Genomic DNA, 71,112 nt, shown 5'->3' with positions numbered 1-71,112 from the left:
TTTGATCTTAAGTAGGCCAGACCAGTAAAAATCCCCTTTTTGTCAGTGGAAATAAGTTTAGCTACACAGTCGATCCCTGTGATATATGAATATAAGAAAAGAAGTGCAATTTCAACAGCATGTCTCAGTTTTACTGCATAAATTATGAAACATTATGAAAGAAATCTGTTTGGGCTTCATTTGTAAACAATACATCTGTGAAATTACAGAAAAAGTTCTGATAGCTCATTGCCCAGACTGCCTTGTAATCATGAAGGAGTAATAGCCTATCTACCTTCCTATAGCGATGTTGATTTACTAACAAATCTTTTTACTAATCATTGTCTTTATATTTTAGACAATATTTGTCCTGTCAAAACCAGACTAGCTCCTGTTTTAAAGTCATCCACCTGGATAATTGACAGCATTCTGTGTTTAAAGCGTTAAAGTTGAGTAATTATGGAGGAAAACTCATTTACATCTTCATCTCCTTCATTTAAAGGACCTTTTCATTTTATTTAACACTTCAATTCGAGATGCGAGGGCTGCCTATTTCTCAGACTTGGTTTCAAAGAGCAGAGGTAACCCCAAGGTACTATTTGACACTGTTAGTGATATTGTTGCTCCTGCTCCACCTGTTGTCCCAATTTCATCGAATGAAGATTGTAAAACTTTTTCCTTCTTTCTTTGTTGAAAAAGTTAGTAATGTGAGGAACAGTATCTCTACTTCTGTGTCTCTGCTGTCAGCTCCAACTCAAGCTAGGCCTGTTATTTTAGAAAGATTTTTACCTGTGTCCTCACCTGAGCTTGTTAATTCTTAGTTAATTCGATGAAAGCATCCTTTTGTTCTCCTTATATTTTAGTTGGATCTTTGTTTAAAAATGTCTTTCGGTCTATCGGCCCCTGTGTGCTTACAATTATCAATACTTCTTTGGTTTCTGGTCAGGTCCCTGTTTACTGTAAGCATGCTGTCATTCACCCACAGTTTAAAAAAACAAGCTTGACACTTCTCTTCTTAGCAGTTATAGACCAATTTCAAAACTACCATTCATCACTAAGACTTTAGAAACGGTTGTGGCTAACCAGCTCATAGCTGTTCTGGATGACTACAGCATTCTGGATAAATTCCAATCTGGCTTTCGTACAGCTCACTTTACTGAAACTGTACTTCTTTGAGTCTCCAGTGACACCTTGATGAGATGTGATGCAGGGGAATGCTCTGTTCTGCTGATGTTGGACCTGACCTATGCCTTTGATACTGTCAGCCATCACATTTTGCTAGATAGGCTGAGACACTGGGTGGGTATATCTGGGTCTGCTTTGATTGGTTCGCATCTTATTTGTGTGAACGATCCTTTTCTTTGGCTATCTCTAATGTCTTCTTCTACTTCTTTTGCATATTCTGTGCCACAAGGTACTGTATTGGGGCCTTTACTGTTTTTGTTGTATTTACTCCCTCTTCAGCACCTTCTGAGCACTTTTAAGGACATTTCTTATCACTGCTATGCAGATGAAATTCAGTTGTATATCTCCTTTAAGCCCCAAGATGTTTCCAAGTTACAGATGTTGCATAGGTGCATAGACTCTATCAGAGGTTGGATGGCTGACAACTTTCTTTAACTTAATGAGGAGAAAACCAAAGTCCTTGTATGTGCTCCTCATAAACGTTTGCCCAAGGTTATGGAAAATTTAGGTCCTCTTGCTACATTTGGCAAATCTTCTATCAGGAATCTTGGTGTAACTTTTGACTCAACTCTGACTTTGGATGTGCATGTTAAATCTCTGGTTTGCTCCTGTTTTTATCACTTCCCCAGCAGGTCCCTGAGATCATGTGATCAGGGAATGTTGGTTGTCCAGCACACAAGGCTGAAATCGAAAGGTGACAGAGGAACTGTGGCCCCCAGACTCTGGAACTCTTTTCCTTTGAGCTTGAGATCTGTAGACTCAGTGGTCTTCTTTACAAATCAGCTAAAAACTCATCTTTTAAAACTTGCTTTTGGTTAATTTTTGTTTTTATGTTTTAGCTTCTGTGAAGGACTTTGTGATTTTTATCTTGAAATGTGCTATACAAATAAAATTTTACTTACTTTATTGTGCGTCACACTGAACCTATATAACATATACAAAGTTATAAAGTTGTCTTACTGCAGGAGTAGATTTTTTTTAATTTAAAAATGTTTTTAAGGACAAATAAACAAAAATGGAATGTAGTAATGTTGTATTACAGCAGTATTATTGCCGTATTATACAAAGTGATGCTACTGTATATTAAGACTTTTAATTTTCATATCCATCAGTATGTACTGCAATATGATTAACAGTATTTTGCAAATACAATAACATTTTCTGGATATTTTTAAAATGGTAAATCCATTTACTTTGTGTTTGAAAAAGCCATCTTACAGCTGATATAATCAAAAATAAAAAGTTAACTCATATAATTCCAAACCCATTTGCTAGTTTAGCGACAATTTTTTTTGACATTTTTTAAAATGTATATCATATTTGTCCTCGTCAGTCGACTGGCCCATGTGTTATGTTTTGGTATGTTTTTCCATGTCCCGGTGCCCTGCTTCTTCTGTGTTTATGTCTGTGTGTGTGTGTCCAGCATGCCAGTTTATGGGCAAACATCAGACCAGAAGGAATTCCCGTGCTGAAGCCAGCCACACCTGTGGTCAATCGGCTGCTGCTGATTATTTGCATGAATGGCTCACCCCTTAACAGTGTGGCTGAGCTTCATTCGACGCTGGATCGTTGAGTGACATAGTACAGCCCTGACTCTGACGTGAACCTGTCTTTTGATTGTGTCTTTGAGTACCCCAAATTGATCATCATGTTTTTTCTTCATAGGAACCTGGAAAGGAGTGTGTCACGGGAGCGGAGCTGTTTGGAATTATCAAGTGTTGGAGTTTCACCTTTCACGCCATGGACCACGAGCACTGTGCAGGAGTCAGGAGTACCACATAGGAAGCTACGCCTTTGCAAACGGTTCACTTTATTGTTCTCTATTTCACTGTAAACTCACTATTGCTAACTGGAAAGTCGTGCATTTGCATCCTGTTCTTGCACTGAACCTGACGATAATATTACAGTAAACATGGAATAAAAGTACAAGATTTCTGACATAAAATCACATAGTAAAATCCAATTAATAAAAGTACTTTCCTGAAATTTTAAGCCTCATTAATTGCATTACAACAGTATTGGACAAAATTATTAGGTAATTTCACTGATTTTACACATGCAAATAAATTTTTTAAATATAAAAATCTATTTATCCTAAAGTTATTATCCTATTAAAAGCACATGAATTTACCGTATTTTTACATGATGGCAAATTTAAAACATTTTATTGTTTTTTTTTCTTGCACCCAAGTTGCTGAAATCCTACCACTTTTTACAGTTTTTTTTTTCTTTTTTGCTGATGTACATAATGACTCTTGGATTTAAAAATTCACTCTGGTGGTATACAGATGCAAAATTATAAACAGTTTTGTTATTGAATAATTTTTTCATGGAAATAATAAACAAAGGTCTTCCAAAGTATATATTCTCAAGCTCTCTTACACTCAGGCATTTTTACACAGCAAGCCCTCCTCAGTAACTTACAGTAAGTGCAATCACAGAGCTTGGTGGTTATCCCTGAGCGTGTAGGGTCTATATATGGACATCCTCTTTCCCTCTACATCCCAGAACCAGACTTCACTTTCCTGTTTAGTGAGAAAATAAACGGTTCACTGTCAGAGCTGACCAATCAGCAGACATCTACTCAAATGTCTGACCAATAAGGCTGCAGACAGAAAGGGAAAGTCACTCATATAAGAACTGCCTTCATGGCAGTTTGGTTAGCAGACATGTGGTACAGCAGAGAGCAGCGCTTGACAGAGAAATCAGGAGCTATGAAGCGGCTGGCAGAAAATATTAAGGTGCTTTACATTGCCAGTGACTGTATGGAGCCTTATGTTGAGGTAAGATTACTCTGCTGAATGTATTCTTGTTAGGAAGTGCAGTGAGGTTACTGTGGAGGTTCAAATGTTTTCTGTCACCATGCATTGCAGTTTCTTGCCATACAGTAGGTCTGTTGTTTGTGGTTTATGTACTCAGTTTTTACATGAATTACAACCTTTGTACTTGAGGCCATTAAACTTATATATGCAATGCAGTAAAAACTTTCCAAATAACAAAAAAGGAGAGCAGTGAATAGCGGTGTAACATGATGCCACTTTTTCTGCTTGCCTCCTTCAGATCATCACAGTGAAAGAGTCCAAACGCTGCCAGAGTCTGTGCAGCTCAGACGCCTCTGAGGCAGAAGAGCCCGAGTACCAGCTGGAAGTCGATGATGATCTCCCTGTCCTCACTGACCAGAGTCATCTGCTAGATGACTATCACCTAGAAAAAGTAAGTAACACACATGTGTATATATGTGTGTGTGGATCACAACTATCAAAAGTTGAACTCCTGAAGAACTGAGAAAATTGTGATTAGGGTAATTCATCTCAAATCATCCAAGTGTTTAGAAGATTTTCTGTTTCACCATCTCCAAATTTACAGCTAAAATTTCACAATGATTTCATTTCAAAATAATTTCAATGATTATTTATGACATAAGTGGCAGCTCTGCCCGGACGTTGTGCTCACAATGTAAAATTTTATGCAAATTGTAGACAGTCAAGCAGCAGAACCGTGTTGATTTTAGATGAAATGACGCATTAGTTTTGTCAGGACATGATTTGATGAGTAACTCCTTTGTCAAACAGCTTGCTGCTCACATGCCAGCAAGGACCTATGGTTATCAATGGCAGCTGGTCTACAGCACAGCCATCCATGGGAGCAGCCTGAAGACTCTGTACAGGAACATGGCTGAGGTGGACAGCCCTGTGCTGCTGGTGGTCAAAGACATGCACAAAAAGGTTTGTATCCTGCTCCTTAGTCTCCATTTTCTGTACCAAGAAAATTAAACTGCTTCCTCCATTACCAGCATCTCCTTTAACAAACTGGTGTCTTGGTGTATTTTCAGGTGTTTGGGGCTTTTTCTTCAGATCCATTCAGAGTCAGTAAATACTGCTACGGTACCGGAGAAACCTTCTTGTTCAGCTTCAATCCCGACTTCCAGGTAAGAGTTGAACTGTTGTTAATGTTTTACCTCTAGTCTATTTACAGGATGATTTTTCATGAAATAATTTCACTTATTGTAGAAATCTGCACAGAGTTTAAGATGTTTTTATGTCTTTGTTATCTAGGTATACAAGTGGAGTGGGGTGAACTCGTACTTTGTGAGTGGAAACTGGGATTCACTGCATCTCGGTGGAGGCGGGTAAGTTATACAGTTATTTATTTATTGTTCTATCAATGAGTTTTCAAAGATCTGATATTAAAGTGCTATTGTTTTCTCTGTCTTTAGGAGTGGCTTTGCCCTGTGGCTGGATGCTGATCTGTACCGCGGTTCAAGCTTTTCCAGTCCGACTTTTCACAATGCACCTCTCTCCACAAATGAGGACTTTATTGTACAAGACCTGGAGGTCTGGACTGTGCAGAATTGACTATGAACATCTAAAAAGCCGAGCTAAAAACAAAGCAGGACCTGTTGTTCTGTGTGGATCTCTCAGACTTCAAGGCATGTGTGCCGTTTAGTCACTCAGATGTGCAGATGGAGCATTAGCGGGTTTTAAAAAAACAGCGTTGAATGAAACGTCTACAGCTACTGTAATGACATTCAGGGTTCAAGAAAACGTTTATTTTTTTATTTTTATATCAATGCATATTTATAAAAATATTTTTTTTACAGTTTGCATCTTTGTTTAAGTGAGTATGTGTTGTCAAATTATATTAACCAGTTATTGTTAAAATCACTATAACACTGTTAGGACAAACAATTTTAACTGGTTTTAATGTTTTCCATTTAAATCTGTGGCTGCGAGTAAGGACCAAACTAGTTGAAAATAATAAAAGGACCACAATGCACTACAACAGCTGCTGGATAAGCTAGATGTGCTGCTTGAGGAAGAAGGGAACTCAAGTGTAAAATGAAAAATGGCGTTTTTTGTAAATGAAGCACCAGCTTGTCTATTTGGAGAGAAAAATACTTCGACTAAAACATGAAATACACACACATGCCCAGTTGTTTATTATCTGCCTTTTAAAATACACTGTTCAGGAAATGGTGAAAGTTTTACTATGACTGCCAGGCAGTGCTGGTGCTGCCACTTTTTTCTTGTGAAATCACATTAAAGGTTTATGTTTCCTGTTGAAACTGAGTAGAGGTGTCATTTTTCACTACATGTTACATCAGCAAGGTATTTAATAAGAAGCACGCGTTACGAGAAACAAGGTGAGAATGCCACACAGTCACATCTGGGTAATTTACGTTTCAAGCAAGGTTTTCAGCCGTGTTTCTGTGTAATACTATGAAAGAATAGAGAAATATTGAGAAATACTCGCAATGTTAAAAATACATACTTCTCAAAACCCGCAGTCTCCCAGACATTAAACAGTTCACTTATTCAAGAAAAGTCATCCATCCAAAAGTTTTCGTGCATTTTGAAGCTTCACAGGTTTGAGATGATACTGCTCAATGACCTGCACTCTTCAGCAGCAATCAAAATAAAAATCCTGAGACAAGAAAAAGAAAAAACAACAACATTATTCTGTATATTTGTGGGAGATATCATCTCGTTTCCAGCAACATCAAAATAGTTTCAAGCAACCAAGGATAAAAAGAAGTTGTGGGTTGTCTGTGGAAAGGAAAAAGGTGACACAGAGTGATACAGAGGGAGGCGGCTGTTTTTCACAACTGTGGGCCAAAACCAAAGAAAGGTTACTGTTACTTTAACATAAGCTAAAAAACAAAGAAAGTCCAATTATTCCAGTCATTCAGTTCACTGTCTTGCTATCATTTGGGGTGTTGACGCAGCCTTGTAACACCAAGTGTATCATATTTGATTCATGAGTTTTTGTGAGTTTTTGAGACCTCTACATCGTGTGTCTGTCTATCCTCTCCGTGCTATCTTGCCATATTTCTCTGTTTTCCTTGTCCTTGTTCGCTACCTTGCCTCTCTACCATTGCTGTGTGTGTGTGCCGGTTTTTTGTGTCTTAGTGGGACTCATGCCAGGTTCATGCCTTCCTGATTCCTCTCAAAGCCACTACTTAAGGGATTGGCTGAGATTCAGTCTTTGCGGGAATGTTAAATGAGTAACAGTTACCAAAACCCCTGCTCTGGTGCTTATTGGGTTGCTTCATTTACTTGTGTGGAAAACTTACCTGTATTTTCTGTGTGTAGATTTCAGTGCAGAGAACCTTTCCATGACAATCGTGAGCAAACAGGGTCTGGAGAAAGGGTATGTGGGAACAAACAATCAAGGAGATTCACAAGCACTTTGAAACCGGGACTGTCACTATAAAGGGCTTTGTGTTGAACTGTTTCGCACTTTTTTCACAGATCTAATCCCAATTAGTTCCAAGAGTCTCCGTGCACTGTTTACCCCTTCTGTTCGAAAAAGCAAGGCATGAAATTCTCCAATGGCAAGTGTCTCTCCTGCTGTGTTGTCTTCAACAGTCGAAATCCATGCTGCTGTTCCAGCAGATAAAGGTAGTAATGCTCTCACCAGTCCTTCTCTATCTTTGAGATAAATTGGTTCTTCTGTTGTTGTCATATGAACTGATGTTGCTTCTTTGCCTCCAGTCTAGTCCAGTGGACACGGCTACCTCTGCTGATAGGTGCAGGTAATTCTTGATAGTCAGTTTCATCCTCCGTGTCATTTTTATCATGTGCCCTCGTTTTTTGTCCATTTCCTTCCTCTTGGAGCCTCCTAATTTCTTCCTTCCATTCTGAGCATGCTTGGTCATATTCTTCATTAGTTTATTTCTCTATTTGGAATATGGTTGCACTCCTGGGTATGGGCTCCCCAAGACAAGATGATATATAGCCTTCCTTTTTCCAGATCCCATCTCTTGTTCAATTTCTTCTTCATTGTACATCTTACTTTCTTATCTTCTATAACATCCAGCATGACATATTTTTAATTGACCCAAATTCTCCATTCCAGGTGAAATAGCAATGCCCGCCATTATGGTTTTATTTAAATTCTATTTTTATTTTTATAATTTACTTTCAAGTTTCTATCCCTTTTTCTTTTTAAGTTTTATGTTTTATCTTTTTTTTGTTTTGGGTATCTTCTAGGAATAAGGACCCCTTTACTCCCAGGTCTAATTATTATTTCTCTTCAATACGTTTTTCTTGTATTCATTGAAACCACAAACAAATTCAACTTCACTAATTACTCAGAATTAGACAATCAACCTTTTTTTGAAACAATGACAACGCAATGCTTTTTCTTTTCCCGAAACGGCAGACTTCAACTTGACCAAAAGTAACTGTGAAATAAAACTGCAAACTTAATGATTCTAAGCAAGCAAAATCATAGCTGCTCAACCAGCTGGTAAATAATTCAAAAGCAAACACATATTATATTAAACTAATAAAAGTTGGATCAAATATGTCAAGATTCAACTTTCGGAATTAACTTAAAATGAATCTCTATCAATACTTCAATTTAAGGAATTGACTCACTTAATTAACCATATATTAAACAGATAAGAGTCAATCAAAGAAAATCATATGGCATAAACAGAATAGCAGTTCATTTTAAAACTGTTAACGGTTATCAGTCTGACAAAAATCAATTATAAGATCAAGCTTAGATCAAATGTAAAAGCGAAACAACCAACCCCAAGACTATTAACTTGTCATCAGTCAATAACAAATTAATCTAAGATCAGCTGCTCAGTTACTAAGATCAACTGCAAAGATCAGAAAAAAATAGCAATTACCCTAAAAGTGTTAACTGATAGCTCGATTAAAAGATCAAGATACAAAGATCAGATGCAAGAACAAATAGCAGTTAACCCTAAGAGTGCTAACCGTCATCAACCGATAACAGAAATCAATGTCACGATCAAATGCATGGATCAGAAACAAATACAGTTAAATCTATTGCTGTCAGTTGATTACTGACTGATAAAAAAAATCAATTAAACCAAACAATATTCCAAAACAGGCACAAAAACAAAAATCAGTTAACTTTTTAGCTGTTTCCTGATATCAGAGATCAATTTAAGAGAGAATCAGAATACAAAACCAATTAGTAGTTAACTCGATAGCTGTTAACTGATCGCAACTGATAACAAAATCAATTACAATGATCAAAGTGCAGAGACAAATATAAACAAATACCAGTTAATTCTATACCTGTTTACTGATATCAGAAATCAGCTCAAAGGAAACTCAGAATACAAAAGCAATTATCAGTTAACTTCTAAAGGTATTAACTGATAACAGCTGATGGCAAATCAATAGAAGAATCAGAATGTAAAATGAACATAAAACAACATAAAACTCTCCCTTAGCAGAAAACTACACTGAGAGCTCTCTCTCTCTCTCACTCACTCACACACACACACACACACACACACACACACACACACACACACACACACACACACACACACACACACACACACACACACACACAGGACGTTTGATAACAATCGCCTTGCGATTTGCAACCGGTTTTAATCCTGTTATTCACCTTTATTTTATCTAATTTAACCCGCTAACAAAAGGTTAAAACTTAACCTTTGACCTAATTCAAACTGGTTACATTTCTCATTAATTCATACTCTTGATTAATTTCCTAGTTTAGTCTATTATTTCCTTATCCTTATTTAATCTCTGTTTAAATGTTTAACCTGTTTTAATCTGCCCTTTGACATATTAACTTTTAACTTAACCGTACCCTTGTTTTGACTTTTGACTTATTTTTTCCTTGTAACCAAAATAAACCTCTTTTCTTATATTTTCATTTCATTACATGCTTGTAATTTTCTTATTTATATTAATCCTTAATTTAACCTTTGACCTATTTCCTTAACTGTAATAAGACTTTATTTATCTTAAGCTTATTTTAACCTTTGACCTATTTCCTTAACTGTAATAAGACCTTATTTATCTATTTCCTTGTTAACCATAACCTAAACTTGTAATTCCAACTTTATGCATTAAACATGTATCATATCATATAAACACTTTATCAATTTGACTGAGACAACTTCGACAACTCACCGCTCACATTTAAATTTGGTATATATCCAATTTTGCAAATTTCGATAGAAACAGGCTCTGCTTACCTTTATTTTGAAGGGCTTCTGTGAGCGTGACCAGAATCAGTTGTCTCTTGAGTTCTACCGTCTGACAGCAACTCTGTCAGGAGCCTTCCCAATTGTCCTTTTCTCCTTTCCAACTGAAAACATCTCATCGTTGTCACCAGTTTGTTGTGTTCAATTTTTTTCATAAGGAAGTACAGGAGAAATATCTGTCGCTTAAAGGATTTAATTTCCTTTGGCAGTTGAAATTACAATTTACAGCGCTGGACGTCTGTGTGAAATCAAGCATCTGTCTTCACACAAAGGATGGCCCTCATGCAGTTTTTATACTGCGACAATAGCAAATGATTATTATACAGTCCTGCTGTCTCCTTACAAATCCTCTCCATTCACGTCTGCTACTTGTTGACCTCCTATCTGCTCCTTTTTCCTGGAATCAGAAAGACAGACACAAAAACACCCCCTGCCTAGCCTTGATTATTTAATATTACTGATTCTAATATCTAGTTCAGGACATTTGTTTGGGCTCCCTTGGCCCAGAGAATATCCTTCTAATGATTACCAAGTGTGATGTGTAAGCATGCTGCAAATCCCTTTGCGCTACTACGTCAACCCCCAATATTTCAGCCCAGTCATAGTGCTGGACGAAGCTTTTGACCCTAAATACAGGGAACGCCAACACATTTATGAAAACACACATCGTGTATACAAAAAAATAAAAAATAAAAACAGTAATTTTACCCCTTCCAAAACAAAACTTTTGAGTGTCCTTCATAGTCGAAAGCTGGACTTCGTTGTGTTTTTTTCATGACATATATACCTGTATACACTGGACATATACTCATATATATACTATATAATCATATATACTCGTATACACCTACACTGGAGTGTTTTATATAATGGAATCACTGTGATAAGCATTTAACCTACACGATCGAATCACAAGAGCCATGTATTTAGGTCAAATATTATCCACAATTATATTAATGAAGCTTGTGCCACTTGTTGTACAAGCACGTGTTGATTATTACTGTTTGAAATGTAGTGATTAGGATTAATAAGTAACCTTTGATGGTGTTATGGCCCACGGTGACAAGTCCAAACATAGATTTAAATAAACTTGGTCCTGCTAAAGATGCACCTGGGAGCCTCTCTGCCCGTCTTTGCTGCCAGAAATTTGTGAACCACACTTCTTTAAGAAATATAGCAAACAAACCTTGTTAACCCTTCCTCAACGCTTAACTTTTATACTAGCCTATCCCTGGCAGCAAACCCGACAAAGTTGGATTAATTGTTTTTGTTCTGTGGTCGGTTTGATGTTTATAGTTTTGGCCATAAAACTGTCAATTAATAACATAAAGGGTTTGAATAGTCCAATTAAAAGGAAAAAGGTACTGAACCAACTGAAAACTTTAAGTGCTCCATAGCAATGCTCCAGGAGACTCACCTCTCTGAAAAGGAACATAGGAAGTTGAGGAGAGTGGGTTGAACAACAATATAGCTCTACTTATCAGGATGGGAGAAAGAGAGGAGTTGCAATTCTTGTTAGCGGTCAACATATTTCCACCATGAAAAAAAAACGTTTGCGGATAGGGAGGGCGCTATGTAATGGTGATTGGCTCTGTAGGGGCCTAAAATTACTTTACTAAACTTATATGCACCAAACGAGGACTGTCCACAATTCTTCAAGAATATTGCATCATTAATAGCAGAAAAATCTGAAGGAATGATCTTGGTGGGAGGTGATTTCAACTGTACTTTGAAAGCAGCTGTCGATGAGACTCCCGGCACACAATGGCCCCAAATCCAAAAAATCTTGTAGTTTAAATACAATGATTAAGGAACTGGGCCTAGTGGATGTGTGGCGCCAGTTGCACCCCGAGAAAAAAGATTTTACTTTTTATTCACATGTACATCGCAGCCATTCAAGGATAGACATGTTTTTAATGCCCAGGACGGACCTTTATAGGGCTAGACAGTGTAGCATAGAAGCAATCACTATCTCTGATCACGCCCGGTTTGTCTGGAATTAAGAATGAATCAAACAATCATTTTAAATATTGGAGAGCCAATGTATCTATCTTGAATAATGAAACAACAAGACAAGATCTTCAAAAGAGTCTGTCTGAATATATTCAATTCAATGATAATAATGAGGTGTCTCCTTCAATCTTGTGGGAGAGTGCCAAAAGTTATTTGAGAGGTAATATTATAGCAGTTTCATCAAGACTGAAAAAGAGAGACTAACAGAACAAACAGAACTAGAAAACAAAATTAAGAAATTAGAAAAAGTCTATCAGGTAACTAAGGACACTGGGACTTTGAACTCATTGAAAGAGCAGAGGCAAAAGTTGGATGATTTACTAGCGATAAGGCGGAGGGACAACTACGCTTTGCTAATCAAAAGTACTACCAGTACGGCAATCGGGCAAGCCGACTGCTGGCATTTCAGCTGCGTAAAGAGCAATCCAGTAGGGTTGTTCATAAAATCAAATGTCCAAACTCCGGAAAAATTGTGTGCCAACCTAAGGAAGTTGCAAAAGCATTTTCTCTGTATTATCAGGAATTATATAAAGAAGAAAATGTCCCAAATAAAATTGAAAAGATTGAACAATTTCTTAACCCGATCAATCTTAGTAAACTGTCTCAGGAAGAAGCGGAATTAATAACAAATCCAATCACCAGTGAAGAAATAAAAAACAGTATTGGAAAACTGAAAACAACAAATCTCCGGAGTGGATGGCCTGCCAGGGGAGTATTACAAGTCTTTTGAAAAAGAGCTAACACCATTGTTATGCAAAGTTTATAATTATGCATTATTTAAAGGTGATCCCCGGTCATGGTCTGAAGCTATTATTAGTGTCATTCACAAAGAAAGCAAGGACCCGACTTTATGCATGTCTTATCGCCCTATCAGCCTGCTGCGTTGATTTAAAAATTCTTACAGCCATCATTGCAAATAGAATCCAAAACATATAAAAAACTAGTGAAACCGGACCAAACAGGTTTTATTTCCCATAGGCAAGGTTCAGATAATGTTAGAAGGGCCCTCAATCTTCAGATTATGGCACAGGAAAGGACACCTCATCAATGTTCTTGAGCTTGGATGCGGAAAAGGCCTTTGACCGGGTAGATTGGGACTTCCTGCAACAGACTCTCAGGCACATGGGCTTCAATGAGACTTTTATCTCATGCGTCCAAACACTCTATAAAAATCCCAAGTCTCGGGTAAGGGTTAATGGGCACTGCTCTGACTTTTTCTCTCTAGGCCGTGGCACTAGACAGGGTGAAGTGCTATCGCCGTCCTTATTTGCTCTTAGTATTGAACCGTTAGCTGAACTGATCAGATCTAACCCTTTTATACAAGGGATTAGAGATGAAACCAATACACAACATAAGTTGTCACTTTTCGCAGATGATATTCTGCTATTTTTAGAGAATCCGGTCACCTCTGTCCCGGCCCTTCTGAGCAACCTTGAAGATTATGGTACAGTGTCAGGTTACAAAATAAATACAAATAAATCTGAGGCGTTAATGATTGTTGGCAACTGGCCCACACAGCTGGATCATCTTGTGTCTTTTAGACACTCCAAACAGGGCTTCAGATACTTGGGGTAGTGTACTCCCAAAACCAATCAGTTACTCGCACTCAATTATGACCGGTTATTCGGGGAGATTAGGGGACTTGGACAGATGGAACCTACTCCCACTCACTTTTATGGGGAGGATTGAATGTATAAGGATGAATATTCTTCCACGCCTATTATTCCTATTTCAGAACCTACCCATTTTGATTCCACAGTCTGCATTCAAATTATTAGAAAGTATTACATCTAAATTTATCTGGCAGAATAAACGACCAAGGGTCAGACTCAAAATGTTAATGTCTGGAAAAGAAAAAGGGGCCTCAAGTTGCCTAACTTCAGAATGTACTATTGGGCAGCTCAATTAAAATCAATGGCAGCCTGGATTATTCATGATCCAGAAATGCAGTGGGTATCTATGGAAGAGTATTCATTACCAGGTATCTCTCTTCGGAGTCTCCCATTTCTCAACCCACAATCATGGAAAAAAATTAAAATAACTAACCCATGGGTCAAGCACACTGTTAGGATTTGGAACAAAGTGTTAAAAATGTTAAAAGGAATCTGACCATGTCTCGAGCGATTCCATAAATGGAAATATTGAGTTCCTTCCATCATTGTCAGATCGGAGTTTTGAGAGGTGGGCGGAGAAAGGTTTGATTACAGTCAATCAGCTGTTTGAAAAGACTACTCTTAAAAGTTTTGCCCAGTTAAGGGCTAAATATGCTTTATCCCCAGGGGACCATTATAGATACTTACAGTTAAGGGACTACATTACAAAGCACAAAGATTGGGACAATATTAGAAGAGAACCAACTGGGTTGGAAAACCATTTTATAAAACTGCTTGAAAAGTCGGGTACATTGAAAAACCAAGTGTCTTTAATTTACCAGACACTGCTGGTTGATATGTCTGATAATACCTATCATATAAAACAACAATGGGAAATGGAACTCAATATAATTTTGGATGATGTCACATGGGAGAGTGTCTGCTGTAGCTGCCACAGAGGGTGGGTAGTCAAATGTGGAAGGAATTCGACTGGAAGGTTAAATTAAGATTTTTTAGGACTCCACTGAAAACCTTTCTATCCAAAAGTAGTGTCTGTGATAAATGTTGGAGAGGGTGTGGGTTTGTGGGGGACCAGACGCATATCTTTTGGGACTGTGTTTACATACAACAGTACTGGATGGATGTTAAGAACATTATACAAAACATATTGTCAGTCAACCTCCCAATGGATCCTCTGATCTTTTGTTGGATATCTTTCCTGATGGTTTTCCTATGAGCAGCACTTTCTCCTGCATCTCCTCCTCATGACTGCAAGAAAAATGATAACAATTCACTGGCTCAAACCAGAAACGCCCACAGCTGCCCAGTGGCTTCTGAAAACTAGACATGTCTATACGATGGAACGGATAACAGCTCAACTACAATTAAAAGTGCCAACCTTTGAGAAAAAATGGAGGCTAATTATAAATTATCTTGAAAGGACACTCAAGCCTTAACCCTGTTACATCTGTGCTTAGGTATGTAGGTATTGATATGTATGTATGTATGTATGTACATGTGTATATATGTTTTTCCTTTTAAAGTTTTTGAATTACCCTCACCATTATATACTGCAGATTTGGTCTCAGGTCATGTTGTCGATGTGAATTGCCTTGTTATTTTTGGCAATAAAAGTTCAAAAAAAAAAAAAACTGTCAATTAAAAATGATGGCTGCTGGGAATAGTGCTTGGAAAGTTGTGTAACACAAGTGTCGGAAATTAAAAACGAAACAAAGTGCAAACTGACAACTGATTGGGAGAAATTATTGAGAAACATATTCCATCGATAATTGGGGCAATATTGACATTTGTAGAGTTGATAAAATACTAGATTATACTGGAATTTGGACGCGGAAATCAACTTTCTTCTAACCTGGGCGGTGCTTGGAGAATCTTTCAAAATTTGCGACTCGACAACTTACTACCTCACATTTTCAACATATTCTCCTGTGTGAGAACTCTTAAACAGAATGCATGTTGCAGGCTGCCATGGATAGGAAATCCCCTTTTCCCCTCACAGGCAGGCGTCCAGTATGGCAGCTGAAAAAAAAATCCCACAACTTCACAGCCCTAGTGTATACAATATTTCTTGTCCATAATGGACTTCCGGTGTTATCATTTTGCCTCTGATCAGGCTGCTCAAAACCTGGTATCAAGGGCGTCGATTTGGCATGGACGGAGGGGACACGTCCCCACCAATATCCAGCGATTATTGAATTGTCCCCACCAATAATTTGATCGCTTCTTGTAAAAAAAAAAAATAGAAAGAAAAAAATCGATCTGTCAGCGTCTCAGTCACCCAGCGGTGCAGAAAGAGTTAAATTACGTTCTCTACTGGGTCCGACCTCATGTGACAAATATGGCCAATGTGATTGGCTGAGCTTTTCAGGGAGCTCTGTTTAGTTTCAGCAGCGGCAAACCTGCGCTGCGAGGAGGAGAGGAGGATGGCAGCAACGAGGAAGAACGTGCATATAAGAAAGTATTTTCAAAGAAACCTGTAAGTCACTTAAAGCCAAGTTCACTCATGAAATGTGTCCGTCATAATAACGTTACAGGCTATGCTAGGCTTTGGCCCACATCAGTCTAAAATTGTATGCAACCATGAATTACGTGTTTTGGACACTAACTGCACAACAAGCAGCTCTATTAGTTCTCCCAGTCTCAGAGCAACATGTCTAATTTTGATTGAAACTGTAAGAAAAACGGCAGCCTCGAGCAAGCCAGGATATTAGTTTAAAGAGGCTGTTAGAATTATATGTCTCTACGTTAAAATGTTGGTGACACAATAATTTCATCCTAGTGGCACTGACATATTCATAGGGTTAATTTTTGAGACAAAATATCATGAGGTAGTCATGATTTTGCAAATATTCCATACCACTTATTGTAGTGCAGTTTGCACTACAATTGTTTAACTGCTGATGTAAATTGATTGATTAGTGTAGATTTGACAAAGAATCTGAATTGTCTCACTTTTTATATGGCACGAATCAATGTGTTATTTTATCAATATGTCCTAGTGCAGTCAGAGGGGAAAAGCCAGGGCCAAAGGTGAGGCACATCAAGCACAGAATAATAATTTTGTGGTCATCTTAGATGAGTTTTATGGACAAAACCACCAGTTCATTTAGTGTTCTCTTAGTGCTAATGTATAAGAGAAGTTGGTGTACTATAACTGAAGTAATCGTGTTAAGATAAGATTACCTTTCATTTTGTCACAGCAGAAAGTGGACAGTGCAAAGTTATATAGCAAAAATTAGAATACAATAAGAATAATATACTGTACACAACTGTAAAGAATAGAATAAAATAGAATAAAATATACATTAGGATAAAAATAGAATACAAATGTTATATACACCTGAGTAAAAATACAACTTACAACGTCTTATGTGTGTTTGATCAGCTGCAAAAGTCTTTGTTGTGGAGTCTGACAGCAGTGGGAGGAAAGACCTGCGAAATCGCTCCATCCCACATTTAAGTCCTTAAAGTCATATTCTTTTATTGTCTTGACTGTATTTGAAGCTATTTTTATTTTTGTATGATACCTGATTTATGTGGAATATGGCTGAAGTAAACTAAAGTCTGAAATACTTAGTCAGTCATTTGTTTAATAGTAATTTAACATTATATAATTCACATATAAAACTATGAATTGTAATTTTACATGTTTTAATAGCATGTAGAATAGCATATGTAGGCAAGTATATTTGTCCTTTTTATCAAGAAGCAAAAGACGAAAAGGAGAAAAAAAAAAAAAAAGAAAAGAGGCGGGGTTCGGTGGTTGAAACACCCGTCCCCACCAATGCCAAAACCAAATCTACGCCCTTGCCTGGTATGTCCTTCATCTGAACTCTCACCTTCTTGCTTTGATATCTGGCCCTCTTCCACCTCATCTCCTGCCAGCTCTAAGTGTGAGTCCACTTCCACACTTCCGAGTAAAATTCCTTCTACCTGACTCAGCCAGCATATCATTCTGTGATAAGACAAGACCTAATGTCCACCTCAAGGGACAGAAGATAAAAAAAAAGAATAATGAAACAATAATGCATCATGTTTCTTTGATATACAATACTTAGTTAAATTTTTTTAAGATAATCTATCAAAAAAGTTTTTCAGTTGAATACAAAAACTGAGGGTTTAAATAAACCAAGGCTGATTAGGAAAAGAGGAACAGGTGGATAAACAAAGCAGGTGTAACCAATGAGCAAGCAAGTAAAAGCAAACGTGAGACACAAATTAGAAAAAAACTACGAAAGTAAAGCAAGAACATGAGAACAACAGAAAAAGACACTGAAGGAGAAACACAAGGGAGGCATAAAATACAAAATGTAAACAAAACTTTGAGCAGGAACTAAGAGCTTGAGGCTAATTATAAAAAGGAAAATACACAAAGAAAATAGAAACACTAAGCAAACTAAGACTCATCAGAATATATTTACATGAACCAAAACTTGAACAGAGAAAAACACTGAATCAAAGACTCAGAACAATCAGGCAGTTATTGACTGTAAAGGATTTTCATCCAAGTATTTATAAAAAATAATTAGATTCAGTGTGATGTTCGTTTGTACAATTACTTTTGAGCCTCTTGAAATGACTTTTGCACCTTTTGCAATGCAAAGTTGACCACCTCGACCGCTTTTCAACCACACCTTTAAAAGCTGGGAAGTAAGATTTACACCAACCCACTCAGCTAAATGTGGAAATAATAAACAAAGGTCTTCCAAAGTTTATACTCTCAAGCTCTCTTACACTCAGGCATTTTTACACAGCAAGCCCTCCTCAGTAACTTACAGTAAGTGCAATCAGAGAGCTTGGCGGTTATCCCTGAGGCTGTAGGGTCTATATATGGACATCCTTTTCCCTCTAGATCCCAGAACGTGGCTTCAGCTTCCTATTTAGTGAGAAAAGAAACTGTTCACTGTCAGAGCTGACCAATCAGCAGACATCTACTCAAATGCCTGACCAATAAGGCTGCAGACGTAGAAAGGGAAAGTAACCCAGAGTATATAAGAACTGCCTTCATGGCAGTTTGGTTAGCAGACATGTGGTACAGCAGAGAGCAGCGCTTGACAGAGAAATCAGGAGCTATGAAGCGGCTGGCAGAAAATATTAAGGTGCTTTACATTGCCAGTGACTGTATGGAGCCTTATGTTGAGGTAAGATTACTCTGCTGAATGTATTCTTGTTAGGAAATGTTTTCTGTCACCATGCATTGCAGTTTCTTGCTATACAGTAGGTCTGTTGTTTGTGGTTTAAATGAATTACAACCTTTACTACTTAAGTAAACTTATATATGTAATGCATTAAAAAATTTCCCAAATAACAAAAAAGGAGAGCAGTGAATAGCGGTGTAACATGATGACACTTTTTCTGCTTGCCTCCTTCAGATCATCACAGTGAAAGAGTCCAAACGCTGCCAGAGTCTGTGCAGCTCAGACGCCTCTGAGGCAGAAGAGCCCGAGTACCAGCTGGAAGTCGATGATGATCTCCCTGTCCTCACTGACCAGAGTCATCTGCTAGATGACTATCACCTAGAAAAAGTAAGTAACACACATGTGTGTATATATATATATATATGTGGATCACAGCAATTAATGGTTTTTCTCCTGAAAAACTTTAAAATTATCATTAGAGTGATTCCATCTCAAATCCTCCATTTTAGAAGATTTTCTGTTTCACAATCTCCAACTTGCAGCTAAATTTTCACAGCAATGATTATTTATGACATAAGTGGCAGCTCTGCCCGGAAGTCATACTCACACCATAAAATCTTTATGCAAATTGTAGACAGTCAAGCAGCAGAACTGTGTTGATTTTAGATGAAATGACGCATTAGTTTTGTCAGGACATGATTTGATGAGTAACTCCTTTGTTAAACAGCTTGCTGCTCACATGCCAGCAAGGACCTATGGTTATCAGTGGCAGCTGGTCTACAGCACAGCCATCCATGGGAGCAGCCTGAAGACTCTGTACAGGAACATGGCTGAGGTGGACAGCCCTGTGCTGCTGGTGGTCAAAGACATGCACAAAAAGGTTTGTATCCTGCTCCTTAGTCTCCATTTTCTGTACCAAGAAAATTAAACTGCTTCCTCCATTACCAGCATCTCCTTTAACAAACTGGTGTCTTGGTGTATTTTCAGGTGTTTGGGGCTTTTTCTTCAGATCCATTCAGAGTCAGTAAATACTGCTACGGTACAGGAGAAACCTTCTTGTTCAGCTTCAATCCCGACTTCCAGGTAAGAGTTGAACTGTTGTTAATGTTTTACCTCTAGTCTATTTACAGGATGCTTTTGTCATGAAATAATTTCACTTATTGTAGAAATCTGCACTGAGTTTAAGATGTTTTTATGTCTTTGTTATCTAGGTATACAAGTGGAGTGGGGTGAACTCGTACTTTGTGAGTGGAAACTGGGATTCATTGCAGCTCGGTGGAGGCGGGTAAGTTATACAGTTATTTATTTATTTTCCTATCAATGAGTTTTCAAAGATCTGATATTAAAGTGCTATTGTTTTCTCTGTCTTTAGGAGTGGCTTTGCCCTGTGGCTGGATGCTGATCTGTACCGCGGTTCAAGCTTTTCCAGTCCGACTTTTCACAATGCACCTCTCTCCACAAATGAGGACTTTATTGTACAAGACCTGGAGGTCTGGACTGTGCAGAATTGACTATGAACATCTAAAAAGCCGAGCTAAAAACAAAGCAGGACCTGTTGTTCTGTGTGGATCTCTCAGACTTCAAGGCGTGTGTGCCGTTTAGTCACTACTGTACGTATCCTGATGGAGCATCTGCTGTCGTCTGTGCACGTGGTTCAGAGTTCCTCTTGTACAGTATGAAGCCTGCTGACAGGGCAGCCACTGTAATGGGATTCAAGAAAGAGTCTATTTTTACGTTATTTTTGTATCAATGCATATTTATAAAAAGACACTTTTAAAAGGACTTTTTAAAGTTTACATCTGTGTTTAAGTGTCAGTGTGTTTTCAAATTATATTAACTACTTAACAATAAAATCACTGTAACACTGGTAGGACCAAAAACAGTTGATCTGAACTGGTTTTAACATTTTCCATGTAAGTGAGGACCAAAATAGGAGTGCTGAAAACAATATAAGGACAACATTGCACTACAAAAGCTGATTGTTTGTTAGATATGCTGCTTGAGGAAGAAGGGACCTTAACTGAAAAATATAAGTTCTGCTTTATGTAAGTGAAACGCCAGCCTGCCTGTTTGGAGAGAAAAACACTTTGAATAAAATGTCACATCCATTGCCTAGTTGTTGGTTATTTGTTTATTTAAATACACTTTCAGGAAATGGTAAAAGTTTGTATATGACTGCCAGGCAGTGCAGGTGCTGCCACTTTTTTCTTGTGAAAAAGTTTCCTGTTGGTACTGTCGCTGTCATTTCTTATTATAAGAACCTTTACCAAGTCACTGAGGTAGTCAGCAGTTATTACGAATAACATCAAAATACCATGTTACTGATAGTCTGATACTGCCTCTGTTCCTTTGTTAATTGTTCTTTCTTTTGAAGAACTACATTAAAGTTTTTTCTTCCTTCTTGCAGTTGTTTTCATTTTTTGCTGTAACAAATTTCACCATATCACTGAGATACAACGGGTAAACAAGTATTGAACACGTCACCAGTTTTCTCAGTAACTATATTTGTAAAGGTGCTATCGACAAAAAACCCATCCAATCCACACATTATGTGTAATCATGGGGAAAAGTATTTAACACGCTTACAAAAATCTATTCAATACTTTGTACAAAAGCCTTGTTGGTGACTACAGCTTCAAAATGCCTCTTACATAAAGACAAACTAGTCACATACATTGCCTAGGTGTCATTTTGTCCCAATTCTTCCACACAAACAGTCCTAATGGTTCAGTGGACCCCTTCCGTGAACTCTGACCTTTAGTTCTTTCTATAGAATTTCATTTGGATTCAGGTCAGCTGATTGGCTGGATCATTTTAGCAGCTTTATGTTATTCCTCTGAAACCTCCTTGGCTGTGTGTTCGGGATCACCAGTCTTGAGGAAACGTCCACCCTCGTTTCATCATCAGCATCCTGGCAGCAGATGCATTTTTTCTTTCATCCTTCCTTCAGTTATATGAAGCGTGCCAGTGTTGTATGCTGATACGGATGTTGATGTAGTTACCGAAACATATTTACTTAGAAAACTGTTTGACATGTTCACTATTTATTTTACCTGCTGTAAATACCGGAAGAAAGCACTTCAGATATTTAAATGAGAATCCATCCAGGAAGGAAAATGGTTCAATGGCCCGCACTCTACAGTTTTGAAAAAAACATAAAAAAAATAACTGAAAAAAACTGTGGACTTTGAAAACTGACTAAACTAAAATAAAAATATAAGGGAAATATCCTTAACTTTAGTATCTGTTAATTTAGTAAAACATATTTCCAACTTGCCTGATGAGGCACTGCTAGGCTTGATTATTGAGACTCAGGATGTCTACAAGTCTGTGAGTCAACTGTTTGTAAGAATGCATGTCTTTTTTGTAATACCTGTACTTGACTAATTTTTTCCTCTGACATAAAACTTCTATATAGTAATATTTGAAAAAATAAAAAAAAAATAAACTAAAACTGATACCGAAACTAATAAAAACAAAAACTAAAACCAAAACCCCAACCTAATCATTTTCAAACAATAAAGTAAAGTAGAAACTAGAATATCCACCCTGGAAATTAACTGAAACTAAACTGAACTAAAAAAAACCCAATATGAAATAAAAATAAAAAGTAATTGGAAAATACAAAATCATGCTAACTGTAATAGTTGTCAGTCTGTCGCAGGGCTAGCACATTGAGACAGACAACAATTCAAAGTTACAGCCAGTTTAAATTCACTAAACAGAGAACACACACACACACACACACACACACACACACACACACACACACACACACACACAGGCCCGAGCCTGGCATTGAGCCCAGAACCTGTGCTGATCACCACGCTACAATCATCAGCCGCTTCTGTTCCAAAGAAACTAAACAAAAGCATTGTGAAACAAAAGCCATGATTAAAAGGTACATACAGTAATGGCTAATGCTTTTATTTTGTTATTGTGTTGCAGAGAATACATCAAGCCCAGCCCAAACCGGCTTTCAAGACCCCCGGAATCAGAAATCACAGCCACAGTAGTACCGTGACTGACAACTACTAAACAAATAGCCGACATCTAAGTCATTAACACCAAAATGATTAATCAACCATTGCATTCTGCCACCACAGGTGCACCAAATGCTGTTCGATTTTTAACAGACATTCTATTGACGTCAGATACGCTTCAGTTATCATAGCAAGGATGTTAAAAAGGAAACTGTAAAAATGTTCCTATTCACATATTCAAACAACCTCCTGTGTGTTTTTAAAACGGCCAACTTCAAAACTACGTCAAAACAATCAAAACAGCCCTGATCCATTGAGCCAAAGACTCCTCTAGACTCCTGAAGGTGTTCTGTGGCACCTGCACCAAGATGGTAACTGAAGTCCTGTAAGCTATGAGGTGGGGCTTCCATGGATCAGAATGATTTGTCCAGCACTGCCCACAGTTGCTCAAGTGGATTGAGATCTGGGGGATTTGGGGGCCAACACTTCAGACTCACTGTTGTGCTCTTCCTGAACCATTTCTGCTTTGTGGCAGATTGCGGGAAGGCTCTGCTGAAAGAAGCCACAGCAATCAGGAAATGTCGTTTCCAGGAAAGGGTCTGCAACAATGATTAAGTAGGTGGAACGTGTCAAAGTAACATTCACATGGACCTAAGTTTTCCCAGCAGAACATTGCTCAACACCGTGAAAGAAAAGAGTCAGACCAGGTCACCTTCTTCCACAGGGCCGTGCAGAGACGTTTATAGGGGCGGGTGCTCAAAGTTAAAAAGGGGCACATTGAACCAGGGTGAATAACAACAACACACATTCACCAAGAATCTAGTATGGGATCGCATCATACTATATCACTGTTGTCAGGCAAAGCAAACGTAGCCTATGTTTTACGTGATGGGTACAATGTTGCTGTTGAGGGGTTGCTGCTGCTCCTGCTGCTGATAGTGCTGGAGGGCAGCTTACCAACGTGTACGTGATAAGCTAATACTCCTGTGTGCTTTAGACTACAGTGTGCGCTGTACAGCTACTTACTGGTTTTGTCGCATCAGTCTGTGTCTCTGAGTTAATTTGTGTTTCTCCTACAGCTCCGGACCGCAAAAAATACTGCGCTGTGCTCTTTGTGAGCTCGTTCGGGACTCGTAACCAGCGCGTTCTGCCGTCACTTTTCGTGATCAATTGGTTAATGGTGATCATGTGACTGATGCAAGCCAGATCCTTTTATTTAGCAAAAATGTGATTAATAGTTAAATATTATTGTTGAGGGGCACAGACAGGACTCCACATGCACACACACATTAAAAAAAAAAACTCCCAAAATTAAAAAAAAACCGATTGCCTCAACAAAGGGCACTTTGGGCACCCATCAGGAAAGGGGCGGGTGCTCAAGCCCGTTGCCGCCCCCTCTGCACGTGCCTGTTCTTCCATTGCCAGTATGGATGTAATATATCCCACCCACTAACAGGTGCCGTGATGCGGAGATGATCAACATTATGCACCTGTTATGATATTAAGCCTGATTGGTGTATAATAATATCATGGAGTGCTACAGCTCACTATGTGATTTAGTCCAAAGAAACACTTTTTTTCTGCAAATTCACATTTTTGCCTGAATCCTCAAGAAATCCGTCTTATATCACCTTGAACACCTTGAACTACATTCTTTATCCTTGCAGCATAGTTTAATGCAGAGGAGGCACACTTGTTTGCAAACACCTAACTTGTTCACAACAGACCACAACGTATATGTACCCATTGCATGTGTCACAGGGGAAAAGAAAAAAGAAAGACCAACAGTAAAGGAAAACCACGGCTAACCACACTGAGTAAATGCAGGGGCGGGTTGGTAGGTGGTTAGTTTTGTTTAAGTTACATAGTGGAGCTGTTTAACTGCAGCCTTGACTAACAATACAGCATCACTTAACGTCTATCTCAATTGTGCTTTGTGCTGTTGACTTTAGACCTCAGAGTCTTTAATGCAACACTTCCACTTTAATATTCCCTAGCCTGAGCAAATTAACCCTTAGTTATCCCTTTTTATTTGGATCATATAGTAAGAGAACTGACTGGTTTTGTTCTCTGACAGTAAGTGTTGGGTTTATTTTTATTTATTTATTTATTTCTGTGAGACAACCATCCACAGAACAATAAATTCCTACTGCAGTGTGGCATTGTTGACTATTCAGAGAGTACTGAAAATAGTTATAAAGTTATAAATGAGGACCCTTCTGTTTTCATCAGAGAACATAAAAGGTGCGTTTGACACAATTGCTAGCATGCAACAGATTTGCTAACCAGGGTAAGTAGAAGATATGTCGCCCTCTTCTGACAATTGTGTTCCCTTACATCTGCAATAAGGATCGACGAACAATCGATCTTGTTGCGTTCGATGTTCTCTTGGATCGACCCAGCATGCCTGATTGTTGACAGCTCCGTACACCACAATGGCCGAAATCCAGGATACACAACCTCCTCGGGTTGATATTTCCAAAAGCAGCAGCAATGTGCCAGCCGACGGATATGATAAGAAATGTATTTTCTGCAGGATTGTAAACAATGAAATGGGCACAGAGCTTCTTCACTGTGTAAGAATATTGTAATAAATTATTATGAATGCGTTGCTAGCTAGCCTAAGACACTATTAATTGTCAAAACATGCGTTTAGAAGTAGTAAAAGCTCTGAAACTAGTCCGTCAGAAACTTTTAATTTCCCTGTAAACGAGTGTAATTGAGTGGTATTGTAGCTAGTTAGTCCCATAGCTGTAGAGTTATTGATTTACTGTGCTGAAAGGCGTGGCTCACCGCCGACATATACCGAAGGCTGGTTGGTTAAACCGTAGCATCAGTTCATATTAAAAATACAGAGAATAATAAGCACATATTTATACATATACATAAATCAGACTCCAATAAATTACATTATATTGAGTATACTAATTGCATTCGGCACAAATGCTAGAGGCATTCTGTAATGTCGTTCACGTTTAAAGTGTAAATATGTGTGTGTGTTATGTTGTGTTATTACTGCAGGATGAAGAGATCTCATGTTTCAGAGACATCAAACCTGGAGCCCCCCATCACTACCTTGTTGTCCCAACCAAACATGTAGGAAACTGTAAATCCCTCACTAAAGAGCACGTGCCATTGGGTAAAGTTTAAACTGCATACTTTTTAAGTAGTGCTTATGGATTTTCATTTTATATCAGCTCAGACAATATTGCTGACATATTACTGACTAATGCTCTGGATGGTTGGAAAGTATTTTTTTAACTGCAGATGTTTAAAATGGATCATCTGTTTTTGTTTTTTATGTCCAGTGAAGCGGATGGTCGACAAAGGGAAGGAGATCCTGGAAAAAAACAACATAACGGACCTCAGTGATGTCAGGTGGGTTTCATTTTGGTTCTTCACAGCTCTCCATGGTAATTTACATTAGTGCGTTATGAATGTATGAGCTTCAGACAGTTTTAGTAATTCATCTTTTGTTGCTAGACAACCAAATATTCACAGTTTTGGGGTCAGCTTTGTTTTTTAGTTACCAATTGAACATTAGCACTTAATCTAGTCAGAATTATAGTAGATCATTTGTAATGCAGTTTAATTGCTGATGACTAGCTTAACCTTAGTAACAATTTGCTTTGTTGTTGCATCAGCTAAAATGAGTTAAAAAACAAAAAATAAGTAGTATCTCTAAAACCCTTTTCTTTGTCTGCAGATTTGGTTTCCACTGGCCTCCATTCTGTTCTGTCACACACCTCCACCTTCACGTCTTGGCACCTGCCAGTCAAATGGGCTTTATGTCGCGTCTCTTCTACAGACTCAACTCCTACTGGTTCATCACAGTAAGCTCCGTACTTCAGTACTACAAGTTACTGTGTAGAAATTTTATTTTAACTCTCTGTGTGGAAATGGAAATTTCAAATGAAATGAAATGTAGACCAGTGTCAGTCTCTACCTTGTTCTGTATAAGGACATTGCTGTGTAAACCTGGTTTTAAGTAACTTGACTACATCAGGGAACTGCCCTCTAGATTTGCATTGTCAACACATTAATATATTCAGTTCAGTAACTCCTAGTGGCATCATCTTAGTTTACCCAGGTGACGTTTTAGGGTCTTACAGTAAGACTGCTGACAGTCTGACTTCTGTTCTGTCTGCCTTTGTTAATGTTTTGCAGGCAGACCAGCTGATTGAGCTTCTCAACTCTAAAGGAGAGACAAACTGATCACTTGGATCTTGCCATACATGACTGACTGCACTGAGGTGACTTGCAGATCAGGCGTCTTGCAGATGTCATATTGGAAACTACTTTGCTGACTGTTTGGCAACAGCTAATGACAGTATTTTAAACAGGTGATATACCTGCGTGAGATTTTGTATCCTAAGTAGTATGAGACTTAAAGCCTTAAAGCCTCTTTTAAAATGCATCACAAGTGCTGTAAGGAACACTGGAGTTTTGACAAGATAGGTAAATTTATTTAAATCTGCTCTAATAAAATTGTATTGCTTTTAGGGACCAATGAGCAATCAACTTTGAATTCCTATAAAATAGAACAGTGTGTTCATTATCATCCTGTTACAGAAACACTTCAGTACTCTTTGCTTCCTACTTCCTTCTTAGATTACTGTGTAGTGAGCTCAGTTAGACAAACACACTTGGGACACTACTTGTTTTTGCACTATTTAAAGGTACTAGAGATTGTTGGCTAAATATAAATACTGACATGAATGTTTGTGATAAGACCATATTATACCAAGCATATTTCAGCAAATTAATGTAATGTCTTTCTCTCTTTCTTTTAAACTGACTGTAATTTTCCCGTTGACACAGTGCAACATATTATACAACGTGGGTAATGGCCAGTGGTAGTGTGCTACTTTCTGTGAGGCATTATGGGCTTCTTAGAGTGCCCTATACACACTGACACAGAGAGAGCACAGAGATACAGAGTAAAACCCACTGTATAGTGAGTGTTCTGGGATTTCAGATGTCTCACAGGCCGTTTGATTTCCTGTCTTGCACAACTGCTTTCATGCCTTGTATGTCTGCTCTATAACATGAAACTGCAGAAACTCAGTTATATTGTAAATTTTTCAAGAAAAAAAACAAAAAACGAAAGTTTGCATTATTGATATTAATCATATATAAACTGATAATCTTGGCTATGGGTTCTTGCATCAAGCTTGCTATATGTGAAAGCCACTCAGTAATCCTCTGACGCTGATAGTAATGTTAATTTATTTTGTTCTTCATGACCTCATCGACCAGTGAAGTACAATGGGGGGGGGTGTTCGATGTCATGTGGACAGATGAATGAAAGTATGTGCTGTGAAATGATGCTATACTTTACAATGGTAATTGGAATAAAACCAACAACAACAAAATGTACTGTACAAAAGGTATGCACTTTAAGAATGGCTTTAATTTAGAATAAACAGTATTCTGTTGCTTCTCAGTGCCTGTGTAGTATCTCAGTGTGGTTTACATACAGACCCTCTTCCAGTTTCACTCTTAACTCACCTGCAGTAACACTTTAACACACTCTTGTCTTTATTATGATACAATTAGGAGACAGTGTTAATCTATTAATGCTGTATGTTTAAAATATATATATATATATATATATATATATATTATTACTTTACTTTCAATAAGAGCTGGTACTCAATCTATAGTTCCTTATGATGTGGTTCTTATTGCTTTAAAGCTGCACTATTAGTTTTAAAATTTGGAACTGTAGTAATATTGTGTCATTGCAAAGCACACTTAAAATAAATACACGTTGAAGCAGTCAGGCCAAGTCGGGTCAAGTTCATCCTATAGCACCATTATGTCTGTCACAGGCAGCCTCATGTTCTCTTTGGCTTCGGTTCAGTCTCATTAGCGAATCTGATGTCATCTCAGCTGCTCACTGCTCCACTTTCACCTCGTCAACAAGCTGCTGGAGGGAAAAAAATGCTCAAGTTTGAACATTTACCTTTTCTCATTTTGACTGACATTTAGTGGTTTCCCCGTGTTCTTTGTCTACTAAAGCTGCCACATTAAGTGCCCGTGTACCTGCGTGTACTGCACGCACAATGAATCAAGGCATCTAATCAACATTTCTGGTCACTGCAACAAAGTGATAACTACGTGATCATCCTTCCCCTGCCACAGCATCTCCCCCTCGAAGTCAACCAGTCTCTGTTTCCTCGCTCGCAGAAGAATCCCAACCAGTTTATTCGAGATAGTCACATAATGCTCAAACAGCTTTCCAAATCTTACAGTAATCACTTTCCCATCGCTGCCCCCCGACTCCCCAATGCTCCTTATGACCTCACACAGCTCCTGAACCTCTCTGCTGATGTGTGTGTGAGCGTCCTTCCCACGTTGCTCTGTCAGGGAACCCTGCAGGGGTTTCCCATACTCATCCCCACCCCTCGGAGGGACCACCATGCTCGGTCTGGTGTTGTGACTGAAGGGATTGTGCTTCTGGTACTCCTGGTGTTCGCTGGACCACTTCTGCCAGTTTTCCTTCAAGCCTTTCACAGAAACGATGCACGCCGCAGGAGCTTGGGCATCATCCTCAGTTTCCATGGTGGCGCTCTGGCTGTTTGTTCCCATGTTTGACTCTGTTCAAGACAAATTGAAATATCCAATCATTTCTCAACAGAGAAACACAGCAACTTAATGTTTTTCATGTTACTTTATTGTTTCCAAAATTCTTTAAGTCTCACCTACTTATTTTTCACACAACTGTTCTTGTGATCCAGCTGTGTGTATGACTCTGGTATTATGGCACATCAGGTGTGACTGGCAGCCGCAATCTAAATCGTAAATTCAACTGACAGCTCATTAAAACGAAATTGCTTATTTCCCACAGTTAATATAATCTCATTATCAAAACAACAAGGAGTGAAACATCTAGCTTTGTAAAGTAATCTGGAAGTTTTCAGTCCTCAGAATCTCGTAGTGAGTATAAATAGTGACACACTGACCTGATCCTCCCTTCACCTGCAGTTACGCTTCATTGCGACCAAAGAGCAAGAGTCCTGGTTACACTGTTACTAAATAACACAACTTAACAACACTGCAGCAGTGCTGACAGAGGCAAGAGTGCGGGTGGATGCCTTTTTGTCACCAGACAAAACCACTGTGATGAACATCAACTTCAGCCAGTGACACGGCAGAGACAACCCGGACAGCCAATCAGTAGGAGGGGCGGGCTTACAAGACGGCTCTGATGTAAAGCAGATTACAGACTTTATCCACACATGTATGACCAGAATAGTAAAGCATACCGATGTGTACTGATGACAAAAATTTGCTTACATGTGACATTAAAAAGACACATACACACAGATTTATGAAAAAAGTGATAAGGAGTTTTTTAAAGCAAAAAAAGGTTGCAAAAATAACATTAAAAACGAAGTACTCACCTATGCTTATGTATGATAATGTTAGCATTATCATACACAAGCGGCAGTACAAAACTTAAGTGTATCATAGCTAAATGAAACACAGTACCTATTTTTTCTGCCATTTATAGAAATACAGTCCCCAAGCGGTACTTTGAGTCAGAGCTCGGTTTCAAGCCGGACGTATTTTTAAACTGCGACAACAATGGCTGCCTTCAGTAGTCGATCATGCCTCCAGTATTTATTGCATCTTGCCCAGGATAATCTGGACTTCAGGTTACCGGTAACAAGCATGAGATATTTTCGGTTTCTCTTTGGTTCAGAGTGATTAACTTCTTCGTGTAAAAAGCGGTAATTTGCAGACTGGAGTCTCCTCTGACTCTTGGTTTGTTATGGGCTCATTCAAAGTGTAACCGCCCCCCCAAAAAAGTAACCTTCTTTTGGAGACGAGATGTCTATAATTTGATCACAGCAATACATGAAACTTGAGAAATGGTCTGGCTGATAGAGCATATTGCGTTGTTTTTTTGGCACTATTTTATGCCTACATCACATAGAACCAGTTTGTAATCATTTAATTTTTTTAGTTTTCCGTGTGTGAGTGCATTTTATCTGCCATATTTCATATGTGATTCTTCTTTTCTGTATAACATTAGTATTCATGCTTTATATGCCGTCTTATCCAGGAAATAAAAGCTCTGCTGGCTCTCAGAGGGAAACCATTTCGTCCCTGTGAAAACTTCAGAGAAAAGGTTTGCATGTTGACGGGCTTATTCTAATCTGACTCTCTATTCTAATCTAAGACATTGATGACTGGTAGCAGAATGGTGATGTTTCTCGTTAGTAGATCCCACATTTCCCTGCAGTCACTCCACATCTCTCCTCTTCTCCGTAGTCTCCTTTCTGGTGCCTGGATGGTTTGTCTGAGGAAGATGTCCGCAGCATCATGGCCAGATCTGTGTGTGCAAAGTAAGTGTTTAAGCTTTGCAGTTAGGAAGGTGATAGAGTCACATCTCTGCTGATGGAATAACTGCATGCTGCACAGATTCAAAACTGGTTGAGATGTGGCTTTAGTTCATGTTGGGTTGTCCTTCTAGGTCTGCTTTTGAACTGTGGGGCCACGGGCAAACACACAGTGAACTCAGAACATCCCTTCTGAACTTCCCCTCAGACATCATGGTTTGTTGTTTAGAGTTTGTATCATACTGTTCTGCTGGAAAGACAGATTTCTGCAAGTGTATAAAATTTAATTTCAAATGTTTACGTTGCACAATGACACGTTTCATTTCTGTTTGTGCTCTTCATTCCCTGCAGAGTCCATTCATGCACAAAGACTCCACATACAGGATAAACGTCTACACATTCAACAAAACTTTGCTGTTTACAGACAGAATCAAAAGGATCGATGTAAGTATTTAGATGTGCGAATGCATGTAAAAACATATAAATATGCACATAAAATAATAATAATAGTAAAATGCAATCTCAACAGGCCTTGGAGTATCTTCCCTTTGAGGGGACAGTAAGCCTTAAGAATCCCCAGCACATCTTCTGCTTATTAGAAGATTACGGCACAGACCCCAACAATATCCCCGAGCATCCCATCTACATCTACTTCGGCAGATGGGTAAGATGCATTTTTCTACTTGTGTACATTAAATGAATGTGGAACGATCTACAGCTGAACTCTTCCATTTTACAGATAGCAGACGGTCAGCGTGATCTGATTCGCTCCCACAGTGTGAAGAACAGACACTTCATAGGAAACACCAGCATGGACGCTGGCCTCTCATTCTTCATGGCCAACCATGCCAGGGTCAAACAGGATGACCTGGTTTTTGACCCATTTGTAGGCACAGGTAAGTTAATCCTGTCGTTGCTTCCCCCCGCAGACAGCTATAGACAGCAAAATAAATACTTTCTTTAATGTGAGTCAATGTGTTTTAGGGAGCCTGCTGGTTGCGTGTTCTCATTTTGGAGCTTATGTATGTGGAACTGACATTGATTACAACACTATTCACGGGAAAGGTAAGCTCTGCTCATTAGAGATTACACGCTGCAGCAGCTGTAGTCTTACAGGTTAAGGATTGCAGTTTTATTTTATGCTGTTTTTATATTTGAATCAGATCAATCCCCTGTTCAGATTTGCTGTTGGTGCCTTTTGTCTTTTAGGTCGGTCAAGCCGTAAAAACCAAAAGTGGAGAGGGCCCGACGAGAACATCAGAGCCAACCTGCGGCAGTACGGGACACAGAAGATGTACGTGGACGTGATGGTGTCTGATGCCTCCAAGCCTGTGTGGAGGGATGCTGCTCTGTTTGATGCTATCATTACTGACCGTAGGTCCTTTAGTTCACCCTAACCAGACCACAAAGGATTTAACATCTCCTTTCATTAAATATCTCTGTTATTCTTTAGATTTGATTGTTTCTTTGAGCTGTTACAAATAAATAAAAAATGTTCTGAAAATATGCAATTATCAGGATTCTGACAGTGAGTGAAAAGCTTTAGCTATGGTTCACACTGTAATTTGAAAATTATGTGCTGCTCATTAGTGTCTATTGAACACATTATTTCTGCCAGTTTCATGGATCGTCTTTTTATGTTTTGTGCGGCTCTTCAGCCTACAGACACTGCAAGATTTTTGATGTTTCTTTAGAATTTGAGTAGCAGTACTGCAGCTAGCATGTTCCTCAGCTACATCTATTCTCTGTGTATTCTTCTTAAACAGGAAGAAAACTCTTCTTGTTTTATTTTTTTGATACTCACTGTGTGATTTTTCTTGTTAGCTCCATACGGTATCCGGGAAGCGACGAGGAGAACAGGCTCCCACAAAGACATTGCTAAACCCGCTGAAGGGGTGTAAGTTCATCACATATTATACCAACATCTATCTATCTATCTATCTATCTATCTATCTATTGATCTATCTATCAATCGATATATATAAATAACTGGGGAATTAGTCCAATGTTTAGTGCTGAGGAAACTAGTACATGAAACGGCAAATAAAACCACAGAGTTTTGCCATCACTGCTCTGTTCTAAATGTTGTATTTCATTTCAGTCTTCTGCACAGTTTTGAAGACTCTCACGTCCCAGTCTCACAGGCATATCACCTGAGTGACATCTTCACAGATCTGTTAAACTTCTCTGCCCACCACCTGGTCATGGGAGGGAGGCTCGTCTACTGGCTGCCTGTCTACAGACCAGAGTGAGTAAACAGACTTGGCATCATCACCTAGTCATAAACATTTTCAGAGTGATGATAAATCTGTTCAGTGTTGGAGGTAACTTACCAGTTAACTTGTCAGTACTTAAATTTGTAGAACTTTGTTATTGTTAGCATTTTGGGGTGGCGTCAGGAAGACATCTGATGCCAATTTCTGAATAAGAGGCGAGCTGAAGGCTTCTGCTTTTTCAATGCATTCAAAGCAAATATAATATACAGCAGTGTTTCTGGGTCATTTTCACATATTTTTGCTTCTTTGCATGATAGAGCTTTAACCTGCATTTATGGATGGCACGGCTGACTGTGTTTACACATAATGTTTTTAATGCAGTGTCACCTGAGGGCATCGACAAGCTAATATTTTTTTGAAATGGTAATAACTAACTAATAAGCATCATTTTTGCTTCTTGTTTATGCCCTATCCTGTCATGAATATGTCCTTACAACTTATTATGTGTATTTTGATTGACATATATACATATCCATACACATGTGCAAACACAAAGTGTGTAAATAGTGGGTCAAAGCCCTAACTTCTCGCTATACCTTGTAAAAACCATATTTTTGTACCTCTTTGACTTAAACTGAGTCACGCTGGCACGTTACTTCAGTTCAGCAGCTCCTTTACTTTCCCCCACAACAAAAAATATTTGTATCCATTTGCATACCGTTTCTAAACTACAGCATCTGTAATCCCTTCGATTGATTCAGTTAATGATGGTGATGTTAATCTGAATCCATATTGACCGTCGGGGAGTAATTTAAATGTATCTAAGAATTTGTCGAATCGGTTATTGAACAGTTTTTCTAGAAGCTTGGAGAATTGTGGGAGTTTAAAAACAAGCCTGTAATCTTTGAAGTGGTGTCTATCCTCAGTTTTATAAAGCGACACAATTTAAACTATTTTCATATTGTGTGGACTTTTAGTGGCTCTGAGATGCTTTTATAACCTTCTTAGCAATCTTCATATCAGCATCATTACAGTCAGTGGATGCTTTGTAATTACACTTATTTACAACATTAGTAATTTCTTTTTCCTTTATTCCCCTTTTCACTGCTGTAAAGAACACCGAGTTAGGATTTCAGGATTCACTGCAATAATCTTGTACTATAACAAGTTATAAGGAAACACCCGGGCTGTGTAAGGTGAGCTGGTGCGTCACTGCCAAGATAAGATGGCAACTGCATGTTTAGTTATTGTTGATTACCAACAGTTTTGAATTCGGACTCCAGATTTTAAGCTCAAACCTCATTATCTCAGTTTGGAAATAGTCTTGTCTTAAAAGCTGCCTTTCTTTAAATAATGATCTGTACAATAGGGGGCAGGCTTACGCCATAAACCAGAAGTGCACAATGCTGGCCTGTTGTAAGCACAACTGACAAGGTTTAAATTTGTTTTTGGCCTAATTAATTACCCAAATAACCAAACAATATGAAGCAAAGAGGGAATACATAGCAGACACTATTACATTTTATAAAAATGACTGATTACTGTCTATAATTAAAACTGGCTTTGTTATTTCATTAAGGGAAAAGTGAACCCGAGAGACAGACGGCAGTGTTTTACTGGACTTGTACACACACAAAGGACCTTCTGCTATCTTAGGGTATTTCCCTTTATTCTGATTCCCGTGTCTAACCACCTGCGTGGATTACAGTAATGTTCAGGTGTGCCGAGGCTTTCTTGCCCATACAGCTGGGCCACGGCAAACCACAACTGACAGCAGTGTGCGCTTTATATGCTGCCTAAGACGGCTCATCAGAGACAAAGTTGCATATTGTTAAAGGTTCTGTGCGTTTGCAGAAAGCGAAGTGCTGACTCTCAGTGCAGGTGTTCATTTGTGAAGGTATGAACCACAACAAACTAAGGCAGAAACGGACGTTAGGCGAGGAAAAGCGCCACGGGGCTCAAACTCTTTCTGGTCACTCATTAAAAGACCAGGAAGCAGATGGGATAATCACGGATCCAGTCACCGGGCTATTATTGTATCCTTGTGACTGAGAGACATCAGTTTGCAACCCTTTGACTTTTATCCATTTAGCCGCTTTGTGTTTCTGCACGCATCGAAACATATGCACGAATGTGTGTGTGGTCCCATGTACGAGCACGTGCACACGTTTGTGTCACCATGTTCACACATTCGTCTTTGCTACTCATCTCATCGGTGCTTGACCCGGTGCCTGTCAGAGCGCCGTGCCAAAATAAACATCTGAGGCCAGGCAAGTCACATGTATGAACTATGTCTCTATGGTGTGCAGGCTGATCTGCGAGTGTGTGTGTTTGTGTTGTTGGATATGTGTGTCTGTGTGTATAAACCCAGACGCAGCCTGTCTCCTGGGTCTAATCTGGGGCTCTACAGGGGAGATATCAGGTTTCCAATACCCCCACATACATGCGTGTGTGTATCTGCGGCAGTGGCTGTGATAGAAACAGTGGGGACTGTGTGTCTGTCCGTCTGCCTCGTGAAAATGGGGGGCTGTGTGCGTGTGATGACAGGGGACACCGAGTCCTGTCAGCAAAAGACAGAGCCTAGACCAGGTCAGACCGCTTAAACTCTCTTCCTTTTCTGCCCTCGAAAAATAAATGAAGAAAAAGTATCGAGACAGATGATGTGTTATCCATCATCAAAGCCATAAAGGAGCTAATTACAACATAAATAAGGGAAGTAAAGATATGAATCAGCTGCATAGTCAGAAGTAATATTGGATGAATAAATGAGTAGTGGTGACATTTTCAGATTGTAATTTCTTAGTTGAGTTTAAGTTTCCGGAAAAATCGTGTAGCAATAATTAAGCTTTTGCATGCTTCTACATTATGAAAGCAGTGTGATACAACAGTACGGTTGTAATTTTTAGTTAAACTGTTGAACTTAAACAGCAAGTCTTCTCCGCCAGTTACAGTAAATAGACACTTGGAAGCGATATCTGTAGTCAGCGTCATGTCACCTATTTGTTTGTGACGAGTGCTTGGGATCAACTGAGAAACAAATGGTGGTGACTTGTCAATCTCAAGGTTGCTTGACTCTAAATGGGCGACACTAGTTAAAATGGCCATAGCTGCCATGATGTGAACTGTTGCTTTGTTTTGAAGCTTTGAAATGAACTTTTTTCTTGGGGTTTTGGATCAGGATGTGGTAAAACGGTTTAAGGCACTTCCGGCTTAGCTTTTCATACCCAGAAGCTGTGACTGACCTGTGACCTGTCTATTGGCAACGTGAACATCAGTCTGTAAATAAGAAAGACTTGCAACTAGCAACTCAGACCATAAACTCATTCTTGGTGATAGATTAAGGGTGCAGCACTGAAACGGGGCAAAATAATGTGTCAGTGCAAACTCCATATAGCTCTCATAGGTGTGGTTAGTTTTCTGGTTGATTTACAGAAGTTGTGTTGTTTTCTAAGCACAGGCACGGTTGGTTCATTTCAAAATCAAGCGCAAATAATGAGACGTGTTTTTTTTCTGTTATAATTAGTAATAAATTCTGTTATGCAAACATTAGTAAATAAGTTTGCGCACTTGGTGCAACAGGGTCCGTCACAAAAACCTGAGTTTCCACCATTTAAATGCAATTTTGTCTTTATAAATACCAACACTACTTTTTCTTCTTCTCTTCTTTTTTTGTTCGTGCTGGTGGAGTGTTAATAAATCTGGCCCCGGAAGTCTACAGCTATTATTTATATGCAGACTGTGTTTGGACTGTCCATTTGTTTACTCTGTGGTGCTCTTTATAGTGCGTGAGCCAAATTGTGATACTGTTTAAATCTATTGATTTTTTTAAAATAATCTTTTTGTTTATTTACTAATTTATTACAGTTTCCCATTAGAAATGTGGGAAATCTTAATGTTGATAAGTCTCGAACCAGTCTTACTGTGAATCTTAAATACCTGTGCAGACAAAACAAGAATGTCAAACACACAAAAACGTCCATGATAAGAGTTAAAAAAATTGATGTAAAAGGGGAAAAAAAGAGCTAGGGCAGGAGATCAAAGCCATCTCATCTTTTGAATCTGAGTTTAATGGTCAATAATTAAGAATAAGTCATTTAAAGGAAACAAGTCGTTAAATAAAATAGGCTGTTAGTAACATGGTGGGTTGTAATTACAATTTATAAGAGAAATAGTGATGGAAAAACAAAAAACTCATCCTTGTCATGATGCAGTTCATTTGTGCGGTAGAAATACTGAGCACCTGATTGGCAGCTCACAATTGCTGCCTGGCTGCATCACCGCCTAGTCACCATGACAACCAAACATCCCATTACCCCAGAGTCCCAACTGCCGCCATAGCAACAAGGCAAACAGTCATGCACAAATCAGACTGAGTCGGGACTGTTGCTGGCGTGACGGTAGTTCGGAGAAAGTGCTACTGACACAAATATGCAAACGCATACATCAGCTGCCGTTAATACGCCCTAACCCGGCCTGGCTGGCGATGACAGAGCCAGCAGCCAACCCGACAGGTCACATTCACTTTTTCCACCTTCATCTTCACACAAAACGAGCTACCTTAGCCTCGCCGGCCATGGGCGCACCGAACGGCTTGAATGTTTCGTGTTTATTTGAGAAACAGAAAGAAGCACACGCAGAGCAAAGAAAGACATTAGAGCGGGCTGAAAAAAAGAAAACAAAGAGCTGGCAAAAGTTAGGTAGTAATCTTGACAGAATTACTCTGTGTCCTGGCAGCCTTTTAATGGCCTCCAGATGAAATCTGTAGCGCATTGTTATCACAAGGGACTTACACTTCCTCTCATTCAGACTTTTAGATGCGTACACTCAAAATTTATTAGAGTCAGATGATGGATATTGGTTTAGCTTTATATTTCTGTCTCTTTGTTTCCTCCTCATTTAAACTGATCTGTAGCATGTGTGTGTGTGTCTGTGTGTTTGTGGGGCCTCTTTCCAGGTACTGTGAGGAGATGGTTCCTCTTCATCCATGTCTCCAGCTCATCAGCAACTGTGAGCAGACACTCTCAAGCCACACGTCACGGCGTCTGATCACCATGGAAAAGATCAAAGAACCAGAGGTGTGTCCATGTGGGCGTTTGTGTAAGAGATGAAACAAAATGAATCAGTTGCCTAATTTACAGAGAAGGAAAATATGTTCCAGTTCCAGTACGAGGACATGTTGTTTGTCGTAACATGATAGCAAATGCAGTAAATCAGGCTGCGTTGGATGCCGATTAGAAGAATTAAAAAGATGGCATTTGTCATTATTTTTCATTCTGTTAGCTGTTTGCTTCATGTGATGTCATTCATCCAGTTACTGTCCAGATGAATCCAAGTGCACATTTTCATCACAACTAGCTAAATATATTGTTTTTAGGTTATCTATTGTGGTTGCATCATTACAAATGACCTCATATCTGCACAGCAGACCAAATTTGTGTGCGTGCTGCAGAATTTGTTTATGTGTGTGCATGAAACACACATAAACTGATATAACTTCTTTTTCTTCTAGTAAAATGAGAACATGTGTTCGCCTGCCTGTTCCTTCATGCATTTAATGTTTTTTCATGGTTTTTTTTTTTCTTGTCATGAACGTACGCGTCATGAGCACGGATGTAGTATGTGCGTATGTGTGTTCTTTTACATGTCTCCTGCTGGAAGTGATGGTGTCTCTCTGTCTGTCTCGGGTAAATCCTCACCATCTGGCTGTGGTTGGCTCATTTCTTTTATACTGGAACCCTAAAAGGCATAATCACACATTGTATGGAAAACAATCCATCTTTGGATCTGACATCCATTCCGCTTCAAAACCCCAAATTGCTCCCATAAAGCGCCCGGTATGACACGCACACACCGAGACACAGTTGTGTGAGGTTATCTGACTGGTATCTATAGCTCAGGCTTGTAGAGTTTTTTGGTTTTGTTTTGTAGGTTTTTTTTCCAAATTGGCCTCTGTCTGCACCTATCTGCACGCGCTCGTCAGGATTCGCAGCCTGATGTGTGTCAACACTTAAAAGCTTTTCTATGCGTGTGTCCAAAGTTTCCCGGTTTTGAGAGTGAAGGAGTTGGCCTAATTGTTTTGAAGGTTTCCTGTAAAGCTCCATAAAGAAACCTCACCTCTTCTTATTTATGAGGTGTTAGAAAATTTGTTTGGTTACCAAAACCGCTTGTCATTCACCTCATTTTACATTCAGTATATGTAACTCTCCACCTGAAAGAGTAAAGAACCACCGTTTTCTTCTGTGCCAATTTTGTAGTCACGTCTTTTTATCCTCATCACTCTGGGGTCGTGCTTATGTTGTCAGTCTTTTTACCTTTTAAACCTGAATCTTTTCCTCAGAATGGCAATAAAAAAACGTTTCCAGGTTGCTTGGCAGCATCGGCAAGCAAAGAGGAGGTGTCTTTGACAAATTACAGGCCCCAGGATTGGAGTCATCATTTCTCAACTCACCTCATTATTTCTCCACCCTTGATTAGCAGTTACCTTAATAGTGGAGGTAAAACTGAGATTCACAACAGCTGATTTTCAGCTGCGTAACAGATAAATGGTCTTGTGTGCTTGTGAAGCACTACTGGAGGGAGCAGCCATTTTTCCCAATCTTATTCCCTCAGTTGGTGTTTTGATGATGGTGGTGGAGAGTTGTGTCCTACGGGTGTTGAGTTGGGTTGAGATTTGGTGGCTGCAAAGGCCACAGCATGTGATACGCATTATTTTCATACTTAAACCACATTCAGTACTCTCTCTCTTTTGCTGCATGGATGGGAACATTCTCATCAAGGGGGAGACCACTGCAATCAGGACGGAAATGTTTCATTTATGTGATAAAGACGATCACTCAAAACAAACTTGGGATGATTGATGTCACAGTAGCGTAACAGAACCCCTCATTTTCAGAGTTGAGCAGCATTTCGGGGCTGTTTATGATTGCATGCACTCCTCAGCAGTAAGGCTGCCATGATTAGTCGACTAGTCACGATTACGTCGACTATCAAAATCGTCGACGACTGATTTAATAGTCGACGCGTCGTTTGAAGCTTTGTAAGATCAGAAAAGACGCAGGAATAAGTAGTAGGATTTAAGAGTGTAATAACGGACTGAAACAGAAGATGGCAGCACTGCATGTACAAGGATGCCAGCTGCCGTTAAACTCCGAAGAAGAAGAAGCAGTGTCCCAGAATTCATAGCGCGGCTCTGCTCAGTTTTCAACAATGGCGGCAGCTAGTTAGTTTTAATATTACTCTTATTATTCTTTCTGGGTCACAAAATAAACGTTTAACATATTTTCAGGCGAGAATGTAGCTGTGTAAACCTCAAATATCTGCTCAGTTTATCAAGACACCGCATATTTTCAAAAGCGCTCCGACGTTTTCTGAGACGTCTGTTACCCACTAGCTCGATAGCTAGCCGGGGGCAAGGCTCACTAGAGCCCGTGAGAACACCGGACTCCCGGCAAATCGTTTTCAAACCCACCACCGTCTTTCGCTACTCAGGTTAAACATATATAAGTCACTTAGATAACTTAAAAATGTTATTGTTTGGCCTTTTTTTAGTGTTTTATTTGTTCCTGAGTAAATCGGTTTGGCTGAGATTAAAGTTATAGTTTATACACGGCTAAATAAACGTCAAGCAGACAACTGATTATCAGAAGTGTGAGATGTTTGAGAATATACTCCGGTGTCCCGTTATATTTTAGATGGCAAGGAGTTTATTAAACTTCACCGAAACAATCTGCAAATCTCATTAAATTTAATAAACTATCATCTTGTCTTTATTTTTAGTTAGCACATACCCTAAACACTTAAAGCTGTAAGCTAATGATAGTTATATAAGAGCAGATGCATGCTGGTGCGACAAGCTGTACGTTTTACGTCGACTAATCGCAAAAATAATCGGTGACTATCAAAATAATCGTTTGTGGCAGCCCTACTCAGCAGTATGGTTAAGGATGCCTCACAGGCTGTCAGCACTTTTTCCACGTGCAGCTTCTTTTCTTTTCACAATAATATCTAATGTCATTAATGCACAAGCATCACAAAGCCATAATTTGTTAGCCACTATGTACTCTTTCCTGTAGATCTAGAGCCACATACCACTTTCGTCACTGTTCCTGTTAAAACACTGCCCACCTGAGAAGCCTTTGAGACTGGCACGCTTGCCATCTGCACCTTAGAAAAATCCAATTTTCCAGAAGCATTTAAGTCTTTCCCTTCTCCCATGCATACAAAACCTGGAACACCTGCTCAGCATTATTATGCGTGCCACGAGGCGTCTCTGTGTGTTGAGTTTTCCACATCTCCTTAGGTTTTTCCTTTATTTCATCACCTGTGTGTGTATTATTAATATACGCATAACCCTTCCTATTCTATAAACATGCCAGACATGTGCACACCTTGTGAGAGAGTACTGTGTTGATTTGCAGTAGGAATTTAGCAAAGCAAAAATAAAAGCTGCCTTTTATTCAGGTGTTTCTGATTTTGTTCATTTATTTGTTTATTTCATTTCTTTGTTTTCAAGATGTAATATATGTTATTCATAATGAAACCTTTATTAGCAAGATGTCATGTTGGTTGGAGCAGCAAGAATATTTTAGTAAACTGAATAATTTGTTTTAATATCTGTGGGAAACTTGTAGATTTTTAAGTTAAGCGGATTCAGCACAGTAACCTCTGCATCTCTTTCCAGGAATTTGATAGCCTGGCTCATCTGTCAGATCCACGCTTCAGTGCCTACCAGGGTCACAATGCCTTCAGAGAGAAGTACTTCTGTGGACTTAACAAAAAGTCCACCAAGGAGAACAACAAATCTGACGGCAGCGGGGACTGAACGCATCAATGGGATGAAGATCACCAAATTTCCTCAGTGTCTTATCAAAAAAGATGAAACTTTTTAATCGGTGCATTGTTGTCAGTGCTCTCAAAAGAAAAACAAGTTATCCCATTTTTAAAAAATCTTTGTTTTTTATTTCTTTGCAAATAAACCAAAAATGTGCGTGTTCTTTCTGAGTGGTACTTTTGAGACTCTGAATTGCGGTGCATCTCTAAAACGAATATTTTCTAATATAATATTTATAATTTAGCTGTTAATTGTAAAATGTGGTAATTTAGAATTGACCAGACTCCCAAAACATGGATCCATGGTTCCGTAATGCAGGTTGTGCAAAGTTCATAATGTGCATTGTTTAACTTTCTACCTGGAAGACACCAGTGTCTATGTATGTCACATGCTCAGATACTAAAAAACCAAATATAAGATTGCTGATGTCATTGTCATAACACAGCTCTGCCATAACCACATGCATCACTCCAAAAGTTTTTTCACTCTCTCCGTTACCTAGCAACTGGTCTTTATGTGTAAAATTGATAAGAGTATATTTTTTCATATTTACTATAATTTTACCCCCATATGATGCGAGTGCACCTTATACGGATGAGGTCAAAATGATTAACCGCCCTATAAAATTGAAATTTTCTGTCAAAATTTTCATCAAAAAAGTGTTTTTTTAGCGTAGCATTCCTAAACATACTGATTTTCCCCAATTATTTCAGAGAATAATTCAGAACAAACGAAACTGACCGGGATCAACATTATTAGCCCCCTGAGAAACTGACCGTTTCACTGAGCCATAGCACAACCCACCACTGTGTCTAAGAATCCCAAATTAAACTGGGAGGTTTGGAAAACCTGTCTTAAAAATGACTTGCTCTGTTTAACAGCGCTTTGGAAATCCTTAAACCAAAAATTTAAATTTCATAGGGGTGCTAATAATTCTGTCCTCATCTTTACATTAGCTCTGTCAGTTTAACCGACTTTAACTCACATATTGAACAAAACAGAATGGACATTTATATCCACGGTTCTGCTTTGGCTCAGAGTAAGGGAGCATGTTTAGGTGGCCTCCCTGTGCAGGCAAGAGCCCAAATCACAGGGCGTCCCCACTTCTCCACCACTACAGTTAGTCAGCAGCTTTTGTTGTTTTCTGACCACAGTTTACATGCAGCCTGGCTCATTATTCATCTCCTGAGAGCGACGTAGCAGGCCCCCATGTACATTACCCCTTTGCTCTGTTTATCAGTTGGGCCTCTGCCTTTCCACCACACTTCCCCTTCGCCCTGCTTCACAGGGAGAGTTCCTGGCACCATCACATGATACCCGGCTCACCATCGTTTGCGGTGCGTGTTGTTTACAGTTCCCACAGCGGCCTTTTGTTGTCCATCATCATCAAGCGAAATCAAATTATTCCACAAGACAGAGACCTCGGCTTTCCTTACTTTTCACTTCTGCCCTCTCGCTCTTGGTATTTTCCTTCCCATGTTCACCACAACAGAAGAACACTGTTAGTTGGAGATGGTAGTTTTAATGCACATGCTGTCTATTACTGTGTGTGCTTCCATAATACAGTGATAAAACAAGTTCTCAGGAGCCCTCAGTCTCCAGTGATGCAGACTATAATTAGGGAGAGAGAGGGAGGGTATGTAGGGGGGGTTCCTCTCTACACACCACGTAATGCTGTCCAGACGCTGAGGAAATTCTGTTTGTGCCCATGTTTATACATGTGTGTACTTGCGAGATCTGGTTTTGTTTTATGTTGGATGCTAACTGCAGCAGAGCAGTTTCCTGATGTCGGTCTGTGATAATAAAATGATTCGAGACCTAACTTGTAAATATAATCATACTCCAAACACTGGTTGGATTGATAATTACAGAGATGCCTCCTTCTTTACTTTCTCTGTTTTTGGTGATTTACATATTATTTAATGGGGTTTTAAGCAATGGTTCTCTTCCTGCTTCATTCATCTCTCTATACTAAATCTTTTATCCCTCCCTTTTGACCTGTAGCAGTTCTTCTCTTCAGCTCCTCATTTGGTCACCTCTGCCCCTTTCCTCCTCTCTTTTGTTTCTCAGAGGGGAACCCACCGAAGGAGGGAGGTCCACTGTTTTGGAACAATGACTCCTGATTAAACTCCCTTCAGTCTGAAAGTGACCTTCAGCCTGCTGAATCAGTGACAACAAACGGCACACTTAGGACACTTGCATACAATCGATGACTTCAACCTAATTATTAGCATCAGAACAAACTGGCTCCCAGGTTCTCCACACAATAACAACTTAGAGAGCAAATTTTGAATCCAAACGAGAAGGTGAATGCAACTGGAACTAAAAAAAGTTATTTTTTAAAGTTAAAGTTATTTGACTCATTATTGCTATCGCTATTATTATTGGGATTTTCTTTTGTATGCATGGCAATAATGTCATTGATTGTGGAATTAAAATCTGATGCCTTTGCAGCCCGTAAGTGGGACACAGTAAAAATGAGACGTTTCAGTCAAACTCCCGGCCACAGCAAGATGACTACATGAAATGGCAGATTCTATTTGTGACCCAATAAAATACACTAGTTTCAGTTGTCTGTCTAAAAAATATGAATTAACTCATAAACAAAATGTTTTGTTGTACTGTACCACAGTGTAAGACTTGAATCTTTGTAGAGCCTACAACATAATCTATGTAAGTGGCCCACATTTTTGCTCGCATTCATGGTTGTGCGGGTGCTTTATGTGTTAATTAGCATGTGGGTTGCTCTCCAATAGGAATTTGCTGACATTTGTGAGTCCTTGTGTTGATGCTATCAAAAGGATTCCTTATATTTAGACAATGATTTTATTCTCTCACTGATAAATTCAAAAACTGCAACGAAAAAGTAGCCAGAAATGCACAGGATGGTGCTAAACAGACCAGTCACAATTATCGAGAAATGCACATCAGGTAACACTGTAAGTTGCAGCATAACGTTTCAGAGGGGTTTGCAGTTAAGGACTGGTAGCTCTAGCATAGATTTCCCGCTGAAGCAGGAAGTGTCCAGCACATAACAATGACATTTCCTTTTTACCCATTTTTTTTTAATCCACTGAGCAAACGCGTTCTAAAATGTTAATAAGAGACATCTAAAGTGTGGCTGGAGGGCTTAATTTTGTTAGCTTTGTTCTTTTCACTTTGTTCCCTCGTTGTTTCAACGTCTTCCCATTCCTCCTGATCCCTGGTCAGAGGTCACAGTATTGTCTCATGATGTCCTCATCAGATCTGACTTGAAGATGTGTCACACCTTTGTTTGCTAGTGACAGATAGCAAGTGATTATACACCTACTGACCCGTGACACGAGCTAACACGTTGGCCTTTTTTCACAGAAATGTGTGGAGCACCTGATGCATGAGGGCTTCAGTATGTATGTAAATCCTGTGTGGCTGTGTGCGCTTCAGATGGAAGGGGTGATGAATGTGTGAAGGCGAGAAACTTCATAGTGCACAGCTGGTGTACAGGATTGCCCAAGCTACCAGACATGCACACACACACTAACATATGTGGTGCAGGTGCTGTGCACCTGTCCATAGCCAGGGGAGTTTGAACACCTGCAAGTCCTCCACCCTTTCTCGCTTTGCATCACCCACCCTCAGGTCAACTTGGTGCCCTCATCCACACCGTGAAACCAGGCTTTGCTCTTGTAGGTAATCATCAAGGTAAGGTGAGAACTGTCATCTTAATGTCTGGGAGGAGAAGCACAGCAGAGGAAGAGCCATTATAGTGCTACAAATCACCACCAGTCCCATCTCACACAGCTGTGTGAAACTCAAACCATGCTCAGAAAAAAACCCCAAAAAACCAGAGGAAGGAGGGCGGGAGGATAACATCGTGTGATTAAAGATACGCCATTATTTTGCAATCAAGGATACAGCACATCCTGTGTATTTTCCTTCTCACACTGACTGAACATGGTGCCACTAGATGACAGCCTTGAGCAGAGAAAGTGAAAGCGATGGCCACAGTTCCTGTGTGTTATATATGTACTGTACTCTAGAATGCAAACTGTTTTCTGTACAATCAATGGTCTGCAGCTTGTAAACAAGCAGTTCAGAGGCGTTTGAAGTGATAGAGCTGTGGTTGAGAAAGTGCAGAGCAGCTCTGAGCACATAACATCCTCTTTAAGACAATCGCATGGAAGTGATGAGGGTTGTCGACCCAGGAAATAAAGGGGGTGACTGAACGTCTTGTCACACAACTTCCTTGTCCTTCTTTCACCTTTCCAGAGTTCACTGTCAGCAACCACAGCCGACTGTGATATCACGATCATCTGTGGTTCTATCACACATTAAAGCTCACTGAAGCTATACTCCAAAAACTCATGCTTAACTTAGAAAAACCAACAGAAATTCCAGTTTGTGGTTTGAGTAACCCCTTGTTTTCCTGCATGTGAGCCTCTAAGTTCTTAAGAGGACTTCACACATGCATTGTTGTTTTTGCAAAATGACTTGTTTTTCTTTGTGTGCACTTTTACAGTGGTCTGAAAAAGTGTTTGCCCAGTTTGTGATTTCCTATTTTTTGTATGTTTGTCATTCGTAAATGTGTCAGATCAAACAAATGCACTTATTAGACAAAGATGAACTAAAGATAACAAACCTACATGGCCCTGTGTGAAGAAGTGAATGCCACCTAAACCTAATAACTGGTTGGGCCACGCTCAGCAGCAACAACTCCAATCAAGCGTTTGGTATAACTGGTAATGACTCTTTTACAGCAGTTTGGAGGAATTTCGGCCCACTCATCTTTGTGGAATTGTTGTAATTCAGCCACATTAGTGGGTTTTCAAGCATGAACCTCCTTTTTAAGGTCATGACTTTGACTAGGCCACTCACTTCATTTTGTTTTTCTTAAGCCATTCAGAGGTGTATTTGACTTACTGGTGTGTTTTGGATCATTGGTTTGCTGCAGAAACCAAGTGCTCTTCAGCTTGAGGTCACGAACAGATGGCCGGACATTCTCCTTGAGGATGTTTTGGAAGACGGCAGAATTCATGGTTCCATTTACCGCAGCAAGTCTTCCAGGTTCTGAGGCAGCAAAACAGTCCCAAGACCATCACACTACCACCACCATATTTTACTGATGGTACGATGTTCCTTTTCTGAAATGCTGTCATTTTTATGCCAGATGCAATGGAGAGACACCTTTCAAAAAGTTCAGCTTTTGTCTCGTCATTCCACACGGTATTTTCCCAAAAGTCTTGTGGATCATCAAGATGTTTTCTGCCAAAAGTGAGACGAACCTTTATGAACCTTTTGCTCAGCAGTGGTTTTCGTCTTGGAATTCTGCCATGCAGGCCGTTTTTGCCCAGTCTCTTTCTTATGGTGGAGTCATGAACACTGACCTTAACTGAGGCCAGTGAGGCCTGCAGTTCTTTGGCTGTTTTTCTGGGGTCTTTTGTGACCTCTTGGATGAGTCATCGCTGCACTCTTAAGATAATTTAGGCCGGCTGGCCACTCCTGGTAAGGTTCACCACTGTTCCATGTTTTCGACATTTGTGGATAATGGCTCTCACTGTGGTTCACTGGAGTCTCACAGTTTTAGAAATGGTTTTATAACCTTTTCCAAAATGAGAGATCTCAGTAACTTTGTTTCTCATTTGTTCCTGAATTTCCTTGGATCCCAGTGTGATGTCTGGCTTTTCAGGATCTTTTGGTCTACTCCACTTTGTCAGGCAGATCCTGTTTAGGTGATATCTTGATTGAGAGCAGGTGTGGCAGAAATCAGGCCTGGGTGTGGCCAGATAAACTCAGGTTTCCAAAGATGTGATCACCACAGTTAGTGTAGTGTTAAAAATGCAAACTTCCTATACAAAAAATAGGAAATCAGAATGGCAGCAAACATTTTTTTATACCGCTGAATGTGTTTGTGGAGGGCATCACACTTATTACCACCAAAAATGAGAAGGGAGGGGTAAAAAGTGTTTGTACCAAAGAGCAGCCGGGAGCAAAGGGAGCTAAAGACAAACAGGCAATGGTTATGTGTGTGTGTTCTTGTGTTTGTCAGTGCTGTTCTTCATTAATGACAAATAACCACTCAATGGCTCCCTAACGCCCTTTTTTTAATGACTCTTAACAGCCAAGTGGGTACTCACACACACACACACACACACACACTCACATTCCCCCACACACACATGCAGCCAACATGGCAAACATGGTGGCTGTGACACATTTCCTCTTCTACTCTTGCAAGGATCATAAAGCCATAATGTTGCAAAGCGAGCCTAATATAAGACACCAGTGAGGATGTATCATGAGAGCATTTTTATATCCATTCATACAATTTCCATTGATAACTAGAGATTCTCTGAGCCAAAACCAGCATGTACCAAGGCTCAAAGCATGGAAACAACCTCGACAGGAGACTAATCTGCCGTAGAATAAATACAACCACACACCCACTCACTGACATTCCCACTAACGAGCAAATTTGCGTCTTCAGCCTCAGCAGACCTGCATGTATTAGCAAAGTGAGAGGAAATGGACAGGCCAAAGGAAATATGTGCAAACACAGCGAGAATTCCACGGAGAGGAAATATTAACGTTCTCTGCTTTACGTGATTTGCAGGTGTTTTAAAATCTGCATTTTTAAATGCACTCTGTGACTCCTGCTAGAACACCTCTAATTGCACTTTTAACTGCTGCATTTTCAGACTTTATCGACCACACGCTGATTAGGAAAAAGACCCAGTACATGCCCATTCCTCCATGTTGTTCCTTAAGGTCCCTTCTTTATCTGTCTTCCACCTCCAGCCCACTTTGCACGGTCCCTGCATCCCCCACATCATCCCTCTCCCTTAGAAATTACATCTTTCAGGATGAGCTGCTCTGCCTCTCAGCAGTGAAGTGCTGTCTAAGCAGGGCTTGAATTTCAACGATGCACCTCAGTGCCTCTTGGGAGGGTCTGATTGAGGTGTAGGGGTACTCTGTGTATGTGTGTGTGTGTATGCTTGTGTATACCGGCAGGTTGTGTGTCTGAGAGCATCCCTTGCCGCGTATACACTTTGCCGAAGTCACTGACAGCTCTCATGGCTGTTTAGCTGAGCGGAATTTGTTATCCATGGGGGTGTGCGTTAGTCGAGGCCAGGATACAGGCATGACGCTCAGATGTTTTCTCCTGTGGGGCTATCACACCCGTATGCCTGCTGGGTAAATTCGTGAGGTGCCTCCAGGCTGCCAACACACTCACACCTGTCCTTTCTGCACAGGTGAGCTGGCTGAGCTTAATTACGTGCCTGCTGGTCTGGCTGTGTGTCTATGTGAGTCAGTGAATGTCTGTTTGTGTGTCTTTTTTGTTTTGTCTTTGTCTGGCTGCACCTTCTGTCACTCTGCTTTTGTTCTCTTAAACTGCTGGAGGAATAAACTGGAGCCACTTGGCAATATTTATTTATTCACACACAAAATAATGTGTCTAAAGATGTGGAGCATCTTTAATAAGTCAAGGCCAAAGTAAAGATACGGGATAGAACAGGATCCCCTAGAGTCTAAGCACCAGTTTTCATGGAAGACATCCAGCGGATGTCTAAGAGAAACTTTCACCTGCAAGGTAATGTGGGGGCAGGGAGGAGCTTGGTATAATGTATTTAAGAGCAGAAAACAACCATTAGCTGTCTCAGAGAACATGGGCAGAAAGATCATAGATCATGTTTTAATTCTAAATGGTGGCATTTTGAAAATGTGGGAAAGTAGCATGACAGAGAAGCAGAAAAGCAGCAAATATAAAAAAAAAATCACTCACAGAGGAATGAAGGAAGAACATGAGGAACTGGATCTTTGCTCATCTGTCACCAAAGGTCACAGCTATATGTTTTGTCGATAGAAATAAGAAATGTACTTCAAAATGATGTTACCAGATATCAGACTATTTCATCTAAATGCCAAACGTAAGTGCATCGGGAAATGCTTCCAGGGGTTACTGGAAATTATACATAAAGTTAATCATATTTTTATTATATTAAATAAATAAAAGCTACAAATTTATAGATGAAGCCACAACCAATAATACTTGTCCTTATTTTCAGTATTGCAAACAACTTATTTGGAGATAATTTATGTGAAATTCAGGAACAAAACCATACCTCACACACTCCCTTCTTCCTTTGTCTATATATGCTGTCCTGTGCTCCAAGCTGTTTGCTCTAATTTTCGTACCTTTGTCCTTTTTCAATTCATTGACCTCTCATTAGTACATGGAGATCTGCCTGGCCCGGGAGCTGCTGCCGGTCCTCACTGAGACCTTCCCCAAACCGCAGCCTCAATTCATGCTTACTCCGTTTGTCATTAACTACTAGAAATGCTGTTAAATGAATATGGGGACGTGGCCTCAGCTGTTGAATGTCTTCTTTTGTTGCTATCACCTTTTTGATCTGACAAACAGTACACATGAAAGCAGTTGGGTGAAGCGCTTCTCCAGCTTCATTTTCCCTTTAGCTCTGCTGTGAGGCCAAAACCTCCTTGCCAGTATACGGACAGTGTGGATCTCAAACCAAACAAACCTGGTAGATTTGACTTAGTGCTTGCTCTTGTTGTTACAGCTTTTCGCCTTGGCGCAGGGCAGTACCCAACACGGACTCTCATCCATGTAGCGTTGAGAGCTGCCCGCAGCTGTAACTACTTTATTATATTTTGCAATATGGCAAGAAAAACTTTAATAGTCTGAAAGATATATCCTTGTTGCCAAACCCAAACATGATAAATAAAAATCTCAAGGCATCTCAAGCCTCAATTGACTGTAAAAAGAAATTTAAAGGGACTGATACAACTTGGTCTGTCAGGCATAATGCTGCAGGTTTAAATAGCTGATACTGAATTAAATGTTATGGGCGGATTAACATAAGCACATCGCGTTCTCCAGCAAACCACAAGACATGCTGTTTATTTTTCTTCCTTTCTTATGATTTTTAAACAATGTTGCTATGCTACTTTGTCTTGCTGTAACACCATAAACAATTTGCAGACCGCACAAGACCCTGCTGGTGGCTGAGGGCTTACTTGTTTGGTTGCCAGGTTGCTGGGATATCCAGTACATATAAAATACAGTGTCATATAAAAGATTTTGCTTTTGCTTTATTCCCATAATTCCCTTGGAGCGATATTCCCTTGATAATTCTTTTCAATCTACATACACGTACGGTGACTGGAGCGATGTATCGGCTAAAAATAAAAATGTAATCGATCCATTAAGCCAAAAAGAACTACAGGAAACCTTGAAAGAGTATGCCTCATGTGATAGAGAGGCCATTAAAAAAAAAAAATGCCCTTGATGTTGAATGTTGGGCGCATATTACAATCTACATATAGTGTATATACAGTATGAGGGCGAGGGGAAGTTGGTTTAATTTGTTTACCTGGTGTGTTTGGATATTGTATGATGGAAAGTTTGTTGTTGTTGTTTTATTTCATTCTTGCTTAGCTTTTGTTGAATATTTTGAGGTTATATGAATCCAAATAAATAAGAAGTGTGTTTGTGTAAGCTTCTGCGTGTGCATGCGGGTCCATGTTAGTTTGTGTAGCAGCCCGAATACCCACAACAGCGTTCGCACGCCTGTGTAACTTTACACTTTATATCATGGGGGCTTTCCAGAACATCTTTGTATTTGCTTGTACATACTTCCTCCAGTTTGCACACACTGGAATCTACACTGTACACTACCTCCCACCTGCTAGACCTGTGCAATGATTCAGCAACCACGGAAAGCTCAAACTTTCTTGGTTTAATTTGTTTACCTGGTTTTAAATGGAAAGTTTGTTGTTGTTGTTTTATATTTCAAGTTTAATATTTTGATTAAAATTGTGTGTTTCTTTAGTCGGTAATTGTTATATGTTATAGTGGATCATGTGTTCATATGCAATCGTTTCTATAACAAAAAATCATTTTATCCGCTTGCACACTGTTACATTTGTTTAAATCCCTGAAAAAAAGAAGCTGTTAATATCTGCAAACTGTAACATAGACTAAGCTTTAGTTATTGTAGTGTTTTTCTGCAGACCTTTAGCACCATACACTAAAAACTGCTGCTGGTTCTTTTGAATAAAGCCAGATGGCTGGGGGATTTCGGCAACCCAGCAGGGCGCTGAGAGAGACATCACAAAAATTTTCAAAGTTCTCCAAAACTGGTGATGTTTGTTTACTTACTTATGATAGGTACACCCAAAAAAATGAATTCTCTATTTGGGGGTTGCTAATTTGTGTCTGGTAAATAAAGATATTAACTAGCCTGTGTAGTAACAAATTAAATCTCTTTGTCAACTCTTAAAATTGGACCACCAACGAGCTCCCCACTTTCTCATACCATGCCATAAACACAAGATCTCGCAATGCAAACAACAACTGGAGGTGGTCGCACTTTGCCACCCATTCTGGTAATGCAGTAAGCAAATGACCAACTTGGCTTTTAGATGCTCGGTTTAGTTGTTTAGAATAAACAGAAACTGAAACGGGTCTATTGGCCATCTGACTGCTACTCGGGTAATTCCTTGGTAAATGGTTAGTCTCTGATTGAGCTTACTAAAGGAGTATAGAAAAAGCTGTATACTGGCACCAGGAGTTTTATCTATCCCTTTATTAGACTCTTAACACTTCATCAGAACTTTCCAGATATGGTGGTTGTTAAAAAAAATGACTGGAGGCATGCCAACCTGCAGCCACGGTAAGTATGACTAGAAGGTGTTGGTGAGTGTTTCAGTGGCAGTTCCTGGAATGGGCCACACTTTACTGGGAACAGTCTGAATCTTTTATACCATTATCTGGAGGTCAAGGTTATTTGTATCAGTCGGCTAAATTTAACAGACTTGAGATGGCAGCTATACTCTATGTTTGCCTTAAAGTATTAGCTATTTCATAATATTTGAAGAAACATCCATATTTTCTCCACACTGCCTGCTTTCAACCAGATAAATTGACTAATATACCTTTCAGTATCTTATTGAAACTGGTCTCAAGAGAACCTTTAATTCCTACCTTTTCCACCAATAAGGATCAGACCTCCGTACCTCCGATTCTCATCAAAAGGTACATGTGCCCGCATTGTAACACTGTGTGCTTCCAACAGTCATTTATCATCATATACTCATTTCCAAAAAAGAACCATTTGGGCAATGAAAGCTTGGAGGGGAAAAATGGGAGGGGAAAAAAAAAACTTTCAACCTGTAATAAAAAACAGACATGCCATGTTGGAGGCAAGAAGCTGACGTCTCATTTGCTGCCAGCACTCCCCAAGGTGGTGGCGGTGGAGGGAAACGTTACATTATAAGGAATGAATTAAGGTTTGGATGCAAAGAAGGCGCTTTAGATGCTCTTCACTTTCATGAAGCCACAGGCAGAACCGAATGCACACTGTTAGGCTGGCTCTTAATAGTTGAATGCTCTTGCAAAAATGGCATCACCATCAACTGCCATGTTCCCAGAACTGAGGTACATTTTTCCACTGTTAAGATGTCCCCAAACAAATTTCGAGACTGCAAGCCCAGCAGAAGGCAGATGTCTCTGGAAAGTACACTGAGAAGCAGAAAAAGTTGGTGATGGAACATCAGAAAAGAATTAATGTTGATATTAGACACTAAATATATATATATATGTAGATCTACATTTTGCATTTTAATTTTTTAAAAATCTGTGACTGTGCAAAACTAGAACTTACATTTGAAAAACGAAACAAGATTAAGAGCTAAGCTGGTGTATATGGAGAACATGTCAGTACCTTGAGCTTAGTGCCAATGCTTTCCATGCCTGCAGTGGCAGTGCTACAATGCTAATGCTACTGTTAGGCTCATGCTAACTGAAGTGTGGTTTAACTACTAATATTTATTCAGTCATACAGTGTACAGTGCTAATTCCAAAATAACACCTTACTGTAATCATATTGCATTTTTCAGTAAGGTTGTAGCGTAACACATTATTGTACTAAATTCAGTAATTACTTTTTTTTTTTTTTTGTATAAAATGTGACATAAATTCTATTCAATCTTTTACATCTAAAACGTTACAATTAACCAGTTTCATACAGTTAATTATTTTTACTTTTACAACGGTTCTTCAGTTAACGAGGAATGTGGTGGAGTGGTCTACAGTGATGCAGCTTTTAAGGAGTGAACATAAAGACATTACTTTTATTTTAATTGCACAAAAGAACACGAGCACGATGGTAAAGTGGAAACTGCATCCACGACAGACAAAACGGCATTATGCTGCTAACACAACTTTGGCTACAAGCATGCTAACTCAAAGCTAGCAAAAACCCAGAGTGGTTTTAAAGCTGTGATTGCTGACCTCAGTCCAGGGGCCAGAGCCTGATCTTCATCAGGTAACAAAAGCAATGATGAGCAGTCAGGCTGTAGCATCCAGTTCTACCTTTGTTTGGTGATTCCATGTTTCTACCATGGAACCACCGTGGGGATTTGTGTTGTCGGCTTTGTGTTCAAGAATGATCGTATGTGTCGTCATTAGGACAAGGGTTTGTGTTGGTGTGTGAAACTGCTGTTGCAGGTTTATATTATTAACTAGTAATTATGAGACGTTTCAGGCCATTTTATGGAGAAACAAGAACATAATGTCACAAGTAGTGTAACTAATTACTTACTAAGAAAAGCAACAAATAATGTGTAATGCATTCCTTTTCTTGAGTAACTACAACACTGCTGGTGATATATGAAACTATTGTCGCCACAGACAGTTCTCACCATTAAGAATGGGTCGTCCTAGGACCTGGAGATCCTCTTTAACTGCAAATTGTCACCTTGAAGCTGTCACAGAAAACAAGTGTAACTCAGGTCAGAATACGCATGATAGCACACGGAGTGCAATGTTCAGAGCAGGAAAAAAGTCTCAACTTTCTGAATCCATCTTGCATGGTGCAAAAGTGTGAAATTTTGAGTAAGAGTTAGAGGAAGCAGGGATGTGATGTAGAGGAGACAGGAGTGGAAGAACAGGTCATTCTCATAAAAGTGGTTTACACTTAGGTCAGTGCAAACAGATGTGCAGCACTGTTTTTGTCCTACATGGATTTCTAAGCTCCATTAGCTTAGATAATCCTAAACAGGTGAGCAGTGGGTTCTCTTTAAGTGTTGCAAAATTTGAACAATAGGCTTAGCGAAGCAGGTTCTTTTTTATATGGAGACCTCCATGAAAGACTGCAGGATTTTTTTAAATATATGTTGAGATGAAACACTTTTACCAAATCTCGACAGATAATAAAATACTATTGTCATTTTTCATTTTCACCTGTTTCCATTCATCATGCTTACTCAGCCAAGTCGGCAAAATGAAATACCTACAGTATTTTTATGTAGAAAGAAACCACCTAAAATCAACATCGTTCCTGTTATTATAATAGTGAAGAAAAAGATTTAAAGCTGTGACCAAATGGATTATTGTGCTGTATTTTTTCATTGATAACAGGGAAAGACATTAAAACCTCTGTGACTTTGTGTGCATTTAACTGCCAGTAAATGGACAGTAATTGATCATTGATGTTATTTATTGACCAGAACACTTTCAAAATTTAGCCAGATCATGTTTTCTTGCATAATTCTTTTGTGCATGTGGAGAGAATAATATCCATGAACTTCAAAAATATATGAACGTTATATGCAATATGCAACAACTTGCAGTTTGAAGGACAGGTTTTTGGATAGGGAAGAATAAAAGTTTTTTTTTATGCATGCTTTATGTGTAAAGCAGTCATGACAAGCAAGGAAAGCGGTGCTTGACCACTTAAAATATTACCAAAATGAAGGCGATTTTTCTTCATAGATTTAAGAACAGCTCCAGGACCATATGTAAATTACTGCCATCTTGTTGCAGATGGTTATTATCTCAGGAAGCTACCTCAACTACCAGCTGTGAAATCTGCCATTTTTGTGGATGTGTTCGTGTTCCACTTACAAACCTTAGAGCTCAGAGTGGAAGTTCGGCAGTCCACAAGCAGACCTGTAATGGCACTGACAGCATGCTATTGTACTAGTCAAGCTGCCCATGGCTTAGCTATGCCCTCTCTGACATGAGTTATAATCTGCACAGTATTATACAGGTGCACAGGTGTGTGTGGAGGTAGCAGTAACAAATATACAAGGAAATTACTGTGATTTATCATCTTAGCAGATCTAATCTACTAGAGCTAAGCTGATCAATGATGAGATAACCAAAGTTAATGCTGAGTGCGAAGCAGCTTTTAATAACTCCCTTAGCACCTTAGCAAATAAAGCTTTCTGAGAAGTTTCAGCTAATGGAAAGAGGACAATCAACACAGGCAAGTTTAACATGTGGAAGCTCCATCGCACATCTCCCCACATGACAAATCAGCTTGACTGAGAAGCTGTGCTAAGCTTAACCAACTAATTAGTGGATAACACCACCTTATCTTCTTATTTATATTTTTAATGCTGAGTAGATATTGACAGTTGACTATGCCACACAGGATTCAAGTCTTTTAATTCTTTCACTTTGTAATTTTTTTTATTATATCAGAATATTTTAATATACTTTGGTATTTCAGTCTGGCATTTGTCTTGGAGTGTTAAACAGTAGGATTATTATTATTATTATTAATAAGATTTTTTCTTTTGTTTGTTTGCTTGTTGTGTGTGTATGTATGTATCTTCAGGCTAGCATGCTACTGGTGTAAACTTTACGGCATGCAATCTATTGTATTTTTTGCACTAAACATAGTTTGTATATGTGAGATACAAGATATTCACAGCTGCTACTCTGTTTATAGTCCATCCATAACATCTAAGTTTCCCTTGTTTAATTTTACGTTCCAACTTGCTAATCATAGTAATCATAATCACCGGAACTTTATTCTCTGCTCCCAATTATTTTCTCCTTTATTTGTGTTTTATTTCCTGCTGCTGTCATTATGGATAATGAGGAAGTTAAGAGAAGCTTTCTGATACTGTGAGGCAGACTCAGTGTTGCTGTTAAATTTCTTTAAGTGCAAATTGCAGATTATTTTAAGCAGTTGAAGGTTGTTCCCTCAGTGTGTTGTGCGGTGTTACAGGCTGATCATAGCAACATTACATGTATAATTGTAGAAATCAACCCACAAACAAATGTGTAGCGGAGCTCAGTATTTCGGCTTATCAAAGGACTTTTCATTGGAGATTATCTATCTGAATTTCAGGAGCAGGACCACGCCTCCAAACACGCTCCTTCCGGTTGTCATCTATATAGGTTCCCCCAGTTCTGCAAGCTGTTCATTCTTGTTTACGTGCCCCACCCTCCCTCCCTCCTTGTTCTCAATTTTCTAACTTCGTCATTTCTATTTAGTGCATGGGGATCTGGCCATCGCCAGTCCCCTTCGAGGCCTTCCCCAAACCGCAGCTCAATTCATGTCAAAGCATTCACTTTTACCTACTAAAATGCTGTCAAACCTAAAATGAGGACGTGGGCCCAGCTAGTGAATTAAAAGTATATGAAAAGACACAAAAACTGAAGCCTCTTCTGCATTCTCTCCTCTTTGCCAGTAATTCAGTAGACATATGGTAAATATATTTTTATGCTGTATGGATCAGAGGATTAAATTACTTATAAGAAAAATGAGTAATCGAATAAATCACAGATATGATGTTTTGCATTTAAGTATCTCGTATGTTTCTTTTAAATAGATAGCCAGTTAAATAATGAGCTCCTGCACATATGAATCCAACTGAGGAGAAGTAAACAAACGATAACGATCAACACCAACATGGATTAAGTTTGAATGATGTGACAACTGATATATGTGGAATAAAGGCTAAATGCTACATCCTGAGACATGTTTGGTTTCAGTTTTTAAACACTACAGCTAGCGCCAGGCTGATTGATGAAACATTTATGGTGTATGGCAGAAACTATTTTCAACTATTTAACATTCTCACAACATTTATCATTGCTTGATTGATTCCACTATCAGTTAATCTTTTTATCCATGAAAGAGTATCTGTCATATTTGCCAAAAAAAGTTCACATCTATCTATCTATCTATCTATCTATCTATCTATCTATCTATCTATCTATCTATCGTTTTGAACATTTGGCAGGATGTAATGTAATACATGGATGGGTGCAGTAGATATGCGTGCACACACTTGGAAGTGGAACAAATAAAGGCCCAAGGCCTCAAAAGGGAGAACAGGTAATATATTAGAACAATAAATGTCTTATTTATAACTTCATAGAAATTTCCTCCAATGGGAATGAATCTGCACTTTGGATATGGTTCATGTCATTCCAATTACATATTTGAGAGCTGATGATGCCACAGATAGTGTCTGAGAAACCAAAGCAGACGTTGGATCAAGTGAAGATCAAAAGTTGCAGAACGTGCCAGACTCTATCATGACCAACTCTGCTCGCTGACCAAGTGGAAAACATTACCTCAGTTAGTTTACGAGTCTCACAACATGGTGAGCAGATATTTATAACGAAAAAAACAGGCAAACCACAAAGACCACGTCGGGCTCTCAACCAGCTCCACAGGTGCTCAAACAGAATAAAAGTAAAAATGGGAAGAAAACCAAATTTGTCTCTAGGATGGAGGATAGAGAAAAAACTCTGTGTTCATTTGTGTGTTTATATTTCTTTTGGAAAGGGCGAAAGCAAGAAAATAACAAATTAAAAACTAGCTACAATTTCACCTGCCTTGGCTACACTCCAGTGTTGCTCCTGTAGGCCACACCTGCAGGAGTAACCAGATGCAATCAAGCAAGCTGATCACGGGCAAGTCTTCTTATGTCAAAAGAAAACAGAACATAATAGTATTAGTAACTACAGTAATATATAACAAAACAAAATCGAATTATACATGCATAATTTTCGAAACACTGGAAATTTTCTTTTAATTTAATGCAAGTATCATACTGTATATCTGCTTTACTTTAGAGTTTGAGTAATGATAGGAATCCAGTGGTGGTGTTTTTCAAGGAATATGCGAAAAAGGCAGTGAAGTGTTTGAAGTGTTTGTGGCGAGTCTACAATCTTTGTTCTGTGTTTGCACAAACTTAAATCCAAAAAAGTTGGGACACTGGCTACAAAAACGATGATGATGATTTGCACATCTCAATAACACATGTTTTTATTAACAATGGACCACAGAAAACATATAGAAAATATGTCAAATGTTTAAATATTTAAATGTTGAAAATATACTATTTTAATCCATAAGAACCCACGTCACCACCCCTTTAAAATGACACTGACTCTCGGAAAGTTTTCCTGACAGTAAAAATGTATCTGGGCTCTTGTGGGTTAAGCTCGTTTTAAATTTAATGGCAGCAGCACATCTCAAAAAGCTGGAACAGGTCCATGTTTGCCACTGTGCAGCATCCCCTCTTGGTTTAACAACAGTCTGTAAATTTCTGGGAACTGAGGAGAGCAACTGCCAGACTTGTTAGGTAGGACAGGACACTGGATTCTAGTAGGTAAGCAATCCTGGGTCTTTTTTGTCATATTTTTAATGTCATGATATCACTTTCTAGTCCAGGGATAGGCAACTCCAGGCTTTGAGGGCCGGTGTCCTGCAGGTTTTAGTTATCACCCTGGGTAAACACACCTGAATCAAGTGATTAGTTCATTACCAGACCTCTGGAGAACTTCAAGACATGTTGTGGAGGTAATTTAGCAATTTGAATCAGCTGTATTGGATCAAGGACACATCAAAAACGTGCAGGACACCGTCCCTTGAGGCCTGGAGTTGCCTACCCCTGGTCTAGTCCCTAAAAAAGACTTCATCTAAATGGGTTCATATATTGCTCTAAAACCTGTACATATTGTTCAGCACTAATGGTGCCGTTCCAAGCTGCCTATTTCATAGGCACTGATGCATCCTCATGCCATCAGAGATGGAGGCTTTTAACTGAGCACTGAAAACGAGCTGGATTGGTCCTTCCCCTCTTTAGCGTGGAGGATGTGGCGTCCATGAATTCTAAAAAGGATGTCAAGTCTGGATTTGTCTGACCACAGAACTGTTTTCCACATGTTCGCATATGGCTTCTTCTATCCGTCAGAGAGATGTAAGCAGCATTTGTGGAGTGCTTGGAGAACTGTGTTCACAGACATTGATTTCTGTAAGCGTCCCTGAGCTCATGCAGTGATTTTCATGACAGAATCATGGCTTTTTTTTTAATGCAGGGCTTGATGATCGCAGGGAATCCTATATTGATTTTTAACCTTGTCCCTTGCAAACAGAGATTTCTCCAGATTCTCAGAATCCTTTGATAATATTATTTACTGTAGCTGATCAAATCTTCACAGTCTTTATAATTTTACAATGAGTAACATTATTTTGAAATAGCTCCACATTTTGTAGATGCAGTTTTTTGCACATTGGTGAACCTCTGCCCATCTGTACGTCTAAGAAACTCTGCCTCTCTGATGCTGTTTTTATACCCAGTCATGTTAGTAACCTGTTGCCAATTAAGCAAATTAGTAGCAAAAAGTTCCTCCATGTTTCTTTTTAGTACTTACTTTTTTGCTTACTGTCTCTTTGCTGCCCCATTCCACTTTTTTGAGACATGTTGCTGCCATCAAATAAAAAATGAGCTACTTTAAAAAAAAATGAAATAATAAAATGTCTCAGTTTAAACATAGGATGTGTTTCTTTGCTCTATTGCGAATAAAATATGTATAATTATGAGATTTGCAATCATTGCATTCTGGTTTTATTAACATTTTACACGATGACCTAACTTACTGCATACATGTGGTGTTGAATCCAGAAAAAATGTGAAGAACTGTATGTAGCCAAAATTTGCAAAAGTCAGAGTAAGGGCAAGTCGCTACAGTCATTTGTCAAAACTCTAAGACATTTTTACTTGTGAATATATAAAAGAATTTGACGTTGTATGAAAGGAAAAATAGATTGATGAGTCGGAAAATGCTCTAGGTGAATCCAGCATGGATGTTCACATCAGGTTTGACATTACAGAAAGTTCATCAGGTTCAACTTTATGATACAATGTTAACAGAACCTAAAATGGAACAAGCACGATGTTGGCACTGACTTGCAAGTGGGGTGAGGCATGATTTGTTTTCATTTGCACACTATGAGGTATCAGCCCCACATAAACACATCTGACCTGTATCACTCAATCTCTCTGACATACTGAGCTCTAAAAAGCACAGAGGCACTTGGCCTTTTCAAGCTTGGTCAGCATTGTTATGATCCTCTGTCCTCATCTGTAAGCAAATGAAAAATTATAAATGAATTATAAAATGAAAATGTCAGCTGCTTGGCTCATTGTCTCAAATGAAATCAGCACATCATCTTTTTTTTTTTCAACTCAGTGCTTTCTTTGAGCAAAATTTTTTTTAATGCTTTGGAGCAGCAAAGATGCATTTTCTTTGTAATTCATAAAGATTGCACTGTTTCTCTAAACAAACCTTGGTAGCTTGTTGCTCTGCATGCCATGTTTGCAACTGGTGTGTCGAGCATATATTGGCTGATGCTGTGATGCACCTGGCACATGCTCTCTGGCTTCCTAACAGGGCCTGACAAGTCTGCTTCATGCAGGTCCAGAAGAGGAAAATGCTGTAGCTATGATGAAATGGCAGGTCATTACTAGTATCTCCATGGGATCTGTACGTCAGCCAGAGGCCGTATAAGGGAACACAAAACTCAACCTATTTAAGTACTTACATGGCAGTAATATCCAATTCTTACAAGATCGTGTTCTTGTTTTTCCCAGTAAGTACAAGTTTGTGCTAGTCTTAAGATTAGAAGGTGAGAGGGGTACATACACACATATGTACACATAAATGTACTGTATATAAAAGCTCACTAAATAACAGCATGTGGTTTAAATAATGGAGAAAACTGATTTGTTGCTGAAGTGATTGCGAGAAAAATGCTGATGCGTTATATAATTTCTGCTTCTACTGCACACTATGTGTCCTTCTGCCCGGTGTACATTTGCATGCAACGTACGTGTGCACTTAAAATGTCCTTGCATTTTTTTATGCTTTTCGGTGTGCGTACGTGTGTGTGTGCATGCATTTTGCACTTTTGAAGCACCCCTCTTTGATGTCAACTACCTGAGCTGAAAGGGTAACGTGAGAACTCAGGAGCCACAATGCTGCTCTCACCTGTGTCCTTTGATGATAGGACAGAGGCTAAGTAGACCAAACCATGAATGTCTCTGTCATGGAATACACACACAATCATGCACACAAGAGGAGATATTCTCCATGACCTTTTATTGTGGTGAGTGGACAGTTCAAACCACTCCAACTGCCTTTGTTGGCTGCAGCTCTGATGCGCTCCTGTTACGGGGGTGAATGGATGGGTGTCAGGGAGAGGTAAACGCTTCTCCTCTCTCCATCACTCACCTCTTGCTCTAAGAGTCACTGAAAACTTTGGATGATACTTCATGTCTTTCTGTTTCTTTGTTGAGTTGAATTTTTTTATGATTCACTTCCTGCTTTCTTTCACTTGAAGACTGGCTTCAAAAGTGATCGTTACAGCAGCATTATCATGATTATTAGTTGATTCCCCCAGTCGCACATATTTCAGCTGTAATACATAATTTCTGCTACAAGAGGGTGGTGGTAGTGGGGACTGTGGTGCTTTTTGACAAAGTCATAAACTGTTTTTCGTAAACACAAATAAACCTTATCTTGTGCAATATATATTCACATTTTATTTAAGTTAAATGGGCAGCGTTGACACTTGGTCATGTGGGACAACTTTGCCCACAGGAGGGAGCAAAAGGGACATTTGTCATTATGATCCTCAAACCTTGTTTTGGTTACAGTCTTTTTAGTTTGTTTCCTTTTGGTTTTTCAGAATCCAGTTAAGTGAAGTGTGTTCCTATACCATCTCATATTGGATACTTTTTTAATGTTCTGTTTGTGTTCTGCATTGAGTCCGTGGTACCACTGGTGATCAAAAGGTTTGGGGGGATTTTCAGCAATTTAAATCTTTAAATACTTCTAAAGGTTTAAGGTTTCGTGAACTATGTCACACCTTTTTCCAACAAGTTTTACAATACTTCATTGTTTCCAAAATGAACTAGTTGCTGGTCCTGAGAGTGACAGGACTGAGAAGATCCCCTATGGACATTTGAACCAAAAACTGTGTCAGGTCAGTACAAGGTCAGACCGGCGAGAGATTGTGTGTGTGCATGTGTGTGTGTGTGAGATAATACTTCCATGAGGTAACAATTCGTAATATCTCTCTTCTCTTCTGTCCCTCTGTATCAGTCCTAACCCCTCCTTTCATACACAAACCCACCGTTCAGCAGGCAGAAGCAACCCATTGTCAAGCCAAACAGGCACTGAAGGGTCCTGTCCTCCAGTTGCTTCATCCCTCCAGTCATCCCTCCACCCCTCAGAGGGGGTGACAGTGACCTCTGTCTGAAACAGAATAGGTGCTGCACCTGTGGACAGAGGAAGTCTCATACAGGCTACTTTGAGTCATTCTTCTCTTTGGCCCTCATTATCAATGTCATACCAGGTTCCAAATAGAGCTGCAAACATAAGCCGTTTTCACACATGCACTGCAGCCCAAAGCTTTTCTAGACATGCACTGACAGAGATGCATGCGAGAACACAAATGCTGGACTTTAAATTATCTTTAAGTTTGTGTGTTATTAAAAGTCCTGTGAATGTAGTTAGTGAGTCTTTGTCCTTTGTCCTGCCTCCTGCACACTCTAGTCAGGCAGCTCCCTCAATTAAATAAAACTATTTCCAGACATGAGAACAAAAATTAAGTGGACTATCTCCTGCTATGAGCCTGAAGCCTTATTCATTGCCCTTCCAATTAGTAGATGACCCACTCTACCGCCTTCATTATAGCCACCCCATAAAGGCAGCTTATCACAGTACCACACATTAATTCAGTGAATTGGTGCTTGATCATGGATATCTATGGCAACAGGACAAAAAACACCTGAATTTAAAGATTAAGAGACTGTGTGGCCCTATACTTTTGTCCATATAGTGTAAATGACTCCAACCAATGTCTTGAAATGAATCCATTTCGAGTGAATCACTCATTATTTCTCAGCTGGACAACATGATTTCAGCCCTAATTCTGTCATTCTGTCAGTGACCCTGTCTGAACCAACAGAGCTTTAATCACAGGATGTCCTCTCACTGCTGGTTGACAAAGCATGATCAGCCCTCCTCTCCACATGAGATCTGAATCACAAATTCAGATCTCACGTGGAGAGGACGAGCACACCACATGAAGAGAGAGTGGAGGACAGGGAGAATGACAGAGATACGCACTCACACATGTCATATAATGTCTGTGCAGTCAGGAAGAAAGAAGTAGTTGTCGTACGAAGTGAGCGAGGCTTGTGGCAACATTTTCCTCGTAGCTGACATGCTGTCTGCCATCTCCCTTGTAATGCTGAATTCAGGCTGCAACATCAAAACAGTGGCTTAACAGATGAATCACATTGCATTAAAGGGCTAGAATGGATGCTGAACACAGTGCATTGTGTTTTAATGTAAAAAGTTTGGTTCAAAAGTAGTCCAAATGTATTTGCAACCTCTTATGGGTTTCATCATTGAATGTTTAGGTTTCTTCAAGTTGAGTTACTAGAAAGAGGTAGTAGTTATTAATGGGTCTGATCATCAGCCTATCAGTCAGGCACCTGTTGGTGCTATAAATGAGGTAGGGCCCTCTGAACTAAGAGGCTGACTTTGGTAGCACTGCAACACAGCAACAGAGCTCAGAACATGCCTGGTTACTCTTCACAGTTGCCTATAACCTAGTTATGAACAACCATTATTCTAAACTCTTGAAAGGTTTCAGGTCATACTAGTTCAACCAGAATGTGCACACATTATTTTTTTTTGCTAGTAATACATTATTACATCAAGTCTAATGAACTTATTTAACCATCTAATAGATGTGTTTCTGTATGAGTATTGTGAATGTATATTTCTCTCTGTATGCGCAACAAAAATAGAGCCTGATTCTGATTCCCTGTTGGCCAAATCCTGAGAAACTGAAACTGTTAAACTCATTTTCAAGAAGCATCTGTTCAGAGTCAAAGCTCAGACATTCTGTCATCAGATAATTATATTACAAGTATACACAATGCTAAGATATTAAGAAGTATTAAAAATCACATTCAGACAGAACCACTGAGTCTTCCAGTAGCTTTGTGTCGGGACGAGATAAAGAACAGCGCATCTGCTTAGTGTCAGTAATCTGCAGCGGCAGCGGCTTGGAGGGATGATCTGGTCGAAGGGAGTGTGTGGCACTGGTGGGTGATTTAAACTCATGAGGTGATGGCTCTGCTTTTACTCTTTCCAAACGGGGGGAGAGGCCTAAAAACATTTATGATTTAATACACACCTCCATACTGTCTTAGCGGATCAGGTTAGAGCCAACATATTCTTCCTCTCTTGTTACATACTGACACTTGGTCAGGAATCCTTCTTCTTTAAGACTGGAGCGCTATTTTAAAACTATAGCACTATTTTCAAATGTGCAGGGTATTTCCTGAGTAAGCCATTTTGCCTCATAGTGACAAATAACAACTGGTAGAATTCAGAATAAAGAGGGTGGTTGGGATAACAGGAAGACACGAGTTGGGCCCTTTGTGGAGATGGCATGTTCTCTCCACGGTTTTGTGAGTTTTCTCCAGCAGCATGGATTAGTTTTGTTTTCTATTATTATGATATGCTGGTATTTGTCATACTGCAAAATTTAGTTTGCAACAGTACAATAAGATAATACAACAATACACTTCATTCACAGTAACCATATCCACTGTGGCCCCTTAGCACGGTTGAGTGGACAAATTTAAGCAAATTAACAAAGACTACAGATTTCCTGTGTGTTTTTGTAAGTAAGGTTTGTAAGTGCACAATATGATTTCACTTTTTATGTTCCTCTAAAGATTAGTTTTTATTGTACTTTCAATAAACTGAAGTGTTTTTTTCCACACCTGGATTTAGTTTTTAGTTGAGTTATAGTTAAGTGTTTGTAGTCAAAACCTGCTTATATTTAAACATTAAGTTGATGATTTAAGGCTAGATGATAAGCTTAAATTTTAAATCATAAGAACAAGGAAGGAGGATCAAACATCAATAACTGAGCCATGTTGAACTAATTAATGTTTATGCCCATGTCTAATAGTTCAGTGACTTCTGTGATTAGGTGCAGTTAGCAATCACACCAACACACCAACTGACCCATGCCTGGGCGAGGGTTGCCAACTTTTTAATTATCAAATAAGGGACACTCCGGAGAACAATTCATAACAAGCTGGGAACAGTGTAAATATGTGACATTGCAAGAAACAATCAATACATTTAAGGTAGAATAAGGGATGAACCAATTTTGCTCATTATATGGGACGTCCCAGCTAAAACGGGACAGTTGGTAACCCGAGCCTGGGCCCACCTCTGGACAGGTTTTGTTCTGAGGGTTTTGGACCAGGTGAATTAACTGTGCCCTGTCTCAGTCATGAATAAATGCACAAATGTAGATTCCTACAGTGATTGGTGTCCTTTAGCCCTGAAGAAACAACTGAAAGAGACCACAATTAATCCATCAATTTTCTACTGCATATCTAATTCAATGGGGGTGGGTTGGGGAAACCTGTCTGACAGACCCAGACAGACTGCCAGTCCTAATGTAAAAAGACAGACAACAAGTCATACTCACATCAGCAACTATGGCCAATTTAGAAACAGGAGTATCTGAAGAGAACCTACACAGGCTCAGGAAGAACATTTAAGCTCCACACAGAGCTTGCCTATTCGAACCCAGAATCCTTTAACTGTGAGGTGACAGTGCTAGCCACTAAAACACCGTGAACTATTGTGTTCTAAATAGTACTGGGTTGGGGATTCTGTTTAATTTCCTTGTTTTGGTCAGTGATCACAAACAATAACAGTCATCTCAAGTACAGGAGATGTCAGCCAAAACCCAGAAACCTGTGTTTATACGCCACTCTGCATTTAATCATTATTTTTTTTATATTAATCACTGGCTCTCTTCCACAGTCTTCCTTTTATCCTGTCTTCCTCCGCTCACCCCCAACTGGTCATAACAGACGGCTGCCCCTCCCTGAGCCTGGTTCTGCTGGAGCTTTCTTCCTGTTAAAAGTGAGTTTTTTCTTCCTACTGTCGCACAGTACTTGCTCAAAGGGGGTTGTTTGATTGGTGGGCTTTTCTCTCTAATAATGACAGTCTTTACCTTACAATGTAAAGCACCTTGAGGTGACTGTTAAATAAAAATAAAACTACAAATAAAACCATTGTAACAACACCCTAAATTTTGTGAGTTTTTCAAGAACTGCCGTGATACTGCACTGAATATTTTAACGGAAACAGAAACAGAGATATCAGGTAAAAGCTAACAAAGAATTTTCTCGCTGTTTTCCTCTCTGGTCTCGTTAACCTACCAATAAGTGTATTTCTGCCTTGCATAATAGCTCTTAAGAATGACACTAAAAGCCTCTTTCTCTCTTCTTCCAAAGCTTACTTCACTGCATTTCTCCCTCTGATTAAAACCCTTCGTCTTAGCTCCCATTAATACCAGTTAATTATTTGGGCTCATATGTTTAAGTAATTTTTTTGGTCTTAAAAATGTCTGTGAAGATGTTATCGTTTTATGAGTATCCTATTCTTTTCCTTAAAATTCTTTCTCTGGTTCATCATCTGTGGGTGTCTGCATGAAAGTATCTACTTAGAACTAGAATAATGGTTCTACTTTTGGGCAAATTTCTTTCCATGTTTCTTGTGTGTTTTCTAGTACAGTATAGCATGCATGCATCTCTGTGTGAGTGTTTATATGTGCCTGTCAGTGTGTCAATGTATGTGTTACCTGGGGTCATAACTTTACCCAGGACAGTTTTATAAAGTGTGGTGGAGCCAGCAAAGCAGCAGTAAATCAGTTTTATTTGCTGTGTGTTGGGGGTCAGCTCTCTTGACACCCCAGGACCCTGACACCGCAGGAATGGACTGGCTGGCTTTTGCTTTTGCAGCTGTGTTGTTGCTGGTAGTGAAGGGGGATTTATTTTTACATAGACGTGGTTCACCTGAGGAAATGGAACGGCTGCTAATGCGTTTTTGCAAAACTGAGTTTGGTTTGGAAAGCCTCTTACAGGAATGGTTAAAAAACATGCTTATTCATTTTATTGTGAAATACAGATGAGAACCTCTGTGCTGTCAATTCAACAGAGTGGAAATAGAAAAAAATAGCCTTGCTGTGTCCAGACATAAATCTGTCTATCATCACATTAAACATGTTAGTGGGCTTCAAAAGTGCTGCTAGGAATTTTTTTTTTTACCTTTGAAGAGAAGCGTGCTATTTCCCCTTATTTCCAGACTTTATGCCAAGCTAAGCTGCTGCTGGCAATAAATAAATATCCACCCATCTTACAGTTATCCAGTTCCTAACCTATCCTGGCTGTCATAGGGCAAGATGCATGGTACACCCTGGACAGGTTGCCAGTCTATTGCAGGGCTAACACACAGAGACAGGTGACCATTCACACTCACACCTTCAGTACGGCTACAGGACCTTCTTGCTGTGAGTTTATTGCATTAATCACTGCACCACTGTGCTACTCCTATGAATAAATCTAATAAACTGGATTCAAATAGACTGCGCATCAACAACCCTTTCTCTCCACTGCAGTTTAGGTTAATTACTGCAAACCATATTGTAAAAGAAATTTCACACCAAATAAACGTCACCCCTGTAAATGTGAGTCAAAACTGGTCATGTTATGACTGCAAAAACAGAAACTTGGAAGTTTTATTCAATTCAATTTTATTTATATAGCATCATATCAATAGAGAACCCCCCCCCCACACACAGTCAGAAAACCCCCCTGTGAGCACGTGGTGACAGTAGAAAGCAAAAACTCCCATTTAACAGGAAGAAACCTCCAGCAGAAACTGGCTGAGTGACTGGCAGCCATCTGCTACGACTGGTTTAGGGCAGTGGTTCTCAAAGTGTGTGGCGCACCCCACTGGTGGGGCGCAGAGTTCTGACAGGTGGGGCGCAAGTTACCTGGCAGAAAAGTCATGCGGAACTGATGTTTTACATCGAAATCACTTGTACGGTGGAACAAAGAAATTTGCGGCAGTTACATTAATAATATGCGCATGTTTGACCACATGTTCGCACTTTTCAGTACACGTCTTAATTTGCGGCTGTCGACTTATGCACGCGGCTGCAGCTTTTCGGCTACAGCCTATACACATCGACAACAACAACAGGACCTAATTCATTCTGCTTTAAGCCGGCGAGGCCGGATTGGGATTGACGCTGAGTAGCTGCCCCGCAGCCGTGCCGCAGGCCCCGCCACAGCTCTGCAGTTAAAGACAGGCTCCCTGCAGCCACTAAGAGTGAAAAGTATTAAACTCTCACTAAATTATATATTTTTCATCTCTGTTCACAAGTTTCTGGATTTCTTTTTTTATAAGACTAAGACTGAACTTTATTTTTCCATGTTTGGCAATGTTCACATTCTGTTTAACTTGTTGCTTTTTTGAAGAAGTGGTGCAGACGAATGAAGTAGTCTAGTGACAAAAGTTACAAATAGCTGTTTGAAATGAAAGTTGTCTGTTTAAAACAAAAATTACTGAAGGATTCATTGTGAATAAGTTTATCATCTAAATAAAGTTGCAGCTAGGCTTTTCTGTCATTGTTTTGTTTAGATGGGGTGTGAAAATATTTCTTCCTGCCATGTGGGGAATGATGTAAAAAGTTTGAGTTTAGGGTGAGGTGAACGGGTTTGGGGAGAGATGAGTGCATATTCAGTGTTGGGAAGGTTACTTTTAAAATGTATCCCACTACAGATTACAGAATACATGCCCCAAAATGTAATTTGTAACGTATTCCGTTAACGACTCAATGGGAGTAACGTATTCTGAATACTTTGGATTACTTAATATACTGTCATGCTTTTTACAACTACATGAATGTACTATTGCTGCGTAATTTATTGCTTTTACTGAAGGTTACTGGCCACAAAAATACCAACTAGATTTTTAAATCTTAATATAAAAGAGTAACAGTAGGGTGGACATTAGGTAAGGCTTCACTTTTTGCAGTGATCTCGTATAGAAAACTATTTGTGTATCATTATTATGTTTTCTTTTTGCATGCTTTCAGAGCTGCACATGACAGCGAGCAGGTTGTTAATGCTATGCATCAAGTCAAACAGTCTGCAGTCTATGAACTAACTTCAGGTAACGCCAGCTAACAATGTTAGCTCGGTGACAAGTAGCCTTCAGTAATAGTAATAAATCACACAGCAATAGTACACTGAAGATACTGAAGTGGCACATAACCCGAGTAGCTACCACAAGTAACACAAGGTAGTTGCAGTAGGCTAATATTAGTTTTTAAAAAAGAACTTACTTCCAGATGTTTCTTTAGGTTGGAGGGGGAGTCTTCTGACGCTGAGAGCAACTTGGTTGCTGGCAAACAAAGTTTGCATTGCACAGTCAGATTTGTCCCATCTCTTTCTTCTTTAAATGTGAAGTGGTGTCGGAATTTCCACGTAAGAAATGCGTTCCTGCCCGTGCACTGCTGGCTCTGTTGTGCTGACTCCGGGTCCATTGTGTAACTGATGCCACCAATATTAACAGGACGCTTACATTAGAGCCTCTTACTGCGTGTTTTTTGGGGGTTTCCGGCAATGTGTTTAATTACCAAAATTAGAGAGGAGCTAGCCTAACATATGAATCAGGAAAAGACTGCCGTGTAATCCATTCATGTCAACAAAGTAACTGTATTCTAATTAAAACTTTTTTAACCTCCTAAGCCCCGAACTCTTTCATGGCATGCATTTTTAATTTCTCTTTGCTATTTGGGCTGA

General features: G+C 39.3%; 5 protein-coding genes across 7 annotated transcripts; 4 read left to right on the top strand and 1 right to left on the bottom strand.

Moving 5' to 3' along the window:
- Positions 1 to 3,795: 3,795 nt before the first annotated feature.
- On the top strand, positions 3,796 to 21,337 carry LOC116322594 (nuclear receptor coactivator 7-like). The gene is made up of 7 exons (XM_031742699.2): positions 3,796 to 3,947; positions 4,225 to 4,377; positions 4,737 to 4,889; positions 4,997 to 5,092; positions 5,220 to 5,293; positions 5,381 to 5,593; positions 20,521 to 21,337. Exons 1-6 carry the CDS (start codon positions 3,813 to 3,815, stop codon positions 5,517 to 5,519), a joined length of 750 nt encoding a protein of 249 aa, XP_031598559.2. The 5' UTR covers positions 3,796 to 3,812; the 3' UTR covers positions 5,520 to 5,593; positions 20,521 to 21,337.
- LOC116322593 (nuclear receptor coactivator 7-like) lies at positions 18,788 to 21,043 on the top strand. Its single transcript, XM_031742698.2, has 6 exons — positions 18,788 to 18,938; positions 19,170 to 19,322; positions 19,663 to 19,815; positions 19,923 to 20,018; positions 20,147 to 20,220; positions 20,308 to 21,043. Exons 1-6 carry the CDS (start codon positions 18,804 to 18,806, stop codon positions 20,444 to 20,446), a joined length of 750 nt encoding a protein of 249 aa, XP_031598558.2. The 5' UTR covers positions 18,788 to 18,803; the 3' UTR covers positions 20,447 to 21,043.
- A 3,950-nt stretch (positions 21,338 to 25,287) lies between the features above and the next one.
- hint3 (histidine triad nucleotide binding protein 3) lies at positions 25,288 to 28,364 on the top strand. The gene is made up of 5 exons (XM_031742736.2): positions 25,288 to 25,494; positions 25,940 to 26,057; positions 26,227 to 26,296; positions 26,625 to 26,751; positions 27,086 to 28,364. The coding sequence occupies exons 1-5, from the start codon at positions 25,354 to 25,356 to the stop codon at positions 27,131 to 27,133; spliced, it is 504 nt and encodes a 167-aa protein (XP_031598596.1). The 5' UTR covers positions 25,288 to 25,353; the 3' UTR covers positions 27,134 to 28,364.
- A 151-nt stretch (positions 28,365 to 28,515) lies between these two features.
- si:dkey-29b11.3 (actin-binding Rho-activating protein-like) lies at positions 28,516 to 30,228 on the bottom strand. 2 transcript variants are annotated; one of them, XM_031742737.2, is made up of 3 exons: positions 29,887 to 30,228; positions 29,626 to 29,715; positions 28,516 to 29,520 (listed from the first exon to the last, which is right to left on the bottom strand). In XM_031742737.2, exon 3 carries the CDS (start codon positions 29,510 to 29,512, stop codon positions 29,018 to 29,020), a length of 495 nt encoding a protein of 164 aa, XP_031598597.1. In that variant the 5' UTR covers positions 29,513 to 29,520; positions 29,626 to 29,715; positions 29,887 to 30,228; the 3' UTR covers positions 28,516 to 29,017. The 2 variants fall into 2 exon arrangements, with proteins under 2 accessions (XP_031598597.1, XP_031598598.1); XM_031742738.2 differs by having other exon boundaries at positions 29,630 to 29,715.
- A 246-nt stretch (positions 30,229 to 30,474) lies between these two features.
- On the top strand, positions 30,475 to 42,676 carry trmt11 (tRNA methyltransferase 11 homolog). 2 transcript variants are annotated; one of them, XM_031742708.2, is made up of 13 exons: positions 30,475 to 30,589; positions 30,993 to 31,058; positions 31,202 to 31,275; positions 31,404 to 31,485; positions 31,621 to 31,713; positions 31,799 to 31,933; positions 32,009 to 32,165; positions 32,254 to 32,334; positions 32,479 to 32,643; positions 33,094 to 33,166; positions 33,383 to 33,517; positions 38,440 to 38,560; positions 42,166 to 42,676. In XM_031742708.2, the coding sequence occupies exons 1-13, from the start codon at positions 30,512 to 30,514 to the stop codon at positions 42,304 to 42,306; spliced, it is 1,401 nt and encodes a 466-aa protein (XP_031598568.1). In that variant the 5' UTR covers positions 30,475 to 30,511; the 3' UTR covers positions 42,307 to 42,676. The 2 variants fall into 2 exon arrangements, with proteins under 2 accessions (XP_031598568.1, XP_031598569.2); XM_031742709.2 differs by having other exon boundaries at positions 33,371 to 33,517; positions 42,166 to 42,512.
- Positions 42,677 to 71,112: the final 28,436 nt, after the last annotated feature.

This window comes from Oreochromis aureus, linkage group 11 (assembly GCF_013358895.1).
Source record: "Oreochromis aureus strain Israel breed Guangdong linkage group 11, ZZ_aureus, whole genome shotgun sequence".
Lineage (NCBI taxonomy): Eukaryota > Metazoa > Chordata > Actinopteri > Cichliformes > Cichlidae > Oreochromis > Oreochromis aureus.
This window is presented reverse-complemented; position numbering and strand designations above follow the sequence as displayed.

Coding starts and splice junctions, on each gene's coding strand:
- hint3 (XM_031742736.2), top strand. CDS start 25,354: ATGGCCGAAATCCAGGATACACAACCTCCTCGGGTTGATATTTCCAAA. Junction 25,495..25,939: donor GCACAGAGCTTCTTCACTGT/GTAAGAATATTG, acceptor TTATTACTGCAG/GATGAAGAGATCTCATGTTT. Junction 26,297..26,624: donor ACGGACCTCAGTGATGTCAG/GTGGGTTTCATT, acceptor CTTTGTCTGCAG/ATTTGGTTTCCACTGGCCTC.
- trmt11 (XM_031742709.2), top strand. CDS start 30,512: ATGGCTGCCTTCAGTAGTCGATCATGCCTCCAGTATTTATTGCATCTT. Junction 32,166..32,253: donor TGACCCATTTGTAGGCACAG/GTAAGTTAATCC, acceptor AATGTGTTTTAG/GGAGCCTGCTGGTTGCGTGT. Junction 38,561..42,165: donor AAAAGATCAAAGAACCAGAG/GTGTGTCCATGT, acceptor ATCTCTTTCCAG/GAATTTGATAGCCTGGCTCA.
- LOC116322594 (XM_031742699.2), top strand. CDS start 3,813: ATGGCAGTTTGGTTAGCAGACATGTGGTACAGCAGAGAGCAGCGCTTG. Junction 4,378..4,736: donor ATGACTATCACCTAGAAAAA/GTAAGTAACACA, acceptor TTTGTCAAACAG/CTTGCTGCTCACATGCCAGC. Junction 5,294..5,380: donor CTGCATCTCGGTGGAGGCGG/GTAAGTTATACA, acceptor CTCTGTCTTTAG/GAGTGGCTTTGCCCTGTGGC.
- si:dkey-29b11.3 (XM_031742737.2), bottom strand. CDS start 29,512: ATGGGAACAAACAGCCAGAGCGCCACCATGGAAACTGAGGATGATGCC.
- LOC116322593 (XM_031742698.2), top strand. CDS start 18,804: ATGGCAGTTTGGTTAGCAGACATGTGGTACAGCAGAGAGCAGCGCTTG. Junction 18,939..19,169: donor GTATGGAGCCTTATGTTGAG/GTAAGATTACTC, acceptor TGCCTCCTTCAG/ATCATCACAGTGAAAGAGTC. Junction 19,816..19,922: donor TCAAAGACATGCACAAAAAG/GTTTGTATCCTG, acceptor GTGTATTTTCAG/GTGTTTGGGGCTTTTTCTTC.